Source organism: Calypte anna, chromosome 4A (genome assembly GCF_003957555.1).
Source record: "Calypte anna isolate BGI_N300 chromosome 4A, bCalAnn1_v1.p, whole genome shotgun sequence".
Lineage (NCBI taxonomy): Eukaryota > Metazoa > Chordata > Aves > Apodiformes > Trochilidae > Calypte > Calypte anna.
Window position 1 is genome coordinate 12,980,969 of NC_044248.1, and position 72,089 is coordinate 13,053,057.

Here is a 72,089-nt window from a genome sequence, read left to right on the forward strand (position 1 = left end):
GATCTATTAATCATTGTCTTTTTTGATGGTGCCATTAGTGTTGGTCTTCTTTGTGTCTAGCAGTGTTTCAGTTCCTAAGGAATGCAGTGTGTTAATTAGAACTTACACTCCCAATTACAGTGGAAAAGATATGGTCGTTACTATAGTACTTAAAAAAAAAATTTAAAAACCCAAACAAACATACAAACCCAGCAAAGAAACAGAAAGCAAAGAAAAACGAAGGGCAATCCAGAATTTCTCAAATTTCAGTACTGTAGGATCTGCTTCACTTTATCTGCTTTATTTTGAAAGGTCTTCCTAGGGATGCTCTGTGCCACACACAGCAACAGAGGTGGTGCCAGTTGCCATCACCAGCCTTGCCAGAGCCAGCTTTGGGCAATGTAAAACAGCACAAAATCTGACCTTTGCACCAAGGGTACTGGAATGCCACTCATCACATCTAGTTATCTAAAAAGCAGTTTAGTTTCTTGGTGCACAGTTTCAGCACAGGGCTCTTAAAGAGAAGCTGTGGTCTGAAAGCCCCTGTTCACGTATGTCACCAATGTTTAGCATGTGGTCACAGCAAAGATCAGAAATTATTTCCCTCATGTGAGTAGAAGAATGAGAACCTTGATCTACCTCTCTCTAGAAACTGTGCTTATCACTAGGCTTCAGTGTCATGTTCCCTGTGTCTGAAATATCAAGTTATTTGTTGTAAAAGCCTCAGTCTAGCCAGGACAGTTCAGCTTTTCCAGGGGTAGGTACTCACCTGAAAGAGAAAATGGGAGTTTTGTCTCAGTCAGAGAAGGCATTGGATGTTCATTTTCCGCACCTCATGGCAATTTTGGGGATAAAAGCAGTGAGTGAGCTGTGATCAGTCATTTGAAAAATGAGTAGAGGCCTCAGTCTGCAACCCTGAGTGGTGTATCTGAGAGCAAAAGCCAGATCTGTGACCTACCAGGCCTGTCAGCCCGCCTTACCATTGTTGCTCCATATCCCAGCCCAAAGCCTGCCAGGTCCCGTTCTGAGAAGCTGCAGAACCTGCCTGCATGGGGGATGTGAAGAGATGGAAGGGAGCTTTGGCTGCAGCCTCAGCTCCTCAGACATTGCTCAGTTCAGTAAAGATGAATTATTATAGTGCTGTGCTGTGTTTATATTGCTAAGGATGAAGCAGGACCCAGGTCACTAAAAGGTTTCAGCAGAGCCAGACTCAAAACTTGTGTGTCCTTTCTCTACATCTTAAAATTTTGTGTAAGATCAAGGCACTATCAGATGATCTTGTGGCAGACAGAAAAATTCCATATTCCATTAGAGGATTCTACCTTTCAATTTAATTAAAGAATTGAAGGAATATACTGTTGTCAGGCTTACTAATCAATCACTGTAAAAATATCTTGGCCAAACTCCCATTGCTTAACAATGGTAATAGCCTTCTTCCTACATTGCTTCTAGACAAAGAAAATCTAATAATTTTAATCAAGAAAAAAGAGTGCTTTGTTGAAAGGGGTAACTGAATAGTTACCATGGTTGCCATTTCACAAATACCTGATTTTTTTTTCACTGTCTTATTTCATCTGTATACACATCCACAGGCAAACTGGAATACTCATCTAGTTGTCTGCTGGTCCCCTCACAAACTCTTTCAAACCTGATGGAAATCTTAATCAAATTGGGCAAACAGTAATAAACTGAAGAGGTATTGGAATTTTAAAACCAGCAATGCAGTGGAAGAGAGCAAGCATGGGGAGAGAAGGGAGGGAGGAGGAGAGGGAGAGGAGGGGAGGGGTGGTAAGCACAGCATTAAATCACCTTCTCTGACATCATATGGTATCTGTACAGGGGGACACATCCTGAGTGTCCCAAGCACAAGGAGAGCTTTCATCAACTGCAACAGACTGTCTAAAGTCAGACACACATCTGTAGCAAAATGTACCTTGCTTGTTCCATTGCTAATAAAGGCTCAAAAAAGACAGGAAAACAAAGAAGACATGACTGTATGACTGCTTTCTCTCTTTTTTCCTCTATTGCTCCCCTGACCTTCAAGGCGTGGGCCTTGAATGTTATGTCATCAGCTCAATGCCTGTAGCTCCTCAGCTGAGGACTGATGAGAGACAGAGTTATCTGGCTCACTGGGGCTTCTTTATTTCCATAGTCACTGAATCAGGTTTCCTGGCAGTTTCTCAATTATGAAGGATAGTGGCTTATCAACTTCATCTGACATTTCCCTCAGGTTCCAAGGACTTGTTCACCTTCATGTGTCCCTTAGATTATATTGAACTTAATCTATTCCTATGATGGGTAGCTCTTCATTCTCCCAGTCCCTGCCTTTGCCTTCTGAGGCTTGAGCAATTGTGCTGAAGACAGGCAAAAAAGCCTTTGAGTACCTCAGCCTTCTCCATATCCCAGGTAACCAGGTCTCCTGTTTCCTCCCGGGGAGGGCCCACGGTTTCCCTAGGCTTGCTTTTATCATGGACGTACTTACAGAAGCTTTTCCTGTTACCCTGATGTCCCTGACCAGATTTAATTCTATCGGAGCTTTACCTTTTCCAACCTGTTCCAGGGCTGCTTGGACAATTTTTCTGTATTTCTCTCAGGACCCCCTCTCCTTGTTTCCATCCTCTGTAGGTTTCTTTCTTTGTGTTTGAGATTGCGCAGGAGCTCTTTGTTCATCCATGCAGGCCTCTTGGCATTTTTGCCTTACATCTTTGTTGGGATGCATTTCTCTTGAGCTTGGAGGAGGTGATCCTTGAATATTAACCATGGTACTCTATCAAGCAGATGCCTGAAGTCTACTGACCAGAGTCTGCTCTCCTGAAGCTCAGGGTAAGTGAGCTTGCTGTGTGCCCTCCTCACTGCCCAAAGGATCTTGAATTCCATCATTTCAAAGTCACTGCAGCCAAAGTTGCCCTTGAACTTCACATTGCCCACAAGCCTCTCCTTTTTGGTGAGAGCAAGGTCCAGCACAACAGCTCTCCTGTTGGCTCCTCTGTCCTTATTCCCTGCTGTGTTGTCCCTCCCACAGATACCAGGGTGACTGAAGACCCCCATGAGGACCAGAGCTTGTGAACAGAGAGGCTACTCAAATGTGTCTTTTGTCTGCTGCCTTCTCAGAATATTTACAACTGCTCGAAATGGACTATGAAACACCCCCAGTAACAACTGAGAAACAATAGCTGTTTCATTGTTAACCACCAATGTCATAACCAGCAACTATGCAACATAAATCAAAAAAGCAGTGTTTCACAGATGATTTCTGGCCAGGGGTAGGCTTATCTTTATTTAAGAAAAATCCTAGTAGAAGTGACTTCAGACCCACAACTGTATTCTATAACTTGAGGATATCAGATTTTTTTTTTAAAAAAGGACAACTGTTTCTATAATTTCTTCCATTAGATCTGAATGTCTTCCACACTCTTAAGGGAATTCTTTGCCTACTGTACGTTGATATTTTATATCATCCCATTTGCACAAATCCTTCCCTGAAATTTGTGGGGATTTGTCCAGGCGGGCAGCAAAATAATAATTACCCAAGAAGAGTTCAACCAATCCCTTATCCCCTTCTTACCATCACTTGGATGTTCTCTTCCAGTGTAATCAATTTCTCAGAACATTCTGTACCATTGATTTCTGTGCAAATCTTTTAATAAACTTGCTTGGGGTCACATCCACCTCTGTCTGAATCTTAATAATATCCTGGGCATCTCCCTTTTTGGCTGCTGTTCAAAAATAAATGTCACTAATGGTTTGAGCTCTGTAAGGTACAGGTCTGAGCTGCATAGTCTAGAGCAGAAAGTTCTGCTCAATGTGGTCCAGGAAGATAATATCTCTCTGTATTTGAGCATTAGTTAATTTTTATTATCTTACACTCCAGGAAGAATCTCTGAACCAATAAGTTCTCCTCAACAGCAATTATATACTCCTCCAAGGCATCTTCTAAACACTTTTCTTTCCCTTCCTATGTGCTAAGAGGTAACTCGGGTCACTAGAGGTGACATCAGACATTTCATTTTACCTGTGGTACCAGCCTACTGAGTCAGAAACAGAAGGTTCTGCTCCCCTCCCTTCATCTTCCTCAAATACTCTTGCTCCTGGATCAGCTTCAGGAAAACAGTAGAAAACTGACAAACTAAGCTGGTAGTTATAAACAGAAACTGAATATCTTTGCTCATTTACTTGATGGGAAGAGGAGACAGCAAGGGAAAAAAAGATTGAAATCTCTGTTGAGCTGTTTTAACTCAGCCTCTCCCATGGAATTATGTTGTGCAACTTCATCCTAAATCAGCAAGTTACTTTTCTTAGGCCATGCTGAATGAGGCACAGTGGGAAGTTGTTGCTCTTTCCCTTGAAATTCTGAATTAATCTCCTATCTCTCCTGTCATTCCATTTAGGAAGTCAGCAAAGCAGACTTTAAATGGCCTGAACTCACAATCTGATCAATTTACAAGTCACTTGTATCAGAAAAAAGAACACTAGCAAAAACCACAGAAAATTCAAAAACATGTAAATTTTTCCTTCCAATTCATATTACATTTTTAAAAAACTGTATTTGCAGTGATCAGGAAGATGTGTATTGCAAACTATAGCTGCATGTTCACAATTCTAAAGGAAATGAAGTAATCCTTGAAGCATCAGAAGCATTTTGTGACCTCTCAGAAATTACAAAAAAAAAAAAAAAAAAAAAAAAAAAAAAAAAAAAAAAAAATCAACAAAATCATCAGGAGCATGGTTACTGTTCTCCTATATCTCTTAAGATTGATTTTTTTAGAATGATAAATATTTATCTAGAATTTATATCTGGTTGTAAACAATGTTGTGTCAGGCTGCACAGTAAAAAATGCACAGGCAGCAAAGAATCATGAATTATGTGACATTTTAATTTCAAAAGTCAGGGGGTAGTGTCTTATGTTGAATATTTTCTCGGTTTAAAAACTCATCATTTTCCAGTAACCTGGTCATTAAGTATATCAGCATTATACCTCTCTCTCTATCTATCCATATATATATATACATATATATATAAAATTGATGGCACCATGGCTTATAAGTAGAATAACCTATGACAGAAAATTTTTATGGAAACTCTTATGCACTGAAACACATCCACTGAATGCAGTAGAATATGGACATCAAGCTTCAGAAAAACTGCTGTACATCTGAAATAACTGGCTTCCTTTAATAAACACCTGTGATGTCCTTTGGTGCTTTTGCAAGCAATGCACACCTAAGTAGTTTCCATGGGCTACTCAGATGTAATTCCAGAATACATTTGGTTTTAAGACAAAACTTAATTAAAAAGGTTGGTAGGGCCAGTTAAAATTTCAGAAATGTATGGCTTCACTCCACGCCCAAATTAGACTTCAGTTGAATTTCATCAAAGATGCCACTTGTTGCCATGACAACAACTGAAGCAAGGTGGACAAAAGAGAATTCTGCATTCCACATAAGGGATGCTATGTGTTAGCACAGACAAAAGAGTAGTAAATGGACTCTGTCTTCTGAGCTTCATGAATACAAACATCTCAGAACCAGACCAGAAAGGATATTTCTTCTGTTCAGAAAAGAGAACAACATCTATGACAAGTCTCTGACACTGCAGATCTCCTGTTCTTGAATAGCTCACCCCTTACATTGGATCTATAAACACCATCTGTGTACACTGAAGAAACATTTCCAGAAATAAATGAGTCATATACCATACTCTTCCCTGTAACACAGCAGGCAGATTTGTAGCAAATAATAAATAAAACCACAATGAGCTAATATCTTAGAATCTATCCCAAGAGTTATAAGGTAATTGCTTAAATAAAATGGATAAAACATATTATAAGTTTATGTCCATGCTAGGTTTTTACTACACTCTGCTTGGTGCTTACTTTACCACTAACCTCAGTTAAATTGACAGCTCTCAGCATACACCAGTCTTGGATTTCCTTTGAAGTCTCATAATTTGAACTTGAATAAGAAGATCTGAAAGTAACTTATTAATAAATGATTTGCCATAGCTTTCAAACTGAACAGTGGAACATGAAACAGGACAAGGAAAACCCACTAAATCATGCTAATTCAGAGATTTTCCTAGTTTGAACAGGTCAAGAGGTTTCAGGATCTAGTTAACACCAGTAACTTCCATCAGTACACATAACTCTTACAGCTCATGTTATTTCCTATGACAAAATCCTAGCTGAGATAGAAGTATCATGGGCAAAGCTCTTTATAGGTACATACTAGAGACAAACCCTGTCCAAAGGACCTTACGAAGACGTGAACAGGACAGATAAAAGGTGGAGTGACAAAGAGACTCAGAGGAGTAATTAGCCTGTCTGAAGCCATCATTCCTTAAGCAGGTCAATCACTTTCCTAAGTAAAGTGGACCCTAAGTAAATAGTCAAATGCTTTGAGGCCCTTTTTGGAAGGGAACAGTTACCAGCCCTGTGTCCTGGCTGAATCTCAGATGTCACGTTCTTTTACACCCTGAATTTGTTGGGCTGAGGTCAATTACAATCTGAATTAGTAAGAGTAAGGAGAGATGTGTTATTCTGTTCACTGTGTTAGTAGAATTCACCTAAAACCAGGAAGTTCTGACTTTGCACTCATCATGATGGAAAGAACCAAATGATAAGCAGAAGAAAGTAAAAGAAATTTAGACAAAAAGTAGAAAAGACAGACACCTGGAATGGAAGTCACAGATTCAAGTGAATGAGAAGGCTTATGTTGCCTATTCTGGAATAAGGCACAAGAAAGTTTCAAGAGGAAAACAGGAAATTCTATTTTATGAAGGCAAGATTTTATAAATAATTTTATAAGGTGTGTGGTTAGAGTATCACCTGAGAAAGCCTGAGAAGAACTGGATAAGTTCTGGCCCAAGTGTGAAAAAATATTCCTCCATGGGGAAGCCCTAGACAATCACAAGCTAAATTTGAAGACCAGACTCATTCAAGTTAAAGAGTGCCCTCATCAAATTCTTCAGTTTACCTCCACCAAAGAGAAAGTGCTACATTCAGAAAGTACCATGTCTGAAACATAATTCTGTACTTAAAATAGTTTCATTAATGCAACCTTTCACTCTGTGTCTAATTACATCTTTCATTGACTTGTGTGATGTTGAGCTTTTAGACCCTGCTTTAATTTTTTTTTTAGCTTTCATCTAGAAATGTTATTTTCTGTGCTTCAATATGATTTTTGTCATTTTCATTACCAGCCTATCAAAAAGGAGTATTCACATTGTTCTGAAAGAGCACTTAAAAGGAAATTCATTAGTGAAAATTTGAATTTGTATTTATTCTTCATTCAAAAAACAGATACCTAAAATACCACCTCATCTTGTAGTTTTATCCTGTAACAACAAGAACCCTTTCAATTCTGAAAGTTCAGCAACCTAAAACTAAAAATGGGAAAAAATCTAAGTTTTCAAATTATAGCACACAATTTTTTCCACATATATTGAAAGAATCTAGTATTTTCTCTCAATTTGCCTCAAATGCCTTTTTATTTGATCACTTAACACTGTAAGTTCTTACTCTGTATCTTTCATCTGTTACCCCCCCTTATTTTTGTATCACTGGAAAGCTTCTTTTAAGAAAACCTCTACAAGACTGTGAAATGTATGGTGTTAGATACCACATGTAGATTAATATTTTGTGGCACCTAAAATTGTAATGGATATAATCATCATTCTCTTAATGCATTAAAACATATTTAACCTGATGGGGAGCGCTCTAATCAGCAAGGCTGATAATAGTCTAAGGACTAGTGTCAAGGTATTGTATTTAAAAAATGATTAAAAACTGAAGATGGATGAGGAGGGACTGCCAGTCCCTGATCAAATATTTTTTTATATCTTAATTAATGGCCTGCTGATATATATTTCAAAAAATGCATAAATTACTGAAATCTGAATGTGAAAAATATAGTCTCAGTCTCTCCAGGAAAACGGATTTAGTGTTCTATACTTCCACTGATGTATTTGAGGAACTACTTGATAAGAAATAAGATACTGTCCCTCCTGTAGCTATGTTTTGTGTTACTCTGATCTACAAGGGCCCCATGCAGAAAATGTTTTGGTTTAATTCCCAAGACAGGTTAAATATGGAGCAGATGTTTAACCCTGGCAAAATGGAGGTGTTTCTTGACATGTCTAGGAAAAAAACCCAATTCTACTAAGGAACTCCACACTGAAACTGAGCAGCAACAGACTAGCAGGCAACAAACTAGTAAGGCTGATCCTGAGGGTCACATTTTTTTGTTAGAGACACTTGAATGATCATTGATGGCAAAGCTACTTGGAACCATTGACCACTCTCAAAGTAAATTATATATATATGTATATATAAAGCATATATATATATAAATATATTGCAATGAAAAGCATGCATGTTGAGAACTGTGAAAACTATGACTTACAATTCTGAATTTTTCCATTTGTTTCTTAATTCAGCATATGTAAAACAGGCAAAACCAACCCTGAGACACTGTATGGCATTGTTAGTCTTTGTCTAGCCAAAAGGGAACTGTTTTGGCTCACATCACAGAAGTGCTGACTAGGAGTCATAGGCATCCTAGTTCAATTCCTGATTATTAATGTTCAGCCTGTGCACAAACACCAGAGTTATATCTCCAGATGGAAGGATGGAGGCTTTACTAATTAGTCAAATCTGCTCTTGTATCAGTCCATCTCTTGGCAGATGTACAATGCTCTGCTCTAAGCTGTTCTGTGTTTTTTCAGCTCCTGCAGAATTTACTGATTCTGCAGTTAGCTACTGCCCAGACACTTCTCATTATCTTTACCTGGTGGATGCAGGAACATTTTCAGGCTCTATGCTCTGAGGTAATCACTCAGATTAATTACATTGATGAGTCACCTCAGACCTGAAGAATTTAAGCAAATGAATCTGTAACCCTAAATCAAAAAAGTATCTTGTAATTCATGTAACAATATCAATTACATAAACCTCATTATTGCATATATGAAAGTAATTTTATTGTGTACTGCTGTAAGCAATCAGTTCACCTTCATATCAAGCCACTTATATAATCACTGTTTGACTTCACCTTGATAAAAATTTTGCAGCCTTATTCAGCAAAAAAATGAAACAATAATTTATTTCTTTACACGGACAGAAGCATTTTTTGGTTTTTTGCTAGTAGTGCTGTAAAGTCAAGTCTGGATTTAGGGCTGAAGTCTGCATCTATCTGTTTATATTTTTCCAGGTGTTTTTTAATATCCATAGTAGTATCCGTGGTAGAAAAGGTTTACCTTTACTCAATCAGTTTGTCATCACAGCACTTGAATTTTTAGATTGTAGAAACCAGAAGAGACTAGGGTTTTGTGCTATCCTGTCTTTAAACATCTTAACGAGTTTCAAATTGCATATCTGAAAGGGAAAACAATTATTCTTTCTTTTCCTTGTTGAATTTGTCCATTGACAATAAAAACCCTTCTAGAATCTGAACACATTAGGATCACATCAGCTGCTACACTAACATTACCAGACACTGTTGGAGAGAGTATGGATTTCTATATTGCATGATTCTCTTATTCACATGATAAAATACATTTCTAAGCTTAGAAAAAAGTACTGCCTGGAAACACTAAGACTTATGTTGCAATTAAAACATGACTGGATGCAGCAATAGCCCTTACAGCTAGTGACAGTTCTTGCCAGAAATCAAAGCATGCAATAGTAAATAAGATGCTACAGCTTTCCCTGTATAAACTAAAAAGTGTGAGATGTTGAGTGCCACACGCTTAGCAGGCCTTGGAAAATACTGACTTTCATTGCTTTAAGTGCACTAATACATCAAAACACACCCTGACTCTGAATCTTCTGCTAGAATATTCTCATACATGGAATACTAAAGGATACCACCCTGGTTACACAAATCCCTATTAACTCAAAATGGAATTGTTTGCCTCCATTATGTCTTCTTCAGTGTTTTATAAAAGCTGAAATGGATGCTAATTATGAAGAATTTCAGCAGTTAAGTTCAGTCCTCAGTAGCAACCACAATTATGACAAAATTAATGTTTTCAGGCATTCTAAAGACTGTATGTATTAATTTACTTCCCTGTGATTTCATTTCTTCATTTTACTTCAGATACTTTTTTGGTCCTGACTCCTCTTCAGTTACAAAAACGTTCATAGCTACAACATGGGGTAGAGCACCACTGGTGACAGATGGTTGATTAAAATCGTGGACACAGATTAAGCAAGAAAAGAGTTGGAAGGCTGGAAGAGGCAATTAAAATGGCAGCTTGCTCAAGAAAGCAGAAGAGAGGTCATTTTTGCCCTTAAGAAATGCATTAAGCTATGCTACAGTGATCAAGATTACCAACTGCTTAATAGTTAGTGACAGAAAAGACACTCTATATGTGGATATTTCTCAAAAAATCAGTTCTCATATTTGATTCCATATATGCACTTTTTGTTTTGTTTTGTGTTGTTTTTCACAAATCAGAGAGGCAGCTCAGTCGTTCTTCCAGAAAGAACATGCAAGTCCTTGAGTTCCTGTTGCAGCTGTGGTGATCCATTTTAAGTACAGGGAGACAAAATTTTTCATGTCCATCATCCAAAGGGCACTGTGGGGATTCTGTTTTGTATTTTAAATAAAGCAAAATCACAACTGCATGAGCATCTTCAGACACAGCCTTAGATTTCTATACTTCTAATGACCACATGTTGGGACTATACCAGCAAAACGGCTTTGAATGTAACTTTACTTTGCCTTCCAGAAATATAAACAATTTGAAGTCTCCACCAGAAACCAAAGCACAATATATTTAGCTTGATTATAGAAAAAAAAAATTAGCAAATGAAAGAACTAGGGCCAACCTAGGTGCATTGCTGCTGATGGATATTCTGTCTCATTTCTTTCAATATGACATTAATTTTTATAATTATTTTCACAGAATCACCTAATAATTGATGGTTGGAATGGATTCCTGGAATTCATCTAGTCTAACATCCCTGATCAAACACTCACCTACAGATGGCTGAACAGAACCATGTCCAACCTGGCTGATTCTGTGATTCTGTCTGAATGGCTCTTGAATATCTCCAAGGAGGAAGACTCCACAGCCTCTATGGGCAACATGTGCCAGTGCTCAGTCAGCCTCACAGTGAAAAAGTGTTTCCTGAGGTTCAGACAGAACTTTCTCTGTTCCAGTTTGTGCCCATTACCTCTGTTTTTTGTCACTGGACACCACTGAAAAGAACCTGGCTTCATCCTCTTTGCATTCTCTCCTCAGATATTTCTTGATATTGACAAGATCTCCCCAGAGCCTTCTCTGTTCTACCTCAGATTTTTTTTCATGTGAAAGATGCTTCAGGCCCTTCATCATCTTAGTAGCTTGTTGCTGGACACTATCCCCAGAATGTCCATGTCCCTCTTGTACTTGGGAGCCCAGACCTGAATACAGTACTACAGCTGTGGCCTTATAATTGATGAATAGAGAAGGGTCACCTCCCTTGAACTACTGGCAACTTTATTTCCAGTTCAGGCCAAGATGATTTCCTTCAGTAAGGGCACATTGATGGCTTAAAAAATATGCTCCCCTTAAATTTTTGTCCTGGTTTGGGCCAGGATAAAGGTGATTTTCTGTTTTGTACTTCTAATTTTAAGTCTCTTGTAAGTAGTTGCACTGCTGAAATTAACAGCAAGTTTCTCAGACAGTGTGTGTTTCTAGGATTGATAACACTTGATGTTTATAGTTACTGCTAGAGACTGGTATGCAGAGCCAAGGACACTGCTCAGCTCTGAGGAAAACATTTTACCGTCCAGGAGGATACAGAGGTCCCACCTGAGCCCTCCTTTAGGGAGGAACAGACAAGATAGATGCCAGAATTGACCAAACAGAGTATTCCATCCCATATACGTCACACTCAGTATAAATTTGAGGCATCACGAGGGCCGAGCCAGATCTTTTCCTGATTTCCTGCTTCCCTTCCTTCTCGGCATCCTGGAAGGATCCTGTCCGTTCGTCTGCCTGTGGTCCTGATCCGTGCCAGCCCATATCTGTGTGTTCCTACCTCCGGTTCCCGACTGCTGCCGACTCCAGGAGTCCAGCCTGGACTTTCCCAGGGCTGCCCTACAGCCTCGGTGGTGACGTGAGAGTTTTTGGGGGAGAGGGGGGAGGAATGTGGTTTCCATTTTCCTGTATATTTGTATATATTTAGTAATTTTACCTGTTTATCATTACTGTTTCACTAAAGTTGTATAGTTTAGTTTCCAACCCATAAGTCTCTCTCCCTTATTCTCTCTCCTTTCTCTATCAAGGAGAGAGAGATTAATAGAGAGCGTCTGTTATTCGGTTTAATCGCCGGGCCAGTGTTAAACCGTGACAATTTTAAATAATTACATTTTGTGATCTGCTTACACTTATTCTTGACATCACTTTCTAAGCCTTTCAGTTCATGAAGAAAGACAGAAGTTAATTTTCACTTGAAGAAGATGCAAAGTAGGATAACAGGTAAGTAGAGGTTCTGAAATTTGATTTTTACTTTTACTGCTTTGCCTAATACACAGTGAAGGTCCATGTATAAAAAAAATAAATCACTAAAATCTGCATGTTGCAGCCAGATTGATTCAGCTAGAGTGAAACAAAATTATAATGAGTACTTTTGAGTTAAATGTATTCCATAAATTTGAAAAATAATCTTAGTTTTGTATTCAGATAATTCTAGAAACTGAACACAGATTTAGAACTCCTCTAATAAACTCTTCTCATACTGGACACCTGGTGTTTTCATTATTCAATGTCCCTTATCATTCATGTAAGTAACTAAATTCTTTCTTTTTCCCAGATTCTACCTCAGGACTGAAATATAAATCCAAAAAATGATGCAGCAGTTCCCCCATACACAAAGAAAACTTTTTGGAAACTGTGAAAAGAAACAACATACCTACTTTCAGGGACTAATTTCCACACCAACAAAATAATTATTTCCACTTATGAGGTGCGTTTTATTTCATGAGTCTTTTAAACTTGAAATATTTCACCCTTTAAACTATGCTTGTTGCACTGTGCCTGGGCTCAGGTGGAGCAAATTGACACGACCCAGTTCAAATGTGTTTCTAGTTAGAGTACAAAAATGAAACTGCTCTCCTGTGTGCATTTCCATCAGTCTTTATCCAAAATATCGATTGGATTAAAGATTGCTGAAAGGTATGTGTGAACACACAGATAAGTTCAGATGTGGTAGGAAAAAAAGAATCTTTTCTCTGCTGGAAAAAAAGGGGGAGGGGGGTGGGGGGAATAGGGAGGGCTGTGGAAATCTTATCAGATTCAGCCTCCCAGGCAGGAACCTGAGCTTGTGTTAATCACCAGTTTGTTAGGGTTTTTTACAAAAATCACCAAATACTAAAACAAACATAACAGCTCACCTACATTTCATCAGTTTTAAGTAGCTTTCTCCAAGGACCCTCTGCTCTCCATTGTGGCAGCAAAGCAAGAGGCACTTCAGTGTGAAATACTTTCACTTGCTCTTTTACCAGCAGAAGATCAAGACAGATAAGGTATCATTTAAATAAGATGAACCTACCTATACTCTTACCACTTGTTGCAGAGTTTATGTAAAGCTCTGACAAGGAATTCAAGATAAAATTAAGATACTTCTTAAAAAAGATTAAGGACAATAGAAGCTGATTTGTCTAAAGTCAGGCATGTGAAGCTACCAACTGACATCATTTATTGGTATTTATTGGAAGGATCTATAGTTGTTCTTTCAGTATCTCATTATTAATATGCTGCCATTTGAAATTAATACAGAAAAAAAACAACCTTGTTGTCCAAAAGTGAAAGCAAACAGCCTGTGTGAAACACCAGCTAGATGTTATAATTAGAGATGTTGCCAGGTGTCACCCAGCAATCTGTGCAAGATACAGGCTGGCTGTCAAGATTCGTACAATCCCAGAGTTTGAATTGAACCCTGGTATCAACACAGGGACTGACTCACCAGACAGAAAAATTGAAGTTAGTATTTTTTTGTAGACTGAAACACAATAATTTTAGAGTGGATGAAAAAGCAGGTTAAACACCACTTGCCTGAGATCCCCCTGCTAAAAAATGATACCTGTAAAACTCATCACCCCAAAGCAGTGCATAAGGGAAGGCAGATGAAAGGCAGTGGACTCCCCTACCTTTTCAGAAATAAAGGGCAATGCTGTGTGAAGCCTCGCTGGACCTTTTGTACAGGAGGAGAAACACCACAGTTTGAAACATTTCTTCAGTGTTCACCCTCTGTCTATTGCCTCTTGCTCCCTGGAATAAACCAGACAAAAGAAAGAGCAGATGCCCATGCCTCGTGTCTGTATCTTTCATTTCTCTAGGTCTTTGCTGTATGTTTAGTGCACTTGTAATAAAATCCAATGGATTTTAGAGCACTTAAAATTATTGTCTTTTAAGCAAGAAGCAAAATCACCGTGGCAACATGGTTTTTGAAACTCTGTAAGATGGAGATGGACAGTCCATCTGAAGTGTCCATAAATGTGACTTCAAGGAAGGCACACACTGTGTCTTTGTAACACTACTCAAAGAAAGGCCTATTTAAATAGGTGTGTTCATGAAAAAAAATCCTTTAAAACTTTTTATTTGCACAGCCACCCCTCCTCAAGGTGTTACAGAAAAAACAAATAACCCGATAATTTCAATTCATGTAAAGAAGAAGATGAAGCAGATGACTAAAAATAGTGTGTCTGCGCACATGATTAACAAAATACATTCTCGAGTGTGTTTTACGTTTACCTTTTTGGGCACACATTTGTATTAAAAACAAGATTGTAAGTAGAAGCACAAGGAAATTACAAAGTTGTGACTCATTTAAGACTGAAGAAGGTAAAAAGTCTTAATGTGTACAGAGAAGCAGCTCATATAAAAATTGGAAAAGATATGAAAGTGATTAGAATGATACAAAGTTACAGAGGATGGCAAATAAAATTAATTGAAAATTTGATATCTGTTGAGTATTTTGATCTGAGTTAAAAATTCTTTGGAATTCTCTGGCATCATTCACATCAGAAATAAGATGGTTTTAGAAAGATAGCATTTTGGAGACACTCAACTTTAGATTCTATCTTTTGTGAATCTTCCTTTTCTGAGGCAGAAGACAGCACATACAGTCTCAAGGATTTCCAGCATAGAATTGCTGAATTTAAATTATAGAATCATAGATTTATTTTCACTGGAAAAGGCTTTTAAGATAAAAGAGACTAACCATTAGATTAGAACTTGCAAGTCCACCACTAAACCAGAATTCTAGATGCCACATCTACAGGCCTTTAAAGTTAAGTAGTTAATAAAGTTAATCAGTCCTTTTTCTCCTTTTAAGCATAGGATAGCTCTAAATTCTGCAAATTACTCAGCAATTTTTAGGAGATAAATTATGTTTAATTTCTTTTTTATTTATTGAGTTTGTGACACCTATTAGGTCATTCGATGTTTTATCCAAATTAAGTTAATGTAAATAGAGAGAAGGTTTTAAAGCAAAGTCCAAGATTCTGATTTCCATTACAGATATTACTTTGGCAAATGTATTAAAAGCTGCATTGATAAAATGTGTACTATATCTTGCATTTAGTTTTAGTAGTGCCCCAAATGAATGAACTGGTTTCCTGTAGACAGCTCCAAAGTGTGACTGATTAAACAGTATGATAGATGGTTTTAATGCATTTTGCTTTAAATACTTGGGTTTAAATGGCTTCAGAGTGATCAGTTCAGGTGTGACAGCTTCTAATAAGCACACTCAGCATAATGGATTGTCTGCCTGACTCAGATAATTCAGGACTCTATTGATTATAAGATGTTAAAAGAGCAATGCAATATTTTTTTAAAATAATTACTTATTCTCTTTCCTTTGTGAAGTCAAACAGATTTTTCTTAACGTCCTGTACCCTGCTTGGCTGAGAACCACAATGCAAGTCAACTCAGTGACTGGAAGGCAGAGGCTGTTTCTGCCAATTTGCTGTTATTGGGATCATCCCAGCCCCCGAGCAGTCACTCTGCTGCCTTCAGCTGTGAGGATTAGCATCAGATAACATATTAGGTCACTCACCCAACAATATAAGAATGAAGCTGTACTTTGTTTAGAAATGAAAGGTGTGAAAAAATGTTTAGTTCCTTTCCTGAGCTCCCTGTAGTCAGTACAAAACTTACTTCAAAATGCTTGAGGTGGAAGTCCTTTTTTACTGACTGTGAAGCAGTTAGCACATTTTTGTCAGTATATCAATAATAAGAATCATGACCTCACTCATGGCCAGAGTTACTGTAAGCTGTGGAGTGTGCTGGGAACTGGTTTGGGAAAATTTGGAAATGGCTGACCCTGGAATAAACTGTATGGCCATTATGGTATGAGAAACCCACTTTCCATCTGAAGAGAGATGCTTCAGACATCTCAGTCACCACTGCCCAGAAGACCTTTGCTGCTCTACAAGCAACATATTTTATAGGCAAGTCTTTCCTAATTAACAAAGATAACCATTGAAAAATAAACTCAAGCCATTTTTAGGCTGTCCAGTATCTCTGGCAAATACCTTGATGCTTGTCCTCATCAATGATTCTGTAATATGTTACTGCATGCTCAGAAATTTTTGAGCATGCCCAAGGTGGTCACATGTTTGCTGTCCAGGCACTGCAAACAGAACAAGCTTCAAGGATGAGTAAAGACCTCTCACCCCATTACATCTCAAGAATTATGTCCATCTTCATTTTATTCACAAATGAAAGCAGAATCAAGATGCTGGAATACTTAATTTACCAATGTTTGTTTCTGGAAGAGAGGAAGGCTTGAAAAAGATTGTTGCTAGGCAGTAAGGTGAACTACAGTCTGAAGGCCAAGGCAAGGTTCAAGCTCTGTGTCTCCACAGGAAGCTTCTCTTGTTCTTTTCTTACAGATGTGACTGAAAACATCTGCTAGTTGCTCTGTTTCCTCAGGGAAAGGAAAGATCAGGGTTTGCCCATAAAAAAAGAATATTTTTTAAAAGCCTGAAATAACAGCACCATCATCTTTGTTTACCTTTTTTTTTGTTTTTCTTTTAATGAGCATGAGAATGCTCAGTTGATTCCAAATTGAAAATAAGTAACAGCAATCATGCCAGATACTTTGCAGGTGAAATCTAAACATCTGTAGTTTAGTGGTGAGCTTTGATGGCATTCTGGCTATTCAGTGATGGATTCAGCATTAGAGCCTAACATAAGGCAATGGAAAAAATATTAAATGAGACCAAAAAAATGAGACGAAGCTCAACCTCTAATAGTGCGATTCAAAGTGCAAACTATGGTATTGAAATGGTGTGGAAAAACAGTGAAGAGTTTAAAAATATAAAAAATATGAATGTAGTTTAATTTAGACTTGCAGGAAACCCTATTTAGGTTGACTTAAGTCTACTTACATCAAATTAAAATTTTAAAAAGTGCTTTATTTGCCACACAAGGTATTTCACACACTGAAAATGATAAAAAAGGATCTTAATTATTTGAAAGTTTCCAGTAGTACTTACAGACATTGTTATTCTTACACTGCTATAACAGAGTGTCTCAGTGTTTATTTTTATATGATATTACCTCTCCTTGTTTCCATTTCCTAAGCTTCCTTATCTAAAGGAAAAGCATTGGAGGTGTGTTTTTATGTTAGGTAAGGTCAGCAGCCTTAAAACTGTGGTCTAAATCCTGCCACAGCACTGAAACTTTGATTCTAAAGGTGGGAACACTTAAAAATGGTTGGTGTGCTTGTTAGCATCCCCCAGCACAGAAACATTCCTGTGCAGGAAATGATGGGACTGCACACACTGTCAGTGTAATGATCAAACTTAAATAAGTGAGAGAAAATTTAAGCAAGGAGGATACAAGAGAAAATGTTTGATTCTGGAAGCAGATTTAAAAGCATTTTTTAAATGCTTTATATAGAATGCTCTTTCTTTGTAAAGCTTTTGCTGCTTTTCAAAAGGAAGTAGAGGGGAAGAGAACTGAGAAAGGAAATCAGTGCCTAAGGGCAACAATTCATCTGAATATTGATGTGGGAAAAGAGATCCCGTTGTCTGAATGTAAAGAAGGTTTTGGAAGGAAAGATAATGGCAGAGCTCGGAGACAGGTGAGAGGTCCTTTGTGGATTCTTAAAGCAATTAAACAAAAAGTATTTATTTTAGAGCCCATGGAGACTCAAGGTTTAGGATGGAGCTACATATGATCACAAGCAATTTTTCAACACATTTTGGCAAGGGACCAAAGAAAGAAGAGGGAAGTGCCACAGAAAAAGAAACAGTACAAGCTACTCAAGTAGGCTAGAAACTGGTTATCCAGAACAAGATAATGAGCATTACTACATTTCATCTATATTATATTATTTATATTCTATTACACAGTAACATTATTATTCTAATTATTAGTACCACTCTAATTAATTATAATATTCTAATTAAATTATTCAAATTGTAGTATTCTAATACAGAATATGTTATTCTATCTGATTTTGATAGGAGTCTAACTCATATCTTTCTCCAAATCATCATTCAACCCTTTAAATTAATTTTAAAGCATTTAAAATTATTTTTATGAGGGATGAAAAGTCTTTTTTATATTTTTCATTGTTCAAATTTGAATCACTTTTAACTTACAATGCTCTTGTTTCTTTTCAGTCCTGAAGGTCTATATGAGACTTCAGTGAAGAGTGTTTCATTTATTTCAGTGAAGAATGAGGGGAAAGAAATACGTCTGAAGGGTTGGAAGCAGTTTTCCTTCTTCCCACAGTTTTGAGTCTCCTGAGAAAGAGCACAGTAGTATAATAATGAATTAGTAAATAAGCACACGTGTATTTCAATAAATGAAATTAATTAGAAAATAGCCTGTAGAGAAATTAATGCAAAATTTGTGGAGCTCATGTCGTAAATGTATTTACCAGGTAAACTTCTGCAAGGTCTGCTTGATAATTTTTGTTTTCTGGGAGGATAAAGTATTCCTATATTATAGTTCTATTGCAATTAAATTTCTCAGAAATTTTAACAAATTCTACTTTGGCCACTCTACAGCCATATAATATATCAAGCAAAGGCCCTGCTTGGTTTATTACATTTTTTTCCCATGCATGAAAATCCATTTGCTGCTCTGCTTCTTATTGAAAATGGTAATTTCCTGGGTGGATGCACATCTGTTATCAGATCAGAGTCCAGTGTGATGATCCTGAGTGCAAAGCAGTAACATACCCACCTCTTTTCAATGGCACTAGAGCAATGGTAGTACCACCTGTGTTCCTTGCTACTCTAATGAAACAAATTCAAGAACATAAAATAAAAAATTTAATTCTTTTGACACTGGATGACACTGAGAATCATTTCCACTCTCTTCATGTTTTTAAGCATGAATCCCTTTCTAAATCCTGTAGTTCTCAAAAGTTATGCTTACTTCAGTATAGTTAAATAATTGATAAAAACTTGTTAACAAACACTTGTAATAGTAAAAATACCTTGGGAAATAGATTCTGCTTGCCTAATAGAACTACAGAATAAGTCAGATTGGAGGGGACCTCTGGAGAATATCCCATCAAACCTCCTGCTCTGAAACAAACAGCTCAGTGCCTACTCCTGGTGAGTTTTGAACTTCTTCAGGAACAGAGATTTCATAACCTCTCTTTGTAACCATTTGCCGGGCTTTTGGTTTTCTTTTGTTCAACAAAATCATGAAACAAAATCTGTAATGCACTAAGAAGGCAATCCTAAATATCCTAAATCCTAAATATCTAGAGAAAATGAAACTGGCAACACTTACACAAAGATTATTTTTTCCTAAATGCAGTCATCTTAAAGACAGTAAGTGTGCTGTTCTAATGGTCTAGACTACCTTAATATGTAAGAAAAGGAAAGACTGATACATGGTAGGTATTTCATTCTGTCTGCATTTTAGTTGTATTCAGGGATAGTATGGCATAAAGTGTTCCTGCTCATATTCCTATCACCTCTTTTGCCAATTAAACAAAGAATCTGCCTTTAAGTTCCTTATTTCTCTCTGCCATCATAACACACTGTCACAATAGTATCTCAGATTCATAATAGATCCTTTAATAGGGAGGGCTCTATAAACAGGAACCTTGAATTTCAAACATGGAAAAAATAAATTGATGATCTAGATATATATATGGTAATTGCAAGAAAATACACTAACAAGATACCAGAAACTCAATGGGCACTTTGCTGTTGACTTCATGGGCAGAAATTCCCTAGCACCAGGAAAAGACAAAAAGAAACCTAACATCTTTTGGTACTGACAATGTGTCTATGCATATGTGTCAGGTGGGCAAGGTCAAACAAAATTTCAAAAATTGAACATATGTGTAAGCACCCTTCAGAACACAAACATTTAAAAAAGTTTATTCTTTCTGAAGTCAGGAGAACTTCCAGATTTTTAAGAATAAATGCATTAATATGTGTAGCGATGAATGAAATACTAATTCAATTTGTTCTCACAAACTTTATGATTTAGTGAGAAATGACACATTCAAAAGCAAAGCCACCTTCAGTAACTTCCGAAGTGTTTTTTAAACACTGGCACCAAATAGGATTTTCAGGAAGCCAGAATGACAGAAAAGAACAGGTGCAGAACATGGAACTTACAAGTATGTAAGAAGACATGGGGATGGATGAAAATGTCTAGAAAACAGAAGGTTAACTAACTTAGCTCACATTTTGAAGCCCTGCATTTGCTTACAGCAACCCACTAGCCTTAACAAGGCAGAAAACATCCCATGGGGAAATACAAAGAAGAATAATTGACAGCACACACCTGCTTCTATAGGGAGGAGAAACAACCGTTTATATCAAGGTGAACTTTTGAAAGTGTACAAGTTGGACTACTGTGTCCCCAGAATCCATCTGCAGGCTTCTGCAGTTTTTGAATCTGTACTGCCTTTAATGGCTGTTTTGTGCAAATGAACATCTTTCATTTTGTTTCATTTTTTGGGGATAGCCGTAATTTCCTGTAGGAACATAGCATACATTTTTAATTACTGTATTGTTTAAACTAAGCTAAAAAGCATTAACTTGCTAACAAATACAGTTTTGCTAATACATCTGAACATAGCATGTATCTAAACCTGATCTCCTGAACAGTTTTATTCTGAATAAAGTGAAACTGTCCTTTGTGATAATTCTGGTTTTCCTCTGACAGCAGAAGCACGGGGAAACTATAAAGAGCATTGGAAAAGTCTATTTTAGACTATATTAGGAAACTATGAGCAACCTCTTCCATAGTGTGAATTTTAAACCAACTGTTTCACAGGAACATCAAGTTGCTCTGGAGATTGTAATGCTACCATGATGCAGAGCATCCTCTGGGAGGTAAACTGCTTCTGGCTTGATCATGGTTAGTATCTGAAAAGCTACTTCCAATATGTATTTTGTGTTCTTTGTGGGATGGACTCCTGTTCTCAGACCAGATTATTTGTAAGAGAAAACCTTCTCAGGAAAACCACAACACCTCCTGCATCCTGTGACAACGATTTAAACTATGCTAAAAATTTTAATTCTTCAACATAGCATTTCCAAGCAAAGACAGAATATCATCTACTATTCAACACCTGGAAAGAAATGATTTATGCATTCCCTGGTTGAAGCTGTAACTTTATTCTCACAGACTGATGGATCTTTAGCATCAAACTGAAGAAAATTTGGCAGTAAAAAGGTATTTTCATCAAAAATCCAAAGGTTTAAACTGTGTAAACAGCTAGGGAAGCACTCTTTCTTCTTTTATTTGTATATATTTCCTGATACTCCTGCAATTCACTGTTATTTCATTGCCTGTAATTGTACTTCTGTATATCTTTAGACCTTTCTACTATAAGACATCAATTCAGGTCATTTTTATGCAATTTCATTTGCTGCTTTTTTGGAGTGAGAAAAGCACAGAACCTAGTGCTTTTTTCTGCTTTTCGGCTTCTTTTATTCTGTTTTTCAACACCTTGTCCCCTCTACCAGGCAAAACAAAGATGACAACAGTATCTGAAGTCTTTATTGAAAGATTAATGGGCCCATTTGTCAGTATGCTTGTTCCCTAGTCACATGCTAGCTTGAATATTTAGTATCTTCAAAGTGTCTCAATACATTGAAGCTTATTTCAATTGTACACCAAAAACTATCAGAGAAACAGTGTCCTGCTTTGAGAAAGGACTGAACCAATTATGATACCAGTATATTTGAGTCAAGTCCCTTCTATGTAGCTGCACTTTATGTAATAAACTGTGTTTTCCAGTCAGCATCTGCCTCCAGCATAATGCCCTGTGTTTATATTTACTGCTGAAGAATGGAATCCAGAACCAAGGCCACTGCTTTGATCTGCAAACCATTTTATGCTCTGGAAACAAAAGGGAGTAAAAGAGTCACACCTGCAATCCTCTTGTGGGGAGGAGTGGACCAGGCAGGTGACCAGAACTGACCAGGTGAAGTATTCCATCCCACATGTATCACATTCAGTATAAATCTCAGGGATCACAAGTGTCAGCCTCTCTTCATCTCTTCATCCATGGTCAGCATCATAGGTGGATTGCACCTGTTCTTCTGCCTTTGATCCTGATCCCAATGTCCCTGAATCTATGCATTCCTGCATCCAGCTTCTATCTGCTGCTGACTCCAGGAGCCCAGTCTGGGACTTTTAGCAGTGATGTGAGCATTCCTTGGGGGAGCTCAATATTGCTTTATGTGTATTTGTATGTATTTGTATATATTTCATTATTTTCTTTTTCATTTTTGTTTTTTATTAAATCTGTATAGTTTAGTTTCCAACACATAAGTCTGTCTCACTTATTCTCTTCCCTTTCTGGGAAAGAAGAGAAGTTAAGAAAGATTATCTGTCATTTGTTTAGTTGCCAGCCCACTATTAAACTTTGACACTGAGGCACGCTAAAATTTCAGAGGTGTAAGGAAGAGGTCCTGCCATCATGCAAACAATGCATATTAAAAGAAAAAAAATGTTAATAGCCATAATTGTTTATTAAATCTGGAATAAAATAGTAGAGGAAACCTGAACAAATTAAGACATACTATTAAAACCATCTCTTCCTACAAGTCTTTGAATTGCAAGAATAGAATTTGAGGGAGAGAGAGGAAAGTGTTGTTTCAGTGACCCCTCTGATGCAGATACAGCTGAGGTCCTATGGCTGCACAGCCCAACAACCTGTCCCATGTACAGAGGAGGTTTGCTGAGACCTGCTCTAATCTGTTCAGGGGCTAGAAACAGCAGGAGAGAGAGAGCATTCTGGAAATCAGCACCATCAAATAAACTTGAAGCAATTAATAGTGAAGTATTTTCCTCTGCTGCCACGATCCTTCAGTGATTTCCCTGCCCACCATCTGAAAGTCAGTGGGAACCCAGAGCTTAATCCCCCTCTCCCTGTCCTGGGCTGTGCTGGGAAATTACTACACCTAATAATGAAGTCAGACAGTTTTGCACATATTGCTTGAATATTCTTTATGGCAGGAACTAGTCTAAAAGCTCCTCAAGCATGATTAGTCAAAATAATTACAATTAAAACAAATATCTGCTTATAATGCTGCAGTATTTGCTGAAAAATAAACTTTTGTGGGTTTGACCTTTCACTCTGAATATCAGCTGCTACAAATGGCCTTCTGTTGCCGAACAGCTCAGAAGTGACTGGAGTTAGATGTCTGGTTTGATAACTTTGTTAATCCAATAGTGTTTGTGATGCAAAAGGCATCTTTATGTAGAAGATATAAATATGCTTTAACCTGCAATGCTGGATATTTAAATTATCAGCTGCATTTCATAAAATCCCAGAGCCAGAGAAAATGCTAAGAGGACAAAGACCACTTCTCAATAGGTGTGAAGGTGGTAGGATCACAACTCTCACATGAACCTTAACCAACGTTTTTCTTATTTGTTCTTAGAGACCATCAGCTCTCAAGATTCCTTTGCCTCCTCAGGCATTTTCTTCCACTTTTTCATCAGCCTGGAGAAGTTATGGGGTGAGAAACATTTGGAGATTTTCATAATCCACCTGGAGAGCTACTTGAGCAATTGTAAACTAATCAAAAATTCCCTGTAACTATGTAAATAACTTCAGGAGAAAAGGGTATATAATTTTGTGATTTAATTCAGAAATTTGTATCATGGTAATCATCTGAATGCTTCAGAATATTCAAGATGTTTTGTTATTTTTTTATTTTGAACATAATTTTTTTAAATAGGAAGTCCAAAATATAACCAGAAGACAAGAAGAAATCAAGCAACTTTAACATGTTTAACTAGTGTAGCACCCTGAAAAGATAATTAGCAATACACAAATTCTAATGCCTAAAATCCATGTCATTTCAAGCCAAAATAGTCCAAAAAAAAAAAAAAAAAGCTTGATTCTGACTTTCCTGAGTCTTATCCCATGTAGATACCTGTGGATATTTCTAGAATTTTCCTCCTTTCCACATAGGACTATGACATATTAAATAGTGAGTTAAACTCTGAGGAATCATCAATACCTTATTATGTTGAAGCAATTTTCCCAAGTCAAGGAAATGTTAAACTTTTTCAATGTACAGTCACATTGATAGTAATAAATGTCAATGTACAGAAAACTTAAGTGTGAAAACACTCCAGTCTATTTCTGTGTGCTATTGGTGATACATGCTTATACTATATAGTTTACAAGGCATTAATTTTAACATACAAGCTCTGATTAGAGGAAATTATTTTTAAAGTATTTTTAATAAAGAGAAAGAGCAAAATAAAGAGTATTTTGCATATTCTCATATAATACCCATTCTACACTTTGAATGTAATACCTTTAATCCCCAGCCCCTCTTCAGAGCCAAGTCATTCATGATTAGAAAGACCAGACAGGTCCATTGCCCAACTCCTGACACAAAAATTTGATCAGCTTCTCTTGATCAAATAATTGCATGCAAGCTGGCTACTGAGAAAGGTCAGTGGTTGAGTGGATTACTTGTTATGGCACAAGAAGCCTCCAGTAAATAGCACACAATACAGCCAAGGCAAGGAGAAAGGAATCCATCATCCCAGTGTTGGATTTGGGCTATTAATTTATATACTCTGTCTCTATAGCTCTTCATTTTTTGTGAGTGGAACTGGAAGCATTCTCCAGAGAGGTATTCAGGGATTATAAGTCTGGCTGCTGCTCCAATGTGCTGCCTGGAGGAGCCTCTCTCTTCATTGAGAGCATGGAGAAATGAGACAACCTGACCTCCAGGCTTCAGTGCCTACAATAAATACTAAAAAAACTCCTCAAAACTATAACAATGAAAATTCATCTTCTTTGTTCTGTCCTATCTGTAGATATATTTCACTCTTACCATCAATGAACTCTCGCCACTCTTGAACTTCCCTCAAAAGTTCTACTCTCATAATATTATTTTTTTTGGAAAATGCTCTGCCCAGAGGGCATAACATTCCCATGTTCCCATGCTTATGGGAACACTGGTAGCAGAAATACCTTTACAACCTGGTTAGCAGCAGCACATCTACTGGAGAACCACACAGGAAAATTCCTTCATATCCACAAAACTTTATATATAGAAAATTAGCTGGTACAATATCTACTATCTGAAATATAGGCAGATGGATTGCTTTTGCTTAGACAGCTACAAACTGTTTAACATCTTTACCTATAGTATGTTCTCAGCTAATTCCATAAAAACTATGACAAGAAACAGTCCACAATACATGAGTTTAATTATTGCTGTACTTTGTTGATATAACCTATGCATGAGAAACAAATGAGGTTTTATTTTCTTTTCAGATTTACAACAAATAACTGCATGGCAGCTTATTATCAAAAGGAATCCAGAAGCCTTGAGTTAGCCACTCAGCTCCCTGCAGAGATCATGAAAGCAGCAGCAGCTAAAAAGAAATGCTGCCAAGCTGATCTTTTCACACAGGAAAGATATGAAATATCAAAGACAAACACAGAAAGGATTGAGACCTAAACACCTAATCCTGATGTGTCTCTCTGACAAAGCAGCTACACGCCACTGCCTGTTCAAGACCTTCCCCTTGAGCAATATCTATTTCTTATTTAGGAATATTAATGTGGGAGTCCCAGGGGCTGTGGTCCCATGGGTTTTAATGCAAATAATACGAAGCGAAAGCAGAGTTTTTTTAATATTCTGCAAGGCAGCTTAATAGAAGCTCCTAAAAGACTTAGAAACCTCAATATTTTTGCCAACAGACTACCATAAGCTTTAGAGTGTCAGAGGCGCTTACCTGATGCAGACACCCAGAATGCTTTTGAGCAGCCATCTTCACTTTGTTCCACTTTAAAACAAAGATATTCCATCATGAGATAAGGAAACTTCTCTTTTCAGTGTCTGAATAGGCAATTTAATACATCTGGTAAGTCACATATCAATATTAGTCATCATTTAGTAACACAATTAAAATGAGCAACACAGCTGTGGACTCTATGACAGAAGCTTTATCCAGAACCCAGCTTTTAAATAAGATTTTTTTTTTCCTAGTAGCAGTTCCAACATCTAAACAAGGTTAGTGTCTCTGACATAAAGAAAACGGCAGTCATGAGCAGATATGCTGGGGTTTTTGCCTCACCCAAAATGGTACAGCAAGAACAAAAATGTCCTTCAGAAAGTGCATTTGTGAAATCTCTGAAAAGTCATTCTAGAGTCAAAAAGTTCATTGTATGTTTTACATGTAACTATTGCTGTGAATTATTGTTCTGATGGCAAAACTCAGCATTGCTAAGGAATGATCAGTAGCATTAATGTACTTTAGAAAATGTTAATTAAGGAATATTCTATTAGTGTGGGAGATTTATAAAATAGTCAATTTTGAAAGAAAAGCATATTCAATTTCTCTCTAATGTGACTCTGTTAATCCCAAAGCAGTGCAAGCAAAAATAATTAATTAAGATGGGTCTCAAGAGACAAAGTCACACTGAGCTATTGGGCAGCCTGAAGACACCAGATCACACTAATCATGCCTTCATCTGAAGATGAGAAAAATAGAAGAAACAGTTCTAAGAAGAGCTGCTGGACTCTTATCAATATCACTAATACGAGAGATATAAATAATATCACTAGTTATCAGCTTATAGAAAGTCCAAGTTGTATTTACCTGAGGGCTGCTTATTATGTTACTCTGTGTCAGACAGAACAGAACATGTCATCATTCATTACTTTATCACAGTTGTGATATCTCTGCAGTTAGTTTTCAACTCAGAATTTTTTAGGCTATAAAAAACCCAAGGCTCCAGAAGGTTATTTTTTCATCATCATGCTTATTATACAGGCTTAAACTTCAAAGGCATCATCACAAGCATGTAATTTTGATCAGGTACTCTTGAGTGTGGTGTTCTCTTTCACTCATTTAGCATAAAAAATACAGTGGCTTTGTAAGCTGAGACTCTCACTCCAGTGGGATTTATGTGACACCTAAATATAGATAGGAGTCATATCAAACTATTAGATAATGAACAGTTTTCAGTGAAGTACTTTGTCTTTAAAGAAATGTAATCGCCTGAAATACAAATGATTTTATGATTTACTGACCAGATCCTCATATTTTTCTGGAATCTTTCATTGGATTCAAGAAAGTTCATCATGTCAAAGAGTTGCCATTACTAGGTTGGACCTTTTAACGTAATTTTCAGACTATATGCCCCAGGCTTCTGGACAGCATAATTCCTTGAGGTATTTATTAAGGTTATGTTCAATGTTGTTGAAGAGACTGAATTAATTCCCACTACTGTTATTTTCATACTGCTAGTATTTGTCACAAAATTAGCACAATATCCCACCTCTAAAAGTAGCTCTCTCCTATGGTTCACAGAAATACATTTTTTCAATCTCTTATATTAAAATCTAAAAAATACTGCAAAACCAGCATGGAGTTTTTCAGTCAAAATTTTATGAAAATAACATGGTTGCTAATTATGTAGTATATTACTATGAAAGCAGCAAAAATTGTGAAAATAAACTGGATGATATTTTGTTTCTCTGAGATGCTTGAATTCTCTTGGGTTTCATTAGTGGGTATTTACAGAAAACAGGCAACCCAAAGAATGTACTGGGGAATATAATTTTCCATAATTATTCCCTAACTAGCCTGCACAGGCTGATCTTCAGGCAAAGGCAGTAGACTTCCACAGCCTGATATTTAAGTGCTTATTTAACTGGTTTTCAGTCATACTTATGTCCTTCTGGTACTAGTAAGTATAGTGTATTATTCATAAAATGCATTTGCATTTTGGATTAGGAGACAACAGGTCCTTCCTGGCAATCCTGTCGCATTCTGGAATTTCCCAAAATCCCCTTTTAGTTTTGTTTATTTGCATTTCCAGGAAGTATCAAGTAATAACTTCAGAAAACTACAAAAGATATGAGAGAACCTCCACCCTGCTTTTTTTTTCTTCTGACAAAGATTTTGGTCTAGCAATTATAAATGAGCCTGAGTGTTCATGGATCAAATCAACAGCAACAACAACATCCCCAAGGCAGTGCAAGGAGGAATGCATGATAGATCTTCAAAATACTTAAGCTTACAATTTGGCACTTGGCAAATTTTTAATAAGAGAACAATACAAAGTCAAAATAATTTTTGTTACTGAACTCTTATTTTTTTTTTTTAAGAAGGCATTTTTTCACGTATGAAGTGTTTTAAATATCAAAATCTGTTGAGCAAAGCCTTTAGCTGTCAACAGGTTTCACCTATGAAATGGAAAAGTTATTTAAGGCTTATAAATTAAATATAGAACTCCTTTTGTTTTCACTGATTATGCTGTTCCTATCAGTGATTATGAATGAATCTGGAACAGACACCATTCTTCTGCCACGACAGCATCTAATATCATAATGTCCATTATGCCAAACCAAGGGCAGCAGTACCCACTTACACCCTCAGCATATGTCAAGGAACATGTGGCAAACAGTTTTCACACAGACAACAGATGGAGAATGCCATTATTCCCTTACAGTTCATCTGCCTCTTATTTTTGTCCATCAGCCTGCAATTTTAATGTATTAGCTGATATTACAGCACTTTGAAACGAATTTATTTACACTATTGTTAAAAGTCTGAGAAAATTTTTGCTTGGGTGCAGCTAAGGGCCTATTATAAGTATATATATTTATTTACCCTGCTGTTACTACTAAGGTAATTTCCTTAAATTTATATCTTATATAGCAACATTATAATAGTCTGACCAAATAATTACAATTTAAAGCCAATTTCCATTAGAATATGAAGCTTTGTGATAGATAGTCTCAATTCAACATGTGTTATACAAGCCCTCTCCATAAGCTCTGGGTACCATGTCAAGGTGGGGATAAACTGTGCCATGACAAATACCATGAGCTGTCTCCTGGAAAGGCAACCTTTGCCTCAAAGTGACACATGGCAGGTATAATCCTGAACTAACTCCAAGCAGGAACCAAAAGCCACTTCCACAGTCCCTGTGCTGCTACCTCATACAAGTTACCTCAATCTTAAATAAATCCATTTCCAATGTACACTTAGTCACAATGACACATGAAATGGGAAGGATCTCTTCAGAAAAAGCTGAATAGCTGCCTCATCCAGATGCTTACAAATCACTGGCACAAGTTTTTATAGCCAAGTCAAGCAGACAAAGGCAGGGCTGCTGTAGTGACATGGAACAGTGATCCAGGCTACACATCTGATTTTGTATGTTCTGCAAGCACAAGAAACAACACCTGCAGCAGACCTTGAGCAAGGATGTGCTATGCTGAGCATCCTGTTGCAGCAGGAGGATTAAAGGTGTTGTAGAAGGATTGCCCAGAGTACCCTCTGCCACATATACAGCTGCTGTACAACCAGCAGAGGGGAGCTTGTCCTCATGCAGATCAGCAGTGGAGGGGTCAACATTTAACATTTACTCTGGCAATTCCACAGACAAAAAACCTATTGATCTTACAAGAGTGTCTTGGGGCTGCAAAGCTTCATGTCATTGTGCAGTGCCTAATCTGCCCCTGGCCAGAGCATTCAAAATTATGTGAATTCCAAACTACAGGGGAAGTATCTGAAAAATATGAGTGGCACAAAGCAACAGGTTCCCTGTTCCCTCTGCTGATAAAGGCAGGAAGGGAAGGGATGTCTGTAGTCTTCTCAGCATTGCCTCCCAACTCTTCCTCACCAGTCTCCAGGCTCCCATTAAAGACATACAGGTAAAACAGCAGCACTGAAAAAGGCTTACAATAATGAAATAATAAACAAGAACTAAGAGTCTTATCCTTTGCCTGCAACTAATAAGCAAATTACCTTCCTTTTTTGTTCAGGCAAAAGATCAGAAGAATAAATGCAAAAATACCAAGCTTGTTAAATTATTTGTAAAGGTCAACATTTTACCTCTCACACCTCTGTAAGCACAATAGTTGGAGCAGAGATGAAAAACTATATTGTGTACCTGACAATTATTATTGTCTTACTCATAACAAGTTAAAATGATCTATTCAGTTTTAAAACTTTATCTACTAAAGAGAGAGAAATCAGAATTTCCTGAACACATATTTGCAAAGCTTCCTCCTTTCTGAAACCTCCCACTGAGGATCAGCCTGCCAGGCTCCTCACTTCTTTGGACCTTGGTGGCAGCACCCTCTTCTGCCAATATACACAAGAAAGACTCTAATTAGGGCCTGATTATTTTGGTCTACAAAGATTACTTTGCTTTCTATTGTATCTCTGTTAATGGTGACATACCTGCATGGTTACATGGATACTGGAAATAATTAATCTATTGCTCAGTGTTTGAAAGAACATCTGAAATATTAGCTATGAAATCTTCTATTGAGAGTTAACAAAAGAGAACAGCAATTTTGGCTTGAAGTGTGATCTAATGGGCAAAACAAAATAACAAATCATGAGGCTCACCTCTGATGACACATTCAAATCTGAATGCCCTCACAAAAGCACAAAGAAAATATCTGGAAGTGAAAGGATAAAATTTTTTTGGTAGCAAATAAGTATACATCCTTATTGAAAAAGCCCACAAGCAACCACAGTTGGTTTTTTTGTTGGGTTTTTATTTTGTTTTGGTTTGTTGGTTGTTTTTTTTTTGGGGGGGGGGGGGGGTTCATTTAAAAGAAAAATGTCAGTAGAACAGAAACTGAGGAACCTCTTATTCAGATAAAGATGAACAACATTTTTCAGGAACTATGCTGTTTGGATGTTACCATACATGTACCATGTACAATGTAAATGTTGTATACTCTGTGCTGACTCTGTCCATGCTAAATTCTCCTTTCCCAGACCACACACCAGTGTGCTGTGGACACTGATCTCCTTAGGGGTGCCAGTATTTTATTTCTTCTTTCATTGCCTTGCCATGCTGCCAGCCCCAGATATTCATTCCTGCATTGCTCCCTCAGTAAGGCAGATGAGTAAGACACAACAGATCCAGAATTAAAATATCACACAAAGACAGAATGAACAAACAAATTCCAAAAGGCCACCAGAAAGGATATCCAGGAAACTCCTGCTTTAGGTCTCCAGCACTCTCTCTTTATTCCTTTCTCTACTGCCTTTTTCCTGTTGTATTTCAGTCTAGCTGTTCTTCTCCCTTGTCCAGAATGTTGTAATATAGATGAAATAATATCCTAATGTTCAGAGCCATCCCTCTATGTGCATGAAGCCTACCTGTAGGGTAAAATACAGAAAGGACTCTTGCCTCTTACACAAGAAGACACAAAGTCTTTGAGGCATCAGTGTCCTCATATTCATTTTGATACCTCCTGCATCAGACAGCACCTGGTGTGAAAACCCTGCAAGCAGAGCATCAGCCTGGCAGGCTGGAGAGAACAGCAAAGAACAGCACAGATGTGATATGAGATGGTTTTCTTCATTCTCTCAGCAACCCAAAGAAAACTCCTGTCCACTTCCCAGACCACTTAATGCATGAGCCTCACTCCTTTTCAGCAGTCATCTCCTCTATCTGCATTTTCTTGCTGTAAGGATATTGGACTGTAATTTAGGAGCTTATTAACCGTCACTGCTATTCTAAAGTGGACTCCATATGTCTAAAGTAGACAATATTAAACCCCTCATCAGGACCATTTATCCTGTGAAAAGCAGGGTTGAATATGCTCATTAGTATTAAAATTATCAGATTCATCATCTTGAAAGAATACCAAAGTCCCAGTGTTGGTATTACAAAGCCATGATTTGGGTAGTAAGGATATAAAAAATGCGCTCCTTAATTAATAAATGAAGATGGATAACTGAAGAGAAGTTGTCAATAAACAAAGCAATTTTCATGGAACATCTTGAGCTCTTGTGTACTCTACTGGGAAATATGCTGCAGGACTCAAAAAACCTTGTTTATAAAGGTAAATATGTCAAGAAGGAGTTATTCAGGCATAGCCTGAAAACAATATAGCTTTTAAAAACAACCTATTTAAAGTATTGTAAGGGCTCTTCCCCAGAGAAAAGCATTCAGAATGTCATACAAACAACAAATAGAAGTAATCAAGTTGAATCAAGTTGTTATAAACAAGAAAAAAAAAAAACAAAACCAAAAAACCCCACAAAAACAAAACAAACAAGCAAAAAAAAAAAAAAAACCAAAAAAAGAAAGACAAAAACAAAAAATAGACAAGGACAGACACACACTTGTGTTTAGAGACAAAACCACCAGGAAAGGCAGGGCCCAACTGGCCTACCCTGGGACTTTTCTGCCTTCCAATCAATCTCCTCTTTGTTTTGTCAACACTACTCCTACTTCTAGCATCCTGTTGCATCTCTGGCCTCTCCTCCCACCACTCTCCACACGTAAAGGGTCTTACTTGCCCCAGCCTTACACTTCCTCATACAAGACATCTGCTGTCATCTCAGGAGAGCGAGGAGGAACAACCTGACAACATATATAGTCTGGAAAGTCAGGGAGAGATCTGGAAGGCTCTGGAAAGCGAGGCTTGCTTCTGCAAGGCAAGGGGCAGGTGGGATGAGAAAGCTGGTTCTGGTAGCACTCCTATCCCCTCCTATTCCTCCAGGGCAGGAGCACTGAAATTTGCCTACCTGTGACTCTGCCAGTATAAAATAGAGGCAGCAATCAATCATTTCCAGCAGCATCTCTTAGACTCTAAGCAGCAGTCTGCTCCACAGAATCACAGAATCTTTCTGTTTTACAAGACAGTTAAGATGAAGTCCAACCATTAACCTAACTCTACCAAGTCCAGTGCTAAGCTATGTCCTTAATCACTACATCTGCATGTCTTTTAAACACCTCCAGCAATGGTGATTCACCCACCTCCCTGGAGAGCCAACCTTCGATAACTCTTTCAGTAAACAAATCTTTCCTTGAATCCAAGAACAGGGGGATGATCACTTTATTACTCGTGCTGGTCACACTATTTCCAGCACAAGCCAGGATGCTGCTGGCCTTCTTGGCCAGCCTGGGCATGCTGCTGGCTCACATTCAGCCAGCTGTTGATCAACATCCCCAGGTCCTTTTCCTCTGGACAACTTTCCAGCCACTCTTCCCCATGCCCTTAGTGTTGCCTGGGGTTGTGGAGACTCAGGGGCATGACCTGGCACTTGGCCTCATGGAACCTCATACAGAAGGCAGCAGATAACAGCTAAAGCTACAAACCTGGTCTGGATGTTGTAAATTTCTGGATGAAATTTAACACCGGTAGCCTCATACTTGCTCCTTTACTGGAAAAACACATCTCAACATCTAAGGAGACAGTATTTCTTTTTTCTTTTTCTTTCTTTTTTTGTTTGTTTGTTTTGCTTGTTTTTAATGAAAGATAGCATTTCAAATTTTATGTCAACAACTTGCAGCAGGAAGTTGACTACAACTGTCAAGGTTGAACAGACAGTGTATAAGCACATGAGGAGATTCTTGAGTCTGATTTGGTACACAACAAGTCTAGACAAAGCACTAGCTTTGGATTCAATAATGAGAGGAAACATATGCATCAACTCAATATTAATGTAAACAGATTTGACATAACACAATCTGAAACAAACACAGTTCAGGCCAGAAGCTTAAATTGAAGCTAACAGGCTTTTATTAAAACTTTTATAAACTGTCATATTTCTGTAGTCAAACCAGCAGCTAAAGCTTTCACAAAGCAGATTTTTGGCCAGAGCTGAATGCTTTTGAAATACCTGCTTCTTAATACTTTCATCTTCTTCAACTTTAATTGTCCTATTAGGTGAACTCAGAAGTTTGAGATAAGTAATACAGGGTGAGCAGACACAATGTACATGAAGCAAGCACTTAGTTTTATTAGTGATTGCTTTCATCAGTCAAATGCTCTTAAAAGCTTTGAACCCAATCCCTAAGAAATCATCTCTCTTGATTCCAGCAATAAGAAAGAAAGTATGCTGCACACATCCCTAGATTTAGTACTGTGATAGTACTAAACTTCAGGTAAAGCTCTGAAGAAAATTTTTTTACATAGAAGACCCTCTACAAAAAGCTTGAGAACTAACTAGAATCATAGACTCACAGAATCTTTCAGGTTTGAGAAGACCCTTGGGATCGCCCAGTCCAACCATCATCCCTGTTATAGGAAGTTCTCCCCTATACCATATCTCCCAACACTACATCCAATTTATTATGACCAGGAGAATGCAATCTGCCCCACTACTTTCTCAGGGAATGGACATGAATCAGAACAACTTGGAGTAGAATGGCTGTGAATTTCAACTCTACCCAAAGGACTATTGCCTCTTTCATGGTTCATTAAACCATTTTACAGTGATAAGAAAAGCGATTTTGAATTTGCCTAGGAGGGAGTGTGGGAAAGATTTTAATACAAAGCTCCTTCATCTTATCCTCCCAAATAAAAGGATCAATAGGGACACAAAGGCAAAACTGATTTTTAAGCTGAATTATTCCACTACATGAGCTACAATACAGGTATGTACAATATGGCTTTCTTGCATCATCACTCCTGTAGAGTAAGACTTTTAAGAATGATCTTAAGGGGTATTTACATGCCTTTTAAATTCTTCCTTTCTCCCTCTCAGACATCACATGGTAGAAGTAGTCTCATCAGCTCAAATTCCATCTGTTCAAAGGTGACCTTTTTACCCTACAATTCCTCACTTCTGTTTACCTTTTATAAACCATTAAACAACTCCTGTCTCAGGATTTCCTATTAAAAAATGAAAGTAAAAGCTACACTAAAATTCTTAAGAAAACATCCTGAAAACATGACAAAACAGAATTCTCTCAGTTTTCCACCATTATTAGAACAACATCAGAAAATATGTTATGCTCTACTGCCTCCCCTAATGTCCTTTAGGACATATGCCAAAGTGACATATTCAGGAATTTGAAAAGATTTGCACCTAGAAACTAATATTAAGGTGTCATCATTAGCATGTACCCTAATTCATCAAGTCGAAAAGGCCAAGTCAAATAGAAATTTTGTCATTCTTCTGACCCATAATTAAAATTCTTATATTTTTTCTCACCAAAAATAGGTTCACCTGAAAAGAAATGGTTTCTTCTTCATCAGGACCTAAAACCCTTCCTTGGGGTTTTTTTCATAAGTAAGGTTTAGTCCCTATATAAGCTAGCTTCTTTTTTTAAATACCATGCCTTTCCCTTCCAATTTTGGAATTGGGGCTTTGGGGGCAACTAATTAAATGTTCTTAAACTGCTCCCAATTAATATCACCTTGTTTCAGTATAAATTGTCTTCCACCTGAATGGGTTTATAATTGCTTTCTAATTGCTAAGTTAGACCTTTCAAAACACAGAGAAGATATTAATTAATGATTTGAACTATACTGTATGGAACCCAAGTTAAAAAACTGCCTTCCTAACTTTGGTTTTGCATGTTTCATATATTATACAGAGCTGATTCATTCATTTTCTAGTTTGCCTCAGTGTTTTGCTGCAGGAATGAGTTTGCACACTGCATTCATTGTGCTGCAGTTTTTATAATACTGATCAATGAACATTAATATAAATAAATGTTATTTGTCTACTTACTTTACTCATCAAACTGTGGGTTTAATAGCAATATAGTCTGTGTTAATAAAAAAAGGGGGAAATTATACTTGTTACCTAATTTTTTTCCGTCTAATTCAGGAGAAAAAAAGGAAATGTCCTCAAGTTGCGCCAGGAAAGGCTTCCATTGGATATTAGGAAAAATTTCATCATAAAAAGTGTTGTCAGGAACTGGAACATGCTGCCCAGAGAAGTGGTGGAATCACCATCCATGGAGGGTTTAAAGGATGTCTAGATGTGGTGTTCAGGGAAAGGATTTATTGGTAGACTTGGCAGCGCTAGGTTAATGGTTGGACTTGATGATCTTAAAGGTCTTTTGCAATCAAAAGTATTCTATGATTCTATGCTTAATATCATACTGTTACCCATGAAGAACACCATCTTAAGGCTACTAAATCTGTTCTATTTTCGTTTCAGAATAGATGCTGCATCTTCAAATCCTGACTTCAATATCTATTTTTGTGTGACTTCTAAATTGAATGACACACAATTGAATGACACGCATTTTTATCTGTGTCTAAGGGAGAAATGTAACTGGAATGCTTACTGCCAGGAATTATTTTGGTTGCTTTTTTTCTGCAGAAGGGGATTGCATTTGACACTCTCTTCAGAATTATAAAGAATCATAGAATGGTCTGGGTTGGAAGGGAGCTCTTGAGATCACCAAATGCAACCCCCCTGCCAAACTAGGATCACCTAGGACAGGTAACACAGACTTGCATCCAGAGAGGTCTTGAAAGTTTCTGGAGAAGGAGACACTACAACCTCTATGGGTAGCCTGTTCCAGTATTATACTACCCCTATAGTAGAAAAAAGATTTTCCTCACGTTGAGGTAGAATTTCCTGTCTTTCAGTTTGTATCCATTACCTCTCTTCCCATCATGGCACTCCACTGAAGAGAGACTGTCCCCTCCTTCCTGACACCCACATTTCAGATATTTAGAAATATTAATAAGATCCCCTCTCAGTCTTCTCTTGCCCAGATTAAATAGCCCCAGATCTCTCAGCTGGGGCTCATAAAACAGATATACCAGTCCTCTGATCATCCTTGTGGCCCTCCTTTGGAGCCCCTATAGATTATCCCTGTTGCTCTTGAGGTGGGAATCCCAGCACTGGATACAACACTCCAGAGGTGCTCTCACTAGGGCAGAGCAGAGGAGGAGACTCCCTCAGCCTGCTGGGGACAATCTTCTCAATGCACCATGGAATACCCATGGCCTTCTTGGCCACAAGGGAGGGCACATTGCTGGATAATTTAACTTTCCATGGTTTTCACTGATGTAGAGAGACTCACATTTCTATCTATGCGTTCATGAGCAAATTCTAAAAAGAGAGGCATGAAAAGTTAGTACGAAAAGGATCGTTCAGCCTCCCTCCAGCTAAGAAGCTTAGTAAGAGTTCACATTATTTAACACACTTACTAGTAATTCTTGACACTGAAATAATAATAATTTTGACTAATATTAGAAATAGGCACACTTCAAAGGAACAGAAAATTAATTCAGATAAGCACACAAAATCTGAAAGCTCAAGTACTCATTTGTGTGCTGGAAAACCTCAAATATGTGGCCTGAGACTAAAAACCTTTATAATGACGTTGGAAAGCTTTAGCAGAATCAGGCATTTCTGCCATAAGCACACACAGGCTGTGGCAAAGGACAGTCCTTGTCTCCCAGATCCTAAAGATCCAAAATAGATGGGAAATTTCAAGAAAAGAATTAGAGGATTAAAGAATGAGAAGGCAAAATCTCAAATGCAAGCTAGCAATTGAAGCTGAGCTCAGTATTACTGTGCCCAACTTCCTTTCATGACTATAGGAAACTCAGATATATTGTTTTTCAACATACATATCCACCCACTGATTTATTTTGTATTCTAGTCTTAGGTGGCCAGTAGCAATAAAACTAGTCAACAGCTCAGGTTTTACATGCTAGGAGTCTGCAAGTAGTATTGTCATTGAATTTGATCATGAAGGAGGGCATCTGTACTTGTACAGTAGAAAATATACAATTTCAGAATATGGAGATACCAAAGAGAGTCCAGCAAAGGGTCCCTGAGAAGAATGCACTAAAGTATCTCTCATACAGGGTAAGGCTGAGAGATCAGGGACTGTTTAGCATGGAGAAAATAAGAGTCAGGAGAATCTTATCAGTGTATAAAAATACCAGAACTGAGAGTACAAAGAGGACAGATCCAGACTCTTCCCAGTGGTGCCAAGTGACAGAACCAGAGGCAATGGGGTCCAAATAAAACAGAGAAGGTCCCCTTTGAACATCAGGAAAAAAATTTCCCTGAACACTGGCACAGGTTGCCATTCAAGTACACTTTTTAATTTTTGAGAAGAGTAACTCAGGAGAAAATTAAACATTTAGTTCATTACCTAAGGTATTAACAGTTCTTAATTTAAAATAGTAATTCTCTCAGCATAGAAGATACATTACAGAAGCACCTTAAAAAAGTGGGTTTTTTCTTAAAAGAAAAAAAAAAACAAACAAAATAAAAAACAATTTTAAAACTCTCTCATAATTTTCTTAGTCCTGACATGTAATAAAGGAGGTACTTTTATTTTTAGCAATCAGACCTGCCTAACACTAAGCACATTGCCTGTGCACAACTACATGGTTTCTCCTCTAATATTTACACAAAAGTTTCCATTACTTGTGATACAAAATTTCAGTTTGCAAGTAGTTTCTGAAAACTGCACTACTTTCCTGAAGCACCAAGAAATGCATTTGAAAATGCATCTGTCAGCACTGAAGTAAGTTGCAGAAGTGGTATTAAAGCTGTACCTTTCATGCTGTTGAGCAAGACCACAGAAATCTAACCTGGAGTTTCAGAATTTCCTTTACCTTCTCTTTGACAAGAGAGACATCAAAAGAACGAATATGATAGCTTAAGAGATGAAGGTTGAATTGGAATCCCAACGTTTAGCAGAAATTAAGATGGTTATTCACAGTTGTGGAATGTAATATCCCAAGACTGATCTAGTGAGGAACATTTCTTTAGTCACTCCACATAGTACAGCAACCAATTTTACTCCTTATCTGAGGAAACTTTCTCCCAATAAGCACAATAATATAAATTCTGTTTAAGGATTTTCTTAAGGTCTCCCTTTGGATTTTTTTGTATTTCAGCATATTACTAATATTTCTTCTGTTTGCTTAAGGTTTTTAAAGTTTCCAGTCAGGAACTTTCCATCACACAAATGTTATTAACTTGTGAGCTATGTCCCCCCGGCAATGTTTCAGACAAATTATTGCATAAGGAAAGAAGAATGGTTGAGTCCCAATAAACTATGCTTATGTGTTTATATTTACTTCTAATTTCTTTAGACAGGTACATGAATCTGAAAAAAAAGTAGATTTTTCTATTAACTAACTGGCACTTCTGGAAACTTTGACAGTGATCGATTAATTTTTCTTATTATAGAAATACTAATTTCTGCAAAATACTTTTTTAATGTTTTTGTTTCAGACTTCATCTTTCTGAACAGTTTGCTCATATGCCTGTGTGTCTTCTACAGACTCCTGCTTTAGAATGTAAATTCAGCATGTGCACGAGGTAGTTGATAATAAATATTTAATAACTATTTGCAAAGATTCCAACAGCAGTATGCCAAATTTGTCAACTCTAGCTGCTAACTGTAAATTGTAAAACCTGCAAGAGGCGGAGAGACACCTGTGTGGGACCATTCAAGTCACACTGATGAGATCCTAAATCTGACAGCCTCAGGTTTGAGCCACAGTATGAAGGGAGGGTCTGGAATGGTAGAGGTCTTGTTTTCTGGAGGGCCTCCTCTAGCAACTTAACAGACTTTGCATTTTGATGAAAATCTATTCTGTTATCCAGAATATTCATCTGCATTAGAGCTCTGTGGACTTAGAAGGGAAAAAAAAGTTTCACATTTAATTTGCACTTCAGCGGAGCAATTTATTAACATATCTTATAGATATCAAATGTCTTCATTCAGGTTTGGGTGACAATGCCCAAAAAAAGAGAAAACCATTTCAAAGTTATTTCTAGCAACCATATTTATCTGTGGATGGTGGACATTGAGAGAAAATATATACCAAGAAAGGTCTACAACATTTTATGTATGTAGAGAATGATGAAGTTTATCTACCATTAAGTAGACGATTACCGAGTAGACCAAATTTATAATTTTGTTAGTAGCAGGGCTTCAGAATACTCTCTGGAATTTTTGACAAGTTTATGTGCAGGATTACAGATTTTTTTTTTTTTTTTTTTTTTTTTTTTTTCAAAGAAACAACGATTTCCCTTTGCACATATTTGCTTCAAATATGTACGTACACATACTCAGAAACTCACAAAAGAACACCAAGACCTACAAGGCTAGTTCTAGTGCATTTCTCCCTTATGTTGTTGACAGATAAATAGAAAAACCTCAAACAAACAATGCCACATCCTAGAAGATGAGTAACTGCCATATTTGCAGATGGTGAGAGTGATATTTATTCCCTACTTTTTGTCAACAGCCTAGGCTGACAAACAAAATAATTTCACAGTAAACTCTGGTTCTTGCTGATGACCACTTGAGGTGATAAAAAAGATATTTTTAAAAAGTAAGGTGGATCTCAAAGCCTGCCTGCTTGCTCTGAAGTTAAACACTTTGGATAACCATTGAGTCCTGACATCTAAGGTGATAAGAAATTTCATTACTTGGACACATTTCAAAGTTTCCCAGGCTGCCTGCATCAGATTAAAGGGTTTTTTTAACTGGTGCATGGGACACCATATGCGTGAATATAGCATGATGTATTCTAAGGTGCACTTTTGCTTCAATAATCAAAATATACTTGGTATGGATGGATGAAGGTGAGAATTCTTGCCTCCTGACAGCGGGCATGGTGTAAAACCTTGAATCTCCATGTTCCCTTTAAAACCAGTGGTACTTACTGCATGTTTCTGAGGAACTTGACATGGAAACTCAAGTAAGAGATGCTTCCTTCCCTCTCTTTTGGTCTCTAATAGCACTAAATTAACTTGTTTATTTGAGAAGATAAACAAGTAGATATTTTCCATACATGGAAAAGACTGATCATCTAAAGGACAAAAATATTTACCTCCAATAATGAAAACGAGGTCCAGACCGAAACCTTCCAGGAGAATGACTGAAGCCACAAGTGCCACACATTGGGTAAGGTCAGGAGGTGGAAAATACTTTTCTTGAAATCAAGCTGAAGTGCTGCCAGGTATAGAGTCTCGAAGTCAAATAGAAAGTAAGAAAGAACAAACATTGTACTGTCTACAGCATACAGGAAACATAACCCTTGCTTAAAAGTTAGCTTTGAGCATGCTTGGTCACATCACAAGGGACTCTATTAGCACTGAAAGGCAAATAAGGTAATGTCTAAAAAGCTTCATTGAAAGACATTTGAATTTTGACTACCCATATCTTAGATTATGGATTTCAGATTCTTAATAAGCTGCAGAATAAAGTTGTTGTTATTAATTATTCTGAGGAATTGATTTCTCCTCTTTGAGAGATTATAAATATCTTTGGATTTTTTAGCAACTATGTATAGTTCAGGCTTTCTTGACCTAGAATTTCTGCTTCCATTTCTTAAGCTCTAGGGCCTAGAAGTGTGCACTATGTGTATACTCACACCAGGTGAGATTTTCAACAGATTTACGTCAGACAATCAATTATTTGTGATCTTTACCACAAAACACTACTGAGCAGAAGTTAAAGATTTCTGTTTAACTGAGTTCTCCTCAATGTTACCTGAATGTTATTTTTTGTTTGCTTTGCTCTCCCTTGCCACAATCACGTTGTATAATGATGTGGCACCACTACAACTTCAGGCCTCAGCTTTTGGACTGTATGAAATCAAATGTCATGTGTGATCATTATCAGTAAGGTTTGGGGGTTTCAGTGCTATGTGTGATGATAGCATTTTATTTGCATGCTTCCATTATTTACAGAGCTGGTGAAGGAAAGGAAAACTCTGTGATGATTTTATTTGTCTTTAATTCACTCACATACAGAGGTAAAGACCATGCTCAAGAATAATTAGGCTTTTTTTTTCTTTTTTTGACAGGGTTGTAACAACTCTCTTAACATCAAATACTGTCCTCATAACTGCCTAACTTAGGCTTTATGTTTCTAACGAAACTACAACTTGAGGTCATTAGGATATTGAAGGCGTAATAAAAAGAGGAAATACAGATCTTTCAGCTCATCAAGAAATTTCTCAATATTGTGGTTTTGTCTAGGACAATTGCTTAAGTATGCATTTAGGACTGCCAGCAAGACACCTGACTAATATAATACATCTCAATACATCTCTGGCGTCTTGCTCCTTATTTTTTTCTACTCTAAAAGAAAGTAACATCTATGTGCCAGGGATATGAACACATAAATTAGCTATGCATTACATAATTCCATGGAAATTATTTCTTCTTTTTAATCTCCCTATTTTCTACAACCTCTTACGTTGTTTTTAAAGCATCCTAGAGATAAAATACAAAAACTCATGTCTTGCAGAATATACTGCATCGTTTAGTAGCTTTTTTAAAGGCATTACAATGGATCTTATTTCCTCCATCTTAGCAACTAAACCAAAAGAACTTTGTATAAACAAATTCTCCTGTGTCATATTCTGAAGTTTGGCAGCTCAAGTTCTTGATCCTAACAAGTTGCATATGTCATTTCTTAGAATATGAAGGTGAACTAAATGATTTGGCTACAGATTCCTTTTCAATTTTCCGTTTAGTGTCCACAAAGCACAATGTCTTTGGCTCCCAGTCAAACAGGCAGTCTGGAAATTGCATTAAATACTCAGCTTTCTGAAATCTGGGTTCATCCAAATTCAATTTCTGAAATCTAATATGGCCTTATCTCTCAGTTTCTTTGAAAAAAACTTAATGAAACATTACAGTAGAAGCAGTAGAGTGCTATAGAATGAAATCATTAAAATATTCAGGCTAAGATATGGATTAAAACGTAATTCACAATGCAGTTTAAATTCTTACGTCATATTTACACTTAGAGATTATTACACAAAAATTATAACATATTAACTGCTGGGTTTTTTCCTAAAATTTTTTCTCTGAGGACATAAAGAAGGAGGAGCTGTACTTGGTGCCTAATTTTATATATTTTTACTGTTCAGGGGATCAATATTCCTACTCTGCTTTCATGTCCCCTTTTTTACTTTCACATAACAGAATTCTCATAACAGAATTTAAAGTAGAAAGCTGGGGTAGGGCTTTTTGCATGGGGTGTTTAGTGAGAGGGCAAGGGGCAATGGCTTAAAACTTCAATAGGAGAGATTTAGGTTAGACATTAGGAAAAAATTCCTTCCTGTGAGGGTGGTGAGACACTGGCACAGGTTGCCCAGGGAAATCTTGGCTGCCCCCTCCCTGGAAGAGTTCAAGGCCAGGTTGGATGAGACCTTGAGCAACCTGGTCTAGAGGTGTCCCTGCCCATGCAGGGGGGGTGGAACTGGAATGATCTTTATGGTCCTGTCCAACCCAAACCATTCTATGATTTATACAACCTATTTGGTGTAGAAGAAAGATAGCATGAGCAAATTACCTACTAACTCACATTGCTGGAATCATGAAGTAGGGTTACCAATTTCAAGAGAAGAATGGTAGCAGAAAGAAATTAGAGTATTCTTGACCACTTTTTCTGGTCCATGGCAGGATAAACACTGGGCAGCTCCACTGTGATGCAGTGCAACCAGACCGATCCCTGGAAGAAATCTTGCAGAAGAGGGAACAATAATGTGCATTTCCCAAGTGAAAGAGAGAATTAACACTGAAGCTGATGGCCATGTCCTTTCCCTTCCACAGGTCTATACTTGGACCTCAGCATTTCCACCACCATGATAAAACACACAAAATCCCCAGAGAACTATGCTGGACAATCACACACATGATTAAAAGTCTTATGGCTGGCCCTCTGAATTAATGAATGGTAGGAATGAATCCCCGTGGATGACATAAGCAGAAAAATATTTAAGTTAAGCACAGTAGTGAGGCTAATTAGGAAGGAACTCAAAGGGACAGAAGGTCAGTTGAGCCTCATAGACTGATGGTGGGTTTTATTGGCTTATGTCTCTTCAATTACAATCTTGCAGATTCTAGGCAGCAAAATCTGGTCACAAGTAATAGCCATTTCCCTAGCATCTAGTCAGCCAGAAAAGAGGCAACAAGTATAGACAGAGATCTCTGTGAAAAGACAATTTCAGCTGCAATGCAGAGCTGGTATGGTTTAATGTTTTTAAATCTGTCTGCTGAGGCTGGTGATCTGTTTGTTAGTTTTTCATACAGCATCCTGCATTTTATTTCCATTACTACTTTAACATTCTTTCAAAATGCTCTAAACAATCATTTAACAAGCACAAGGTATATTTATCAGCCTACCAGCTTACCTGCAGAGCATGTCCTAAAACCATTTGAAGATGAATTTCATGTCACTGAATTTTCTAAATAACTAGTAATGTGCCATAACTAGTAATAACATGCCAATCTACAATGTAGCCAGAAAGAAACTGCTGAATTTACATGTTCTAAATGTACTCTCTATATACATTCTATATACTTCCATATAATATATTTAAATATACAATATATTTATAATTAAGTATTTTATATAACTAAAACAACCAACAGTGAAAAGTCAAATAGCTAAAGCCATAAAAAAGACTAAGATGTGACTGGCAGCCCTGTTCAAATATTAGAGGATATGCTGCAGAATAAAACAAAATGAAAAATAAAAAATACTCCAATATTAGAAAAAAGAAATAATTGCCATAATAAAATTTGAATGTATGTAAAATTCACATTCAAAATGAGCATGAGAATTTTTAATTCCTTGTATCACACATGATTTTCTCTTCAGGCTTCTGCTCTTTCTGGTTCCATAAGAAAGATCCCCATAGTTAGTAACTGTGATCAGAGCCAACTCAGGAGAATAAAGCAGTTTTACTTGCAGCTTCTGGCAAGGTTTAATAAACATGACTGTCTAATTCTAATCTAAAAAATGTAATTCCTTGGGGTTTTAGAGAAAAGTACAGAATTCAACAACGGTGGCTCAGAGACAGAGAACCAGAGAAGGTGCTTGTTCAAGTATAACAATCTCTACAAGCCCTGCCAGTGCCAGTGGATGTGCTCCATCTTCAGAACACAATGAATGCACCAGCAGCAACTGAGGCACTCAGAAAGCAATCAAACGTTTAAGAGAGTAACTCTCCTGCACAGTGTTGTGGGAAAAATCTGAATTCAGCAGTCGATAGTCTTTATCATCCTACAGAAAGCCATATCCAGAAGCAGTGAGAGGGCTTAAACTGCAGCTTCATTTTTTTCATGATCAGAATGTGGTGCTTGTAACTCAAGCTGGTTTGTTTAAAAAAAAAAAAAAAAAAGGGGTGGGGGGAAACAAATTTCTTCATCTACAGCAGAGAGCCCTGTCAGCAGTACTTCAGAGCTGAATGAGGGGTGCAGCTCAAACCTACCACTACTCCTAGCCTAGCAGAGCAGCATCACCTCTATCACGTCACCTTTAGAGTTAAGTGAATTCAGCTGAGCTCTTTGTGTAGCCACAGTACCTCAAAACCATCAAGGTGTTCCTTAAATTCAGCCCTTAACTGTAACACCTAATGGAGATTCAGATTTTAATTTTGTACCAGCCTAGTAAAAGCCAGTGTCCTGTTCAGAGCTACACACTGCAGCCTCAAAACTGAACTAGATTGGCACACTGTAAGCAGGTATGATCCACAGGACATGATTCTGATGAAGAAAACTCACCTCCCAGTGCCCTTTGCAACATGCAGCCTACACAACAGCCACTATTGGAGTACAGCCAGGTCACCTCAGAAAACTGGTAGACATTTGTCACATACATTTTTCACTCATCTGCCTCCCAACAGCATCTCTGTAGGCTGCAAAGACACGGACATTGGCAGATGCACTTTTTAGGAGAGTGACAATAACTTTCCAGGCAGTAAACTGAGGATCCTTTTTATCAGGTAAGGAATCCTTAATATGCACCTTCAGCACCTATTCTACAGCCTTTGATCTTTCTACTCTGCTAAATAAGTATTACCACCCAAGACAAGCTCTGGGCTCCCTCTGTCTTCTCAGAGCAGAGATCTGATGTGGTGCTGTGATATCTGAGCGTTCATACAGTAAATGGAAATAAGATGTTGATGTTTATGACAAAGACTCATCATAAGTGCTATAATAAATATATATAATACAGCTATGTGCATAGATTCAAATATGTATGCAAAAAAGAATAACATTTTCCCTTAAATAGTCACAAGACCAAAAATTTCAGTCAAAAGACAGAATGGGGGTTTTTTTGGATGTCTCAAGAATCATTTTGAGACAGATTTTCAGGAAAAAAAAAAAAAACTTTCTTCAGCACCCATAACTCAAAATCTCTAAACAAAAATGTTGACAGATACAAAAGGTCAAAATGTCTTTTCTGAGAGCAGGAGAAGATACAACTGACAAAGACACAAAATTAAATTGGAGACATCATGGTAGAAGCAGAGAACAATTCACCCTTTCAGAGCATATTGCTAAATTGCTGCTTTTTATATCTGAGAGCAAAAATCCAGCATATTTTTTAATTAATTTGCATTTGGCCTCAAACTGAGTAAAATAAATGCCATCACAGATCCAAAGGATCAGTTATATATACATGAAAATTTCCACAAGCCAGCAGACTGAGGTGGCAAGAAGCTGGAAGAATACACAGCTGGGACAGCTTACCTGATCTGGGCTAAGGGATATTCCATACCATGTAACATGGAGCTCAACTGGGATAGACGAACAAAGGGATGTTGGGTTTGGGCTTCCAAGGTAGCCACTGCTCAGAGACTGGCAGGACTGTGCTTGTTTTGAGGGAGGTGGCAAGGGACTACCTTCCATATTTTGGTTATTATCTGTTCTCCATTCTCCTTCACCATTTTGAACTGCCCTTATCTCATCCCGTGGGTTTTTTTTAATTTTTCAGTTCCTAATCTCTCCACATTCCTGCTGGAGAGGGAAGGAGGGAGGAGAATACAGCTCTGTGTGTGCTTCGCTGATGGCTGTGGTCTAACACACAACGCTGATGAACAAATATACATTGACTTACTGCATACTGTACTAAAGGTACATCCTTTACCATTTGCCTATTTTTTCTTCTTCTTTTTTTTTTTTTTTTTTTTTTCCCTCTTGTCAGGGAGTGGAAGTGGAAATAGTAGTATTGGTGGTGTTGTATTTTAAGAATTCTTGAACAATTCTGTAAGGTCATTATTAGCAATGTATCTGTGATACATCTAGGGTAGAAATAAAAATTATGATGAAAATGCAAACAAAACAAAATAAAAGTTTAATCAGAGAATGCTGGTTAGTTAAACCAGCTGTACTTCTCTGTAGCCAGAACAGGTGATTTTTTTTCTGCACTCTCAAAGACATGTTCTCAGGGGATTTCTGAATCTCATCTCCATTGAGCTCAGCCATATCCTCCACCACACTCCAGGCAGTAGTTTCCAGACTGGAAACTCACAGAGAGCTGATCAGTTAAACTGATAAAATTGAAATTTCCCTAAGCAGCTATGGGACTTGGTAGGACATTTTATTTAGAAGTGGTAAATGCTCGAATTATCCTGATGGGTGTCAGAATTTTCAGTTCCTGTAGGTAGAAATGACCTATGAACAATTTAGGATTTAAACCAAGTTTTCATTTAAAAAGAAAAGAAGTTTCCATGAACTTGATAACACTTTTATTCACGCATAATCATATCTAAAATGCCAGAATTCCTTTTGTGTCTATAGCAAAATACATGTACTTGCATGTTCTCACAGCAGTCTCAAATAAGAATCAAGCTTAATTTCTGTATTAGAAGAATGAAGTTTTACAATTCCTATACATACTTTTCAAATTGGGATTAAAAAGTTTATCTGAGATGGGATCTGAGCTTGTGAGAAACTGACTTTCCTTAGGCTGCTGCTGACAACTTAGGCAGCCTTGACATCTGCTTGGTGGGGTGTAAGGGAGGCCAATTGCTACTCTGCTGACTTCATTAGGAGCAGGGAACATGCTCCTGGCTCCTGCAAGACCTGGTCATCAGCCTTTTCAGAGAAACAGAAAGCCTTCCAAAAGTACAATAGCAATATTTCAGGTTGAAGCGTGTTGCAGGAACTGACTTAAACACCTCTTTTATATATGTATTCTCATTTAATTGAAAGCCTTGATACTGCACAGTTTAGCTCATAATGCCAATTATTTCATTGGCAGGTTTTTTCATTTTCACAGAAAGTGAAGAAGTCCCCAGGTTGTTAACTTTATTCATAGGTTAAAATGCAGTCATTTAAAAGGTAATCTTTTGTACCTTATCAGTACTCCACAATAGACACTTAATAACATGCTTGATCAGAAATGGATTTTAGCCTCAGAAGTAGTAAGGCTCTCAAATTCTTCAGTGAATTATTTGGGATTTTCAATTCCCTTCTTACAGTGTGATAACAATTCATTAATTGGTTGAATTTTCCACAGATAGACATGGTATATAATGGGGTAAGGGGCTCAGGGACAAAGAAAAAGAAAATATTTGAAAATCTAAATCTCACTGAACTCTTGAAACCAAAACTGCAGTCCTTCACTATCTCTCCTTAAACCAAAGGTATCTCTGCATGAAATTTCTTGCAGTGTTTACAGTTTTGTTGATGGGCTGTCCAGAGTCACCTCCATCTTGCAAGTACCAAGCAGCTTGGTACTCAGCCACTGCCTCAGTCCTGTTGGCACCCATGAGCATAGTGATGGTGCCACCTGGAGGGGATTTTCCTGGTGGGCATTTCCCTCATACAAGTGCTAAAATGGTTTACTAGTTGAAGGTGAAGAGTGGTTGCCCTAAAGGTTGTTTTTTTTTCATTAACATAATAAACTCTCTTAGTCTTTAGCCATGAGTATTTCTTGCTTGTGCCTTTCCAAATTCCCTCCATCCTGCAGGGGGGAGTGAGCAAGTGACTGGTTGGGGGCCCTGGGGTCACCCACCACAGCAAGGGATGTTTAGCATTTTAAATAATACAATTCTCAAGTCACCAAAGTGAAAGACAGAAGATTATTCCGAGTTGAGAACTTCTGACTGGTAGGTAACAGAGTAAATTTCTTCAGTGCTTGAACTAGTGCAAAATGACATTTTAAAGAAAAAATAATTCACCAATGCTGAAGGTTCATGCTGGGTCCCACAGTTATTCTCTCTGTCCTTGGGATATGATTTCTAGTAACACATTCAGCATTTGAAGCTCCAGCACTCACAAATAAAAAGCCAACTACACCAGGGCCCACGAAAGATGCCAGACCCAAACCTCAAAATTGCAGTTCTCATACTGTTGCCAAGCTTGTTGCCACACATCAGCTACCATGATATTCACAGAAACTTGAGCTTAGCCTGAGGACTTTCACTACACCTCTCGTCCAGCCCTTCAGAGTAGCACCTTAACCACCTTGAGCTTCCTGGGAAAATTTTCATCTCTTGCAGTGTCTTGTAGCAAAGATCTCTTTCACCCTCCCTTATCAGCTGTGCTCAGTCCTGCAGTATTGACTGGTTTTGTCTCAGAGCTCTGATGGCTTAGGATACGGTCACAACATTTTTTCCTGCTGCAAAATACTCTACTGACATGTGATGGTTTTCAAGTCCATGGCTCTGGTCTGTTGCCAAATACTAAACTGTGTTTAATGATCTCAAGCACAGTACTAAATTTTGCATATTTCTGCTGTTTTTTCCCCTCCCATGTAGTTAATATTTATGTGTCACTAACAGGATTTGTTCAGTTTGAAGGTCCCAATATTTTAGCTAAGACCCCAGAAACCTGCAACGAGTGTTCAAAATCACCATGCAGTTACATGACTACCAAATAACATAAGTATGAGAACAGCTTTGCATTGGATATAACCTTGATTTTCCAGCATTTGCAGGAAAAAAAGCCATACACTTCAATTATAATTTCTTGAGACTTTTGTTCCAACATCCATGTTCTATGAGGACAGATAAAATATTTTACTCTAAAGTGCATGGTTTTAAATTCTATGACTGTTTTCCTGCTGACAATAGCAAAGACCTAGCTGCTATTTGGTAACTGTGTCACACTTAAAATAATGCCTTATTTTTAGGTTTCAAAATTAATTTAGTTTAACATTTTATTTATAGTAAAATAACATTCTCACAATACACAAAAGACTCAGATTTTTATCAAAACTCTCTAAATGCATTTTAGAAACTCACACTAACTATGGATCTAAGCTGACCTCTGGAGTTGCCGTTTACATGATTTGTGTTTCTGAAGCAAAAGTCTTAATAACAGACTAGCATCTGCAAAAAGTGTCAGTTCAGTTATGGTCATGAATAAATGCAATAATTTTTAGACTGATGCTGCCCAAAAAGACCTGAACCCAAGACTGAAAAATAATATTACATGCAACTTTGCACAAATTACTTTTAATACCTGAAACAGTTTTCACTTAAGGACACAACAGTTTGTGCTATTTTGCTTTTATTTGCTTATCTCATAGTTTCTCTTCATTCTCATAAAATTCAGGGATAACTAAGACAGCTTGAATGACTGGGATTTATTCTGTTGTAATGACATAATGCATGGACTAGAGATGGTAGGAGCTATTTGCAGATTTTTATACTAAGACTGTCAAATATATCTGGACCTGCAAGTTATTTCAGACTGAATACTAAAATAAGCTCAGAGGCAGGATGAAAATTCTGTCTCGTATCACACACTCTGAGGTGTAACTGCATGTCTATAGATGAAGAGAGACATTATTAGACTATTGCCTGACAGACTATAACAAAGTCAGCTCAGTGATTTACACTATCACTGTCCAAAGATAAAAAAAAGCAGAGCATTTCTCAGCAGATCCAGAAGGAGTCTTTAGTGTGACTCATGTGTTGGGAGATTTTCAGCTAAACAAATTCCTGAACTCCACTAAGTGCCCAAGTACTCACCAGTTATATCTGCTGTAACTACTGCTGAAGCTTGCAAATACTAGGAGAAAATATATTCTGAGCACATTTATACAAAATCAGGTCAAATATATACAACTCACAATATTCACACTTCAGTTATTTCCTTGAAGACTGAAATACTTGAAGATGATGAGCAGTAAGCAGAAGGTAAGAAAGGATGGGGTCATAACAACCAAAACAGCTGATAAAGAGGGATTTCTGCCACTCTGAAGAGCCAGGTATAAAGCAGAAGAGCAGTTTTCTAAATATTTATATCCTGTATTATAGAAACCCCACTGCATACTAATTAATAATAAATACAGTAATATTACTTCCAGCTAAGTTTTGAGTCATTTAATTCTGCAACAGCTGAGACACTAGAAAACGATATACATAATTATCTTTATGCTTTCTGTCATTAAATAAAATGCCACAGAGCAAATTCACACTTGTTGATGGCCAAGAGATTAATTATACTCAAAGCAAATACAGAAAAATGTTGGTAATCCACACATTTTATCCGTGACAGTCCAGATCCTTATTGATGGGGGCATTATTACAGTCATGCAACAGAAATATTGGTAACTTGTAATTAAATACTGTGTTTAGAAGGGTAAAGTTTAATAATATATTTGGTATGTGTAACAAGGTGTCAAAGTCTGAGAGTATACACCAGCGTGCTTACAGTGTCAACTGAATTACCATAGATCAACAGGTACCATAATTAGACTTGTAATCTGTGCAAGTCTAGCATAAAATGAGACTTTTTTTGAAACATGATGCACATTTAAGATTAAGAGACCAAAAAAGAGGGGCAATGCAAGACTTAAATTATTTTTCATTACACAGAGGACCTCATAGTAAATTCAAAGGTGATTTTAAAAAGGTAAAGAACTTGACATCCTCTTTTTTAATGCCTTCTTTCCAAATTTGTGGTTTTATTTCAGTTTGTCCAATGCTTTTATCATATCTTATAAAACTGAGGAGGCTGAAGTAAAGTTTCTCAAATTTGAGGGAAGTTCTCTAAACTTAGGACCATGGTATAAAAGACAAGTACTGCCATCATTTAGGCAGCCATAACTTCTAATCAGAAAGCTGAACTGGAGAGGTACCACACTGCAGGTTGTGCACGGGCTTGGTTCAGAGCTGCAGCCAGGTGCCTAAGATCCTGTCTATATTTCTTATCCGAATACCTGTGGCCCTCTTGCCCAGGGATTACTTTATTCCAAGGACCTATCTTAAGAGCCTGAGCACAGCACCTGCAACCCAGGGTCTGGATATCAGCAGTCAGGTGCCTAAAAGTTCAGCATTCCTAAATTACTCAAAGCCAGATCCTCCCAAAAGAGAGTAAGAGCTTCCATTAGCACTTAACAATTACATTAAATTATACACTTATGAAGATGCTTCTTAAGTGTGCAACCAGGCCTGTAGATAATAATTTTTCATGGCACATATCTCTTTTTTGTTACCATGGAAAGGAACCTCTCAATCTGCTGCAGTGCTTTTCCTACTGCAGTTCAAGAGGCTGTTGGCCACTGTTGCCAATGGAATACATTGGAGGTTCTCATTCTGGTTTTGTTAATTTTCTGCAAAGCTGTTTTCCATCCATATTGTCTACAACATGTACTGGTGCCTGGGGTTATTATGCTCTTTTGTTGTACTTCATGAGATTCCTATTGGCCCATTTTTCCAGCCTGTTGAGATCCATCTGCATGGGAGTGCAACCCTGATCTGTCAACTACTCCTGGTTCTGTATCATCTCTAAACTTGTTGAGGGTGCACTCTCACCCATCATCCAAGTTATTAATGAAGATATTAAACAGTACAGGACCCAGTATCAACTGTGGACCACTATTCAGCTGAATACTATGCCACTTATCACAGCTCTTTGAACCCATAAGTTCAGCCACTTTTCAGTACACCTTAGTGATTACTATGTCATGTATTGGGAAACCTTACTAAGGACAAAACCAAACAGTATCCACTACAATCTCTTCATCCACCAAACCAGTCTCCTCATCATAGAAAGCTTGGTGTTTGGTCTCTTTCAGCTCTCAGAAGCCTCTCCCAGTAAACACAGCCTTCCAAAACGTAAAAGAGTGGCCTCTCAATAACACTGATCAGCTTCCTCTGCACTACTGAGTCCATCAGACTTTAACACACCCAGTCTGTTTAGATCTCTAATCTAAACCCCTTCCATTGAGAGCAAGTCCTTCTTGCAACATACTTCCCCACTAATCTCAGGGACCTGGGATCCCCAAAACCCAGTCTTATGGAAACACTGGCAAAGGCAAAGAAAACACGGAATACTTCAGCACTTTCCCTATCCTTTGTCACCATGACCCCAGCTACAGTCAGCAGTAGGCCCATATTTTACCCTGATACTCCTGTTGCTGATAAAACTTCTCCATGCTTTTTGTATTGCCCTGTCCATCCCTGGAAGGATTCAACTCCAGATGGCCTTTGGCTTTCTCAGCCCTGTCCCCATAGATGCTTAGACAGCGTCTCCATATTCCTCCCAGGACACCTATCTCTACTTCTACGTCTCTTACACTTCCTTTTTATGTTTTAAGAGCCTCCTTATAAAAAAATTACTTTATTTACAGTTTCATACGGCAGTGTGTGTATAGCTTCAATACCACAAAAAAATGCTCTCTTCTGTACTTATTCCAACCACTCCAAGTTCTTCTTCTGCTGGGAGTTCCAGAACTGGACACAGTACTCCAGGTGGGGTCTCGTGAGAGCAGAGTGGATGGGGAGAATCACCTCCTGTTTTGATGCAGCCCAGGATACAGTTGGCTTTGTTGGCTGGATGTGCACATTACTGTCTCATGTTGAACTTCTCATCAGCCAAGGCCCTTTCCTCAGAGTTGCTCTCAAATCCATTCTCCACTCAGCTTGTATTTGTGCTTGGGATTGCCTGACCCAGTGCAGGACCTAAATGCTTAAATCTTAGAGCTTTAGATTTAAAAGATTCTAAATGTGTTCTGAGGTGGTGGCAGTTCAGTCCTCAAAATAATTTTCACAAATAGGAGTCTAAGGCTGTAAGGGATATATTTGGGCAAGCAGAACACAGCCAGCACATGTGAGGATGAAAGGGACTCAAAGAGCCTGGGTATTGTGCCCTGGGATGTAACACCTCTGACTGAATAAATGTGTGGTTTTAATATTCTGAGTCAGCCATGGGTCCCTTGAGAAAGATTTCCACCAGATACCTAATCCTGTTTCCAGGCTCCAACAGAGGAGCAAAAGTCGGGTCCACCAAAATTTCAAATGCATTATGGTAGAGGGCTTAGGCATAAAACTGCAGCTGGAAGATACAGTGAAATGCTGCTTTATTTACAGGGAATGTTTGCAGCCAAAGATGAAGGTTGTCACTCTGTGTTAAATAATTGGGAGCCTTAAAGGTACAGCACAGACTGGAGGCAGAGGCTGATGTAGTTAATGTCATGGTTTGTCACTGCCAGAACAAGGAGGAGAAACAGAACAGAAAAATCAGCAAGGGAAATTCCAACAGACGTGTTTTTGAGGAAAACAAGATGTTAAGCATACGTGTATAGAGGTGTGGGGAAGAAGGGAAGACAGGGAAGGAAAGAGCTAAAAGCTAACAAGGCGGGGGGGGGGGAAAGAGTGATGGAGCAAAAAATAATAATGAAAGTATGAAATCAGAAAGCCTAAGCAGTGGTGAAGTGCAATTAAATTTTATAGATATATACAGACATTTATAGTGTGTACAAAATCAGCAAAAACCCTACTGGAAATGAAAGGACTTTTGCACCTAAAAATCACGCATTAAAGATCTGCAAGTAGATGTGAAAAATCAAGATGGCATGGCAAAATTCTGGAGGGTTTGTAAGTTGACACAGGAGGTCAGAGATGACTGCCTTCCCCAGGTTAATATTTATCAGTGTAGGAAAAATTAAAAATAAATGCAGAAGTTGAGAGTGAAATAAGAAAAACATGAAAATATGAGAAGAAAACTATAATGAAAGTCTGGAAATAGGTCTAATAAATCGAAATAGGTTAAAATAGGAAAAGAAATATGAACCCAAATATAGGAGAGTGCTAATCCAATATGCTAGTAATAATACAGAAAAGGAAGGTGAAATACTCTTAAAAGTGTGTATTGTACGTATATATATATACATATCATACATGTATAACTGATTACTTTGAAAGAGAAACTTTATTTACTTGATATATTCAAAATATAAACCTGAAGAATTTGTAAGAATGACTTCATGTTTATTGTTAGATACTGTTTAGCATACTCGAGCAAGACTTCAAAACCACTTAATTTTACTACACACTTTAGAGAAACTGCAGACATCCAAGTAATATGATCTAAACCAATTTCCTTTACTGAAAACAAGGTAATATTTTGATTTGAGGTTGCTAGTGCTTTCTGCAACAAAGCTTTGACTGTATGAACATACAGATTTAACAAGCCTGTAATATTTTACAGGCCCTTGGTTCAGCAGTTGACAATCATGTGTTAGGTACCAGATATTTGCAGTTATTTCCAGTGCCCCTCTTAGTACTGATTTCAAGATGTAGAAGCCCTCCAAGAGATAAGGATCTTGGTCATTTCTAGGTAGTAAAACCTTGAGATGTTAGAGAATGCAATAAAAAATACAAATCTACCCAGAGAATCAAACTTAGCCTAACAAAGCACCTGAGACTGGAAACAGTTGTCTGCAAAGATGCATCCCAGCCTCACAGAGATCTGCCACAGTCATCACCACAGAGAAATTTTGGTTAGTTCTAACTTGCTAAATGCCTTTAAAAATACATAGAAGAGCAAGCACAAGTGGATTTTCCCTTCAGTGCTGTGGTGAGCAAGAATACCAGCAAGAATCAGTGGGATAAATCCCACAAATCCAAATAAAGATGAGGATGTCTATGGCTGCTACTTTAAATCTTGACTGTGCTGCAGTCTGTGCTGTTCCACAGACAAATCAGCTAAGTTAAGTAGTTTAATAAGTTACTTTTTCCAGATCCTCAAAAAAAAAAATAAAAACCAGCCTAAATTTTCTCTTTATGTGAAATTATTTTCATGCTCTGCCTGCCTTCCTATTATTTTCCCTGTCCAATTCATATTTATGTCACAAACCATTTGCATTTATATTTCACCAGCATGATTAATTCTCTATAGTAGACCTAAAAGTCCAGACAAAGATAAATAGGTGAATATAAAATGCCAATGTTGATTTGAAAGGAAAAATATTTATTCTGTGTATATGTGTGTGTGTGTGTGAGTGGATTAAAACATGCTGGTTTGGAAAGATTATTGATTTCACAGTTTCCACCAACCCACACTTCAAAATGTATTAGTATTTTTCAAGGACTAATTTCAGCTTCTATGTCCCCCTTCTAATAGAACCATCAGGATATTTTGGGGTTTCCTAGACAAAGTATTCAGAAAGCAAGTTTACATTTCAGCTGAAATTACAGAACCATATGTTGCAGCAAACTTAATAACTCATTGTAGGATAAGGTTCAAATAAGAGCAGCAAGCAGAGGTTGTACAAATTGTATTGCTGGGAGGAGATACTGAGATAATTATGGAACTGAGGCCAGTGCACTGTCCCTGCTAGCCTATTATTCCTGTCCATCCTGGTTTATACCTCCTTTTGCCCTAAAAGCAGGTGGCACCCGTGCCCCTACCCAGTCCCTCACTGGAAGAGGACTCGATCCACTCGAGGGGGGATCTAAATCACAGGAATTGCAGCTGGCTTTCACAGATCTACAATTCAATACTTAGTTTCATTTTGCAATTGGGCTTTCTTCTCTGTCAGCAACTTCCCTGTTCACAACCAGATGGTTTTACACATAGTTTTAGAAAAGACAAAAAACATTATGTATAGTTTTGCACACCAATTTTCCAGTTGAAGTAAATCAGCATTGAAACAAAAGATTAAAAAAAAAAAAAGCCAACACCCCCCCCCAAACAATAATGCCATACAAAGAAGTGAGAAGTGTTTGTCTTCAGAAAAGGCAAGATATGCATGCCATGGCACATGGCACATTTTGTTCTCAAGAAAAATGTAGGTTAAAAATGTGCAGGGGAGAAGAATCAGTGGCAGAAAGATTTGAAGTGAACAAAAATTCTCCAGAACAGTTTGCTACAAAGTGAAATATCACTTAAATATCTTCTGTTTCCAAATACTGTAATTTCCCAAGATACTCTAGCAAGCTTAGATTATCTTCCTTATTATGTAAAATCTGCCATCACCATCTTGTTCTCACATTTTAAGTTGTAATACAGAAAGACATATTGAACTGTCACCATGACTCACCCAAGAGCCCTTCAACTCATCCTTTTATTAATATCAATTTCTCAGTGCATGAAGCACACAGAAAAGGCAACATGTAGGCTGCAGGAATACGTTACCTCTATCTGCATTTAATTCTCTTAGTACTCACATGTTTTCAGGGATGTATGTATTTTTTGGAGCTGACATTTAAGGACTCTTTCTTAAGATATGCCCCACTGTTGCCCTCTACTTTTGAAGGCAGCTTTTTCTTTATTTGTCTCATTTTCAGCACTTTCCATGATCAAAAATCAGGCATGGCTGAGCATTTTTCCAACAGTCATTTTCTGGCTTTGGAGACTGTTTTCTGACAGATGTGAAAATCTTTTGACCTTTTAGCTTTATAATGCTTCATGATGAATGATTCAAACATTCTTTTCCAACTTTTCTTATATAAATACATCAAAGCTGCTACTCCAGAGTGAAAGTTTTATATACAATGAAAAAAAATATTTTCTTTATTGATATTTCAAGTTCGCTATGCTATGTGGGAGAAAAAAGAAAAGATAAGCTATGACCCAGATGTCAGTAACTGCTTATCCACAATACACCTGCACAAAAGCTCTAGTTGTTCCTGACAAATAGCAGTTATGTTACTTTTAGAAAAAAAAGAATATGGAAAAATGATAACACTTCAGGAAGCTGTTTCTGCTCTGATTTACACCAGAGGCAGAGCTAGCATAATATGCTAAAAGATGAGGGCATATTCATTCCTCAGTCCCACCACCCAAGCTGAACCAGCTCTCTTTCAGCACTTTGTAGGCACATCTCAGAAGGCTTTGATGAGGCCAGATAGCAATTTCTTGATGAGGCAGCAAGTCTGTTGCAATTATTTTTTCCTTGGTGTTTTCCACAGGGTTGTGCTCTGGCTTAGGATACATCCCTGGGCTTTTTGGAGGATATTTAGAACTTGTTTTGCATTGGACTTTGCACGGTTCTGGTAAATGAAGGAACAGATTCAAGACAAAATGACAAGACAGGAAGATTGAGTTGACTTTTCTTATTATCATAGAATAATTTGGGTTGGAAGGGACCTCTAAAGGTCATCTAGTCCAACCCTCCTGCAGTAAGCAGGAACATCCTCAACCAGATCTCTTGAATATCAAGAGATATCAAGTCTCATCTTGAATATCTCCACGGCTGAGGCCTCAGCTACCTCCTTGGGCAACCTGTTCCATTTTTCTATTACCCTCATGGTAAAGAAATTTTCCCTAACATCCAATCTATCCCTTCGTTATTGCACACTACCTCAAAGGTGTGTGCTCTGTAGCCCCATCCCTTTTTTAGGGAGTACCTGAAGATGCTGTTAGAACACAGAAAAGATAAAACTTCATAATGATCTCCTTGAGACTAGGATGAAGAAGGACAAGCGGAAAGCACGTAGGCAACATCCTTGGCAATAAATTCAGTGGCTAAACTGCTGCAGTGTTCAGGAAAAACAAGCTTGATTAGCTAAGGCAATGACTTGGCTTTTTGGCCTTCATTTTTTGCCTGAAAAAAATGAGAAAATTTTCCTATGAGAGAAATAGTCTTTCACAGGCTGACAACTGATCTATTCACATGCCTTTCCTTTTCCACACCATATTTAGTGACCTCATGTCCCATTTATGTCCATGTTGAGCTATGTGGCTGAACAAGAATCTGTAGAAATAAGGCAGAAATGCAGGACACAAAAGAGGAGTAAATTAAAACTACATGAAAAACCCAGCTTGTGATGGTGAACAAGAAAACAACCCACATTAAAAAAAAAAAAACACAAACCAAAGCAGTCACAAAGATTAAATTCACCTCTTAGAACATTTATATTGGAAATTGCACTGAAATTTCGGCTGCATAAAGGTTATTAGCAGTTCTTCCACTGGTAGTATTGAAAAGAGTTAAAGTTCAGAGTCCTGGCTACAAGTGCCATTTTATGCCTTTGGTGCTTTTAGTCTATTTTAAGTGTGTTACATGATATGCAACATAAGGGACTCCACAAAATGTGTCAGGGATTTGATCTACACCATTTCATGCCATTTAAAATTTGAAAGAATCAAATGTTTGCAGGTTATATTTAAAACTAAGTCTCCTTTATTTTGAATTGTTTAATTAAATTGCTGCCATTATTTCCTCAGTATTCATTAGTTACTATTTTTCTACAGCATTATCCATCGGGTAACACCATTATTCTTTTCCAGTGACTTTTCTGCTAAATTAGAGCTGTTGTGACACCTTTTCCTCTGTATATTTTTACATGCACAGTGCTTAGCTTTGTTTCACCGTGCTGAAATATGACAGTCAAGAGAATAATCAAGTGCACAATAAGCATATTAGATCCTTTTTAGCTCCTGGCTTTTAACTGGTTTAAATTAACACAATTCTGTGACAGTTTATATAACTGTAATGGTTTAGATTAGTTACTAGGTTTCATTAATCTTCTCTTAAATATCCAAACTATTTTACAGCATAAAAATAAAGGCTAAAATTCTAGTCTTCTTCCAGAATTACACTTGTCAGGTTTCATCAGACTCTTGCAGCAGTGCTTGGAGCACAATTCTGACAAGCAAAGCAGGGTGTTTGTTACAGATGATGGGCCATGCTGCACTTTCCTGTCGTTTTCTAGTTTCCTTGGAAGCACTTTGTTGTTGTTGCTGTTGTTCCATTTAGTCTCTGGTTAAATCTCTGTGAAGGTCACCTTCAAAATTAGGAAACAGGAAAGCTAAAGGGGAATCTTCCACAGAGAACTGCAGAGACTTTTGAATGTTCTTTTTGGTGTGAATGGGTTCTATCTGACCACAGTTTTTACTCCATGTTTATTTAATGAAAGTATAAAAGTATCCAAGGAAAATAAACTGTGGACCAAAGGACAAAATCTTGACAACACAAATCAGTAATCAGAAAAGAAGCATTAAAATCTAGTAATAATTTTGGATTGGGTGGCTATATATATGTTTAATTTCTCAAAGTTGGAAGAAGGAAGGGAAAAAAAGATCATATTATTCATAAACTTCAAAAATTTTCTCTGATTCACAGAAGCAATTTTCCCCTCAGCACAAAATGGTTTTGATTACTTCTATTAAGTAATGTTTAAAAGATATTTTGAGGAAAAAAAAATATACAGAAGTAGCTTAGGTAATTTTTTTAACTTAAACTAGAATCTAACGATTTTAAATGCTATATAGAAAAAGTGGAATATTTTGAATACTGCTCTTGTATAGAAAAGAAAAGAAAGAAAGAAAGAAAAAAGAAAAAGAAAATAAGATGCAGTGACTTATAAATACATATGAAAATAATGGGGAAGGAGTTATTTATCCTCCATATATCATTCTGTTCTTCATTTAATATTCCTGTACTAGGGAAACCCTAGTTTTACTCATAATCAGCCAAGCAGACGGATCTACAGGCTTGATGCTTAACGGAGAACTTGCAGGTCTTCCATGAGTGAATGGCTATAAGTACAAAATAAAATTAATTCCCTGTACAATTCCGTGTGCAAGAAAAGTTCCATACATTTTGAATTGCACTTTCTAGAACCATGGCTGCATGAAGTCATTCTGTGGGTGTGTGCACCTTAAAATGTTCACTGAAAGCTGAGACAAGGCAGAGGCTGATTAATAGCAAAGCTTCTTCCAGAACTATTTATCTAAGCTCTAAATCAGATTGTAAATCCTAGTGACAAGACAATATTACATTTTACACAAGAGGCAGTGATTCTGCCAGTATCCAATCAGTGTAGCTAGGCTAAAAAGCAAATGTAAAAGCAATATCAAATTATATACAGACAACACAAAGTCTAGCTACATTCAACTCTCATACTTCAAAAGCCAACCAGGTGAGTTTACTCACCTTTAACTTACCCACAGTTTATTTTATCCATTTTTTTTAATTGAATACTGACTTGTGCTGGGGAATCAATGTAAATAAAGCAGAGCAATACTTTTCTGCATAGTATCAGTGGGGAAGTAAGCATATTGTCCACCACACAGAATATCCTTTTCTACTTCACAAGAATGAAAATGTACAACAGTATGTGCTTGAAAGAGGTCAAAAAAGACAAAGCTAGTGCAAATAGCTGTGCCTTTCCTAAGGTTTTCTCCTAAAAACAGCTGTAATTAAGGCAGGTCTGGTATTTAACTCTTTGAGGTTCCCTGCAGCATCACTTTAAATGAAACAAAGAGAAAACACAAAGATCAGATTCCATTGGCATCTTTACAAAGCCAAGAGTGCTCCTGGTGGGTGACCAACCTTTAAGTCCCTCACAGCAACTGCTAGCAATGCCCATTCACATTCATAAGGACAGATCCTGATCACTATGCAAGTAAAACTTTCATTGGGCCATACCTAAGATGTCAGTTCTTAGGCAACTAAGTCTGCTCCTCTCAACTGCTTGGTCCCCCCTAAAAAAATATCCTCCACAAGTAAAGGCGGATTTTCATCAGAAAGCTTATTTAAATATGCCATAAGTGAATCATAGAATCATAGATGAATCAGAATCAGCTGGGTTAGAAAGGACCTCTGAGATCATCAAGTCCAATCTCATAACTAAGCAAAATTAGTAATGCACAAAACTGAACAGCTAAAACAGTAAAGAAAGTTTTGTAGGCAGAAGTCTAAGATTAGATGAGAATTTCTGTAACTGGTACATGAAGAGGAAGTGTAGTAAGACTGTGGACTTCATTGGAAAATGTTCTTTCCAATATTTTTATCCCTGAGGAAAAAGGCACCCCTTCAGCTGATCTTATAATATCAACATCATCAGGTTAGAATACTGCATAAAAGAATTTAAGTTTTTAAAAGAGTACAGCAGACAGCACATGTACTAAAAATTTATTGGGGAGTAAAAGACACCAATGGTTAAGAAATCTCCAGAGGAAGGTGGCTTTTCAAAATTAATTACTTCATATGGAGGCCTCGGTAAGTCATTTGCAAAGTGCAGTTTTCTGCCCAGCAGAGAGCAACATGAAGATAAGCAAGATAACAGCAAACACCATGGCACGAGATCTGAAGCTCAGTGCTGGATGCAGTCTAATCATGTTAATTCAGCTTTATAACTCACAGCTAACGAGTCATAACTAATCATGGCTTGGTAATACAGGTGCAGGATCAGGAAATGCAGGGGGACTGAGCAAGGACCTAGGCTGGCTTATACCCCAGTCCCTTCAGTAGCAATCTGTCTGCTGCATGGAGGCTCTGGCAGAACAACTGCAGATGCAACTGCTTTTGCCAGAGTGTATTATCTCCATGTGCTCCTTAGAACAAATGATTTCTTGGTACATGAAGGCAGAGAGCCTAATGCAATGAGATTCACTGAAAGCTGAATATAATGTAGACAAATACTCTAATTTCCCTGAAAACCATATCTAAGCTTACCAAAGCCTTTGTCTTAATTTCTGCAATTTTTTTTTTCATGGATCTTACTACTTAAATCTACCTCTCCAAAGAAGTTGCTATATAAAACTATCTCTATATAAAATTCCTAAAAAGAGTAAATGAGCAGAAAAATACACTGTCTTTAAATATGGAAATGATAGAGTGGTTGGGTTGGGAAGTACCTGTGAAGATGATTTAGTCCAAACCCCACTGTCCATGGCAGACACATCTTTCACTACATGAGGTTGCTCAAAGCTCCATCCAACTTGATCTTCAACCCTTCAAATGATGGGGCATTCACAGCTTCTCTGGACAACCAGTTCCAGTATGTCACCACCCTAACACTAAGAATTTATTCCTTACATCCAATCTAAATCTCCCCTCATTCTTGTCACTACAAGCACTGGTAAAAAGTCTTGCTCAGTCTTTCTGGTAAGACCCTTTCGCATATTGAAAGAATGCACTTAGGTCTTCTTCAGCTGAAAAAAAAACCAAAACAAAGCCCAAACAAACACAAAAACAAACATCTCCATCTCTCTCAGCCTTTCTTTAAAGGAGAGGTGCTCTTACCATCTATAATTTTTGGGCACTTCTCTGGGCCTGCTCTAAAAGGTCCATGTCTGTTTTGTACTGGGGACCCAAAAGCTGGGCACAGAATTTCAGTTAGAGTCTCATAAGAGCAGAGTAGAGGGGGAGAATTACCTCATGCTTCTTTTGATGCAGCCCAGGATGCAATTGGCTTTCTTGGCTGCAAATTCACATTTCCAGTTCGTGTCTGGTTTTCCATGTACCTGTATCCTAAGGTCCTTCCCAGCAAGGCTGCTCTCAATCCATTCATGACCCAGTCTGCACTGATACTGGGGAGTGCCCTGACCTAGGTGTAGGACCTTGCACTTGGTCCTGTTGAATTTTGTTAATTTTTCTCATGTACCCACTTCTCCAGCCTGTCCAGCTCCCTCTGAATGGTATCCCTACGCTCTAGGCAATCATATGCACTGGTCAGCTTAGTGTCAGGTTGTGTTCTGCAAAATACACCGGTTACAATAAAAATTTCTTTTGTACCTGTGTGATTCCAAATTGGTCTGGCTATACCTTCAGCAGGTGCAAACAGGGTATTTTGTGAGCTTACAGGTATAGATGCAATTAAGGGGACTAAGGCAGACTAAGCCTGATCATCAGGCCACAGCAGCAGTTATGTGCATGTTGTCAACCTTAATGTGATGTCCTGGGAGAGAAGGAGAAGGCTGATTGCTCTCCTTTAGGAACAGCCCAGGTAGCTCATTAATGGATCTGCAATGCCCGTTTGTCACTTTGCTCACAGTGTCTTAGGCAAGAGTGACAAGAATAGAACTTAAGAAAAGCAAACAAGTCAGAATCTGGCAAAGAGCACTTCTGTGACTATTGCAGGGCTGCAGCATCACTACCAACCATCAGAGCTCACCCCTGCCATAAAAAAAAGGTCAGTAAGTTGGCATTTATCTCAGCCTGGTGAGCAGTCAAGGGCATCCAAATCTTTCTGGTGCCTCATTGTGCAGGTGACCCTAAGAGGAGAAAAGGGGAAATTGGATAACTAACGGCAAAGGAACAAACCTTAATATTAAAACAATCCAAAAATAGATGTAAAACATTAGGTGAAACTGAGGGGATACATCTTGATTCTTAACTTTTGTATTTCCTCCACTGCCACTTCTAATGTAGCTAAACTGTGGGAAAAATCTGAGACCACACTGCTAGCTGTTAAGTTGCTGCACCAAGTCTATAATCACAATCCATCAAGTAATATAATGTAATTTATTGTACACTCAGTGCTTACCATTGCTACATTTTCTTCTAGAAATAGCTTTGGCTCATTTGGGCAACATATTCTACCTTTGATTAAATAAACTGTTTGGGACCTGATTGATGTGAGAGTTTGAAAAGATAGCAAATTGCCAACCTGGGTTGCTTATCAAAAGCTGGCATTTAGAAAAACATTCATTCAGTATATGAGAATTTTTTTGCTCTGTGGAGAGCTGTGACCATCGTTCAGTGAAGACACAAAGATAATGTGCTAAGACAGAAATTTCAATTGCACTGAACTCAGCTCTAAGGTATCTGCTTGTATTTTCATCCAGAAGAGACAGAAACAGAAAGTACTGCAAACAATAACAAAACTCTCATAATAAAACTTCCCAGGAACTTCAAGAGCAACATCTTGTAAATTATGGATGCCCAGAAGCAGGCCACCCCCTGACATTAATTATTTCATTTTATTGTTCACTGATGCACTTGGAGGATGATTAGACCTTCTAATCAATTTAGTAGCTAGAATTAATTTCTCTCTTGCCCAACAAACTGCTTTTGTAGGAATATTAATGACTGCCAGTGGTGGAATCCTCCTGCTCTCATATTAAAAACTTGGGCTATAGGGTAGCTGCTGAGGCAGACCAGAACAGGGAGGCATCATTTCAAAATAATTATAATCTATAATTACAGGACTATTATTGCACTGTTCAATAAATTTCTACACAGATAAACATGATTGCAGATTACACTACATTCTAAGCATGCTCATTAAAATAACTTCACTCATTCAAGTATTTTAATGGGACCAGTTCAAGAGCCTCATCCTATACCTAATCCAAGTTTAATACCTGGAGCTTAGGGAACAGCAATAGGTTTGTCTATAATAAATAGGCTGTCTTTTTTTAAAAATGTAAAGTCTGCAATTATAAACCGAAAGGCAAAACAATGAGAGAAATTAACTTCTAAATGTGCTGTAGCAAAGGTTGCTTCATCGGTTTTTTCTATATGTTTGGATCTGAGGGTGTTTGCGATCCATACACCTAATTTAAATTAGAATAAGACAATACTGCAAATATCTACAGTAACTACATTGAGGTAAGAATTTAATCCAAATTTCACCACCACTTATACAAACCTCTAGCATGTTAACCAGGTAATCTGAGTTATGGTGTTAGTTCCTGGATTTTAGTTTACATCTCTTCAAAGAAATGTGGTGAACTGTCTCTGTATCCTCCCCTGCCCAGTACTCTCAACCTGTGTTAATCCCATTAAGTGAAACCTGCTAACTTCATCAGTTAGCATATGGACTAACAAAAGTTTAAATCAGATGAGTGTACTGATTTCTAATTTTTCCACTAAGAGTTCTCTGAAAAAAAAGGTTATCTATGTTTACAGAAAGAAATGTAAATATGTATATGCATTCTGAATATGTATCCTGACATATAGGGAAGTCCTTACATGTCAGGAAGGTAACATATGCTGTCCTATAGAAGGAATCTCCTAGCAAGGAGCATTTGCAAACTACTGAAAAATACATACAAAGGAAGCTTGATGGCATGCTGCTATCCTCACAATAGCTGCAAATAAAGCTAAGGGAAACAGGTACAGCTCAGCCTACCTCAAAGACAGCATTTGCTTTAGGACCTACGAACAAAAGAGAAAGCTGACAAAGGGAACCACTGCCTTGCTTACTGCCCTGTATGTCAATGATTTTACAGAAACCAGCAGCTGTGAGAAAAAGAATCCTGTATCCAATTCATCACGAGGAAGAAATGCAAGAGAACAGAACACATTTTAAAAGACTCGCTCAACCACCATCATGTTTAATTAAAAAGGAAATAAGACAAACCATAGCAACCTACAGCACTCCTTACATGCTGTTCAGCTCAGAGCAATTACTGAATGTGCAAATCAATACCCGTTTGCCTGCACAGAACAATGCAGGTGGTTTGACAGGGAACTAAAGTGCTTTCCATAATGAGCACACTGCAGACATTGACACTTGGTTACAGCTATTTCAGGAGTTCTGACCAGAAACTTCTTTGCTGCTGTAAAGTTTAAAAAATAAATAAATAATATGTATATATTGTTCATCTCTCCATTAAATGAGGATAGGTGTAAAATTTTAATATCAGTCCTACAACCCCTCCCAGCTTACCCAATAAAATCTGGAAACATATCTAACCCTCCATTCTGCATAAATGCCTTTGTTTTCTGTAGTAATCTCTGGAAACCTGGCACAATCAAGATGCACTGGATAAGGGGCTCCTCATACACTATGACCCCAGTGCATCTGCACTGATCCACCACCTCCATGCCTTGTGCACTCATGGCAGATCCCACCCCCTTCCAGACCAGCTGGATTCATTGTCCAGTCACACTATTCAATGTTTGCAGTGGTGGTTGTATCAGATAATGAGACAAATACTTGACCCCAAGTCACAGTAAAAGGCACAGATCAGAGCAAAAAATCTTCCTTGAAAAATATGAAAAATTCCTTCTGAATTGGCTTCTTCTGACTGAGCCCTGACCTCAGGGCATATGCAGGAGTCCTTGAGAATTTATTCTGTATTTCAGATTTCATCTGCCCTTATGTGTTTTAAATTACCATGACTCCTCCAAATCACACTGTTTAGAAAAAGTAAGGAAGCTAGCAAACTGCCCTCCATATAGAAAACTTCTGTTTTACACAACTAGTAATAGTAGGAACTGGTAAAGCCAGCTGATACAGATCAGTAAATGATGAAATAGAGAGGGTAGCTTTTATTTCCTAAATACTTGTTTATAATGTAAATTAAAATTTCAGCAAATATATGACACTGAAAATTTTCCTCCAGATTAGTTATTACAATAAAATACGTAACTGAGACTGTTCAGGACTGACATTAGAAAAAAACCCATGTCCCCAGCAGCTATAGTGACTATCCAGTTGTCTGTTGAATCCTTAAACCCCAGTGACAGTTGAGTGATAGAGGACATGTCCATGAGAGGACTTGTAGAGAGACTTATATCCTTTCTGTCCAGTCCTTCAGCCCATCAGACACAAGTCAGCTCTAACCCAGAAGCTATGTAACCATGCCAACACATCACTAAGGTGAAGATAACATGGCCTACTTCTTAACAAGGTGCATTATTTTTACCTCTGGCTTTCCCTGATGTTAATACAGCCTTTGCCTGCTTGTACGTCTTCTTTCATTCTGCAAAAGAGAAGGACACATAACTGCTGCTCTCACATTGACACACACCAAGATATTGCTTCGTTTTGAGTAGTTTCTTCCTGTCAGTAACTAGCCCAGACCCACAGCCTCTGAGCAATGTCTGTTGTTATGGTGTCTACAAATTTCATTGTTGGCAGCTTCAGGAATAAAGCTTAATAACGTTTTAAACAGTCCCCTGGCGTGAAGAAGCAACATGGTATAAATTTTCTTGACAAGAGTACCAGAAACTCAGAGAAAAAAAGAAGAGAAGAGTTCATAATCTTTCCAATGAACTGTGAATTACAAAACTTGCATCAGCAATATTTTAATTTCACAATTTCATTTAATTTCCTAATTCTGGGTTGCCAAAGCATATGTGGTTGGATATAGAGAAAAGTTAGCTGATCCTTATAAAACAAACTTTAGAAAAGTTCTTCAATTTCTCTTTGCCCATTTTCATAAATGCTAAAAGGTTTAGAAAACCATGTGCAAAAAGTAATCTAAGTTATGAATTGCACATTTAAAATAAGAACTTTTGTTTATTAGCTACATGAATATTACAGTAGTAAGAAAAGATCTTTTGGAAACAATGAAGTTTAATTTGACTAATCTGTAAAGACAGCTTAACAAAAAATATTTTTTTAAATAATTTGCTCTTATTTGTACATTCATAATTCTAATATTGCTCCTTCCAGTATCTAGAAATATCATATATATGTTATTTGCCATGAACATGCAAAATGAAAATTTTTTTTTAAATAAAATGTTAATATTAAATGTATTGATACTTGTAGAGAGACATTGTCAACCAGGTGCCTTGAGTTGCCAAAGAGTGGGTGTGAGTCCACCTGTGCCTGATTAGGACAGGCCCCTATTGGGCATGAGCAAGACCAGGGGGCCAATAAAGGTGGGACACACACCCACAGAAGACACCTCAGCTCACTCTGGTGTGAGGCATGGAGAGGCCAGCAGCTCGTCGAGCCTCTGGAGCAAGAAAGGCTCTTCCCACTACACTTCTACCCTGGAAGCGCTGTGTGGTGGCTGGAGTCCTGGAAGAGACCAGCAGCTCGTCGAGCTTCAGGAGCAAGAATGGCTCCTCCCGCTACAGATACTGAAATTACAACATTCTGTGACAGACTATTTTCTGGTTTTTAACTAGGTCATATTCTAGAGGGAAGGCAAAATAAAGCAAAATATTAGGTTTCAAAAATAACCCCTCAGGTAAGTATCAGCATAAACTTCATTTGGGAGGGAAACCAAATTGTCCCTGCAACTGGAAAGAAGGAAAAGGGAGCTTCATGAGAAAAAGGATGACAAACCACAAACCACAGCCAATGACTTTAGAGCGAAGTCCTTCAGTACAGACACTACTATTTTCCCTGGCAGAAGGAGAGGCATATTCTTTTGGATTCACCTTTAAACCTTTGGATTCACCTTTAAACATGCCGTAGCCAATATAAAACTAAGCCAGTGACAAAGAAATTTAAATATGACTGGGAGGTTATAGTAGATGATCTCTAAGGTGCCTTCCAACCTTAGCCATTCTATGACTCTATGATAAAGCTCTTTTTCCCCTATGAAGGAAGAGCAAGAAAGATTTCTGAAACATGCCTGGAAACCTAGTGATAAAGTCAGTACAGAATTTTGTGTGGATCGAACTCTGCATTTGCTGTCAGTATTCACACAGAAAGGTTTGAACTCTGCAGGTTGTTAGGGCAGGAAGAATGCTCTTTGCCGAAGTTATTGGCAAATGTAGTTTCAAACTGCGTGCATGTATAAATCAGACAATAGAACCATTGGTGAATGGCTGATTTTAGGAGAGACCACTGAAGGTGACCTGGCCGAAACCCCCTGCTCTTTCAGGGCCCCCTACAGCAACTCAGGACTGTGTCCAGACAGCTTCTGAACATGTCCAAGGGAGACTCCGGAACCTCCCTGGGTATCCCGTGCCAGCAATCACTCTCCCTCACAGTAAACAACAGACCAGCACCCACACAGACAAACAACACCTCCTTGCCGTGATAGGTGTAAAAAAATTAGCACCCTTGAAAAAGGTATAATGTACTTGAAATATTCCACACTATCACAAGTACCTCTTCATCTATTTTAACCATGCTGTCACCATAGAGAACTTCTAAGTCCTTTCTGGGGCATCAGTAGGGTTACATTTGACACTGTTGCTGGCCTTTGCCACTCTGATGGATGCTTCTATTCTGCCCCTCCATTTCTGATGGTCCTGATTTATATATATTTCAGATTTTCATTGCAAGTTGCTTGTCAAATTTTTGCAGAAGTAAGAAATGGATAGTAGTTCAATACTTACCATGCAAGATTTGAAAGGAATTTGGGTTACTAGAGAATGTACTTGTTAAAAAATGCAAATCAATCACTCATTTTCCCAAAGCAGACAGATGACATTTGTCTAAATACTATACATGGCTTACATAGATGAGATCTCAGAAGCCCTTTATCCATTACCCAGTTATGATAAAATTCACTCTTGTTTCCATAAAATATAGCTATTTCTAACACACTTTTGCTCTCATTAACAACTGAATGTGAAACATTTTTATCAGATTGCAAGAGACGTAAAAAAATTGTGCCGTGTTCTTTTATGTGATCAGAAACCACCTTCTGTTAAACACATGGAGCTTTCTCTATCTAGAGGAAAACAGTGCTGGTATTCTGTCAATGCTCTGTTACTGGTAGAAGTTGATTTACAGCCTCCAACATGTGAACTGTTACCATGTCAATGCACCAGCTGACGTGCTAATTTACCAGTTCATCCCTGTCTGAGCCAATACACTGCCAGCCATTAGTCTGATTTACTTTTTGACACTATTTTTGTCTACTCCACAATAGGCAGGATTGATGACTAAAACTTTTCCTTATCATAGGTAATTGAAATAAGCTCTATAGATTAAGACAAAATAATTTAGTGGTCAATTTGAAATAAAACTTATGAAAATTGTCACAGTGATCCTAAAAAATTTTTTATAAAACCAGTATGAATTTAATAAACATGTGGAGTTCCACATATGTGAACTTCCTTGGAGTTTTAAAAGGGTAAAAGTCTCTTCAGTGTCTGCTGAACCACTTTTAAAGACTATGGCACTTAGTTAAATCATCAAGGGGATAAAAAAAACTTCAAATGATCTGGAGGACATTCAATTTACTGCTACTCTACCTTAGATGAGTAATGATTTTGGAAGATCATTTACATTTCAGTAATTTTCACTTGGTACCAGAAAAGAGATGAATTTACAAGAGTATGGTCTTACTGCTCCCCTCTTCTACTGACGTATAATTTTCCTTCAGTAGAAATCAATGTGCCACATTTGATAATTTTCAAGAGCCTATGGTGGCCAGCAGTCCATAACATAGAAATTAAGATAGCCAGGTTCACCGACCAGCTCCACCTAGTAAAATCCTTCCAAATGTCTGCATAATTTGTAGAAAATTATTCCAAAAGCTCCTCTAAATGCAAGTCAATTAATCATTTCTATACTAGTATAGGAATGTGATGGCCAATAGGCCTTATGCCAAAGAAAAGCTTGGATTCAAACAGAGAAAAATCACAAGTCTTTAAAAGGTAATTACCAGTTACTATGCAGTGCTAAAGCACTTCCTTTCTATTAATATCCATAAAAGCTTCACTTTCCCAGAAGTCTCACACAATTGCATCTTCTCTCTGCTCAATACTGATTTCAGCTGCTCTGAAATCAAATGCTCCTAACAGTACTTTGAACACATCATAAGGATGAAATAGATCAAAAGAGAGGAACAAGGTAGTACCAATAAAGATGAGACTAATATATGTGTGCTATGCCTGGATATCCCTATCTTTTTTCCCAATAATAGTTTATGAAACACCAACAAGTTCTTAAAATAGTAAGCACCCTTCATAAATTCTGATGAGAGAAGCTGTTCTGAGCAAAACAAAACACAGAAGTGAAGCTCTTAGTGGTTGTTGCTCACTGGATTTGCACCATTTGAGATTTTTTTTATCCTAACATATTTAAAAATAAGCTTGTATTTTCTCATGGAAAATATAAAAGCCAAATTACATTCCTGTATGTTGTTGCAGTTACTCCTAATCTCATGAACAAACAATTAGTCATCTTCCCCATTGCTTTTTTTTTTTAAATACTCTCCGTTCCAATTGAGGTTTTCCAGAATTCCTGATCTTTTCTCCCCAAGTGTGCATTTCCTGACACCACTGTCTTACTATCTTCACTAAATTAAAAATAATAAATAGCAAGCCTGTAGTAGAAAGATCCAATTTTGTTTTTCTAGCAGGTAAATAATGTCTCAGGGTGAAAAAGCAACTTTTAAAAGTGCAGGCACTGGTTTTGTTGTAACCTGAGATAAACCTGCATTTATAATTTCCTTAAATAATTTCCTTCATCCACCCAAAACACCCAGATCTGGCTTCAGATCTGCCACTGCTGTCCAAGCATACAAGCTGGGTTTCTCTGTCCAAGCTGCACAGTGTGCCTAAATGCTGACAGTAAAAGGACCAATCATCTGTTTCCAAAAGTTCTAT